This window comes from Chenopodium album, chromosome 5, assembly GCF_948465745.1.
Source record: "Chenopodium album chromosome 5, dcCheAlbu1.1, whole genome shotgun sequence".
Lineage (NCBI taxonomy): Eukaryota > Viridiplantae > Streptophyta > Magnoliopsida > Caryophyllales > Amaranthaceae > Chenopodium > Chenopodium album.
Window position 1 is genome coordinate 15,858,192 of NC_137838.1, and position 72,089 is coordinate 15,930,280.

At 36.4% G+C, this 72,089-nt stretch overlaps 2 protein-coding genes and 1 pseudogene across 3 annotated transcripts; 1 reads left to right on the plus strand and 2 right to left on the minus strand.

Moving 5' to 3' along the window:
* The first annotated feature begins 9,385 nt into the window (after positions 1-9,385).
* Positions 9,386-38,684, plus strand: LOC145632660 (putative L-gulonolactone oxidase 4). The gene is made up of 7 exons (XM_081685007.1): positions 9,386-9,706; positions 9,794-10,101; positions 32,597-32,846; positions 35,180-35,602; positions 37,152-37,407; positions 37,584-37,685; positions 37,893-38,684. Exons 1-7 carry the CDS (start codon positions 9,386-9,388, stop codon positions 38,627-38,629), a joined length of 2,397 nt encoding a protein of 798 aa, XP_081541133.1. The 3' UTR covers positions 38,630-38,684.
* Positions 38,685-39,466: 782 nt separating this feature from the next.
* On the minus strand, positions 39,467-42,686 carry LOC145630516 (uncharacterized). The gene is made up of 2 exons (XM_081682775.1): positions 40,354-42,686; positions 39,467-40,104 (listed from the first exon to the last, which is right to left on the minus strand). The coding sequence occupies exons 1-2, from the start codon at positions 42,400-42,402 to the stop codon at positions 39,679-39,681; spliced, it is 2,475 nt and encodes an 824-aa protein (XP_081538901.1). The 5' UTR covers positions 42,403-42,686; the 3' UTR covers positions 39,467-39,678.
* Positions 42,687-45,853: 3,167 nt separating this feature from the next.
* LOC145631976 (guanylate kinase 3, chloroplastic pseudogene) lies at positions 45,854-51,058 on the minus strand (annotated as a pseudogene). Its single transcript, XR_014112433.1, has 2 exons — positions 49,934-51,058; positions 45,854-46,212 (listed from the first exon to the last, which is right to left on the minus strand). The product of XR_014112433.1 is annotated as a guanylate kinase 3, chloroplastic pseudogene (transcript).
* Between the last annotated feature and the right edge of the window lie 21,031 nt (positions 51,059-72,089).

Consider the following 72,089-nt stretch of genomic DNA (forward strand, 5'->3'; position numbering starts at 1 on the left):
AATTTATTTCCTTCATTCAAACAGGATATTGAGTAAAAAATTGTGATTAATTTAGAATGTGAGGCAAGGCAGCCTTGCCTTGCCTTGCCTTGCCTTGGCAGGGCAGCAGCTCATTGCAGCCATGTCTTGGCAGGGCAGCTGCAGCCTTGCCTTGCCTTGGCAAGGCAGCAGCTCGATGCAGCCATGCCTTGGCAGGGCAACAGCTCGATGCAGCCATGTCTTGGTAGGGCAGCTGAAGCCTTGCCTTGCCTTGCCTTGGCAGGGCAGTAGCCTTGCCATACCTTGGCAGGGCAGCAGCTTGCTGTAGCCATGCCTTGGCAGGGCAGTAGCTGCAGCCTTGCCTTGGCAAGCAGGGCAGCTGCTGCCTTGCCCGGCAGCGCAACAGCTGCACCCACTCCCCCTACGCACACTCCCTTACCCTGCACAACCCTGCCCTGCAAACACCGCTGGCCCTTCCTTGGCCTTGCTTGAAATCAGTCCTGAAATTCAGATCTAAATCCAGTTCTGAATTTAGTTCTGAAATTCAGTTCTGAATTCAATTCTAAAAATGAGTTCTGAAATTCAATTTTGGTTTGGTTCTGAAATTCATCTTTGAGCTTTGGTTCACATAATCAATTTAGTTCTGAAATTCAGTTTTGAGCATTGGTTTTGAAATTCAGTTTTGAGCTTTGGTTCACTACTTCCATGATCCTATTTAATTCCTATTTCTGCTATTTACATTGCAATTCTTTACTCAAGAAGCTTATTCATCTGAAGAAATTGATGAGATACTAGATATTTGGGTTGAATATTTGCTTAAGCAACTAAACTAAGTATATGAAGAAGTCAAAGACAGTATGGTAATTGCTTGCGTTTTGGTTCAAATTTTTATTCAACACATACAATTTGGAACATATGTGTGCCATGGTTGATGTTTAGTGCCATGTTTTTTTTTTTTTTTTTTTTTTTTTTTTTTTTTTTTTTTTTGTAATGGTGTACATGGTAGAATGCTGATGTTTTTGGAAACAATGGATGTATAATGCCATGGTTTTTTTTTTTTTTTTTTTTTTTTTTTTTTTTTTTTTTTTGGTGTAATGGTGTACATGGTAGAATGGGAGAAAATTAAGAGTTAGTCTTTTTTTGTAATGGTGTAATTGTGGGTGGCACAACATTATATGGGTGAGTTTTTTGTAATGGGATTGATTGAATTATATATGAAGTAGGTCTACAAACTTATTTGTCAAATTTTTTTTATTGAATTACATATTATGCAGGTTAGTTTTAAAAGAAAATTAATAGGTAATTATTGAAGAAATTGCTGGGGAAAAAAAAAGCCATTTAAAAATTTTATTGATTTTAGAAAAAAAAAAAAAACGTGTATGCTAACTGACCAGTTAGGTGAAGAAGGGATCTTACAGGTTGATGAATTAAATAAAAAAAATATATCAAAGAGACCCCATATCTTTGATATATGGTCTGAAGTTAATTCAAAAGGACCTTATTTCTCTTTTAACGGGTCTGTTTAATATAGCAAACATGCTCTATTTCTTTTACAACGGGTCTCATATCTTTAATATTGTATTCTAAAAGAAGTAATCTAACAAACCTGGTATTTTGCATAACGGGTCTGTTATCTTTTAAAACCAGACCCCATCCATAGAGGCGGTCTGTTTATCTGACAGACCCCTTAGATAGAGGCCCGTTGATAAGCTGTTTGTAAAGGATATTTCAACGGGTCACTTTGCTTATTTTTGTAGTAGTGATAATCTAAACTTTGGGGTTTATTCACTTTAAATGGTCCGAAGTGACCAGTAACCTGTTAAAGGGGTAAATTTTTTTTTTTGTTTAATTTGTTTGTTTATGTGACACATGTCACCACATGGTTGATTTAATTTTATTTTAAAAAACTGAAAAAAAAAACCCACTTGAAAACCACCACCACCAACCCAGATTGCGGCAACCTTAGATCTCCCACTGGCTAGCCAAGTGCCCCTGCCCCTAACCATCGCCGGACCTTCCCTCGCTCCCCCGGCCTGGTGCCGGCTTCGGCGATTCCCCCTTCCTTTAGCTAACCCCTGATCCACCTAACACCATCGCAAAAGCTCCTTACCAAAACCCCGAAACCCTTTAAATAATATAGCCCCACCACAAAAAACCACAATTGACCCTCCCCCACCCTCGGAACCCTAGCGTCAAGGGTTTCGAGGGTGGGGAGGGCTAATTAGGGTGTTTTGCGGTAGGGCTGGGTTATTTTAAGGGTTTCGGGGCTTTATTTGCGGTGGAGGTTAGGTGATTTAGGGGAAGGAGGAGGGAAGCGTCGGTGCCGACTTGACGGAGGAAGGTTCTAAGAGTTGGCGCCGATGTGAAGGAGGATTGGCGGTGGTGGTTGGGTGCTCCGGAAGCAGCCGAAAGTGGTGCATGATAGGGTGGTTGTCGTGGGTGTGATGTTTTATTTTACTGTTTTCAGTTTTTTTTTTTTTTTTCCTTTCTTAAATCACCAATTATGTGGTGCCATGTGTCCCCGTAACCTGATATAACAGGTTGGGTGACCAGTTGGGACCGTTTAAAGCAAATAACCTCCAAAGTTCGAATTATTTAAAAATAAGCTAAAGTTGGGATTATTTTGAGCGAATCGACGAAAGTTGGATTATTTATAACAATTTTTCCGAATAAATAATAGTAAAACCTTTCTCGTGAGGAGAATTCCTATAGTAAATGTAATAAAGTTATTAGCCTCTGTGTATATAAAGATTGTTAATCCTAAATGGATGTGTATATATTATTTTATATCCATGCTTGAAGTTTACAAATATGTTTATAATAATTTGTAATACTACTACTTGTCTCATATTATCAATTATTTCATGATTTATAAATTTGTATAAAATTGATAATGTATAAACACATAAGAGTCAATGGGTGTTCCTATTTGTTTGTTGATTATTAATGTATGTATTTCCTGTGTATTTAATAGTTCTTCCTTAACGGTGATTATTACTCACTAAAATGCTAATATAAGACTTTTACAATGAGAGAATATTCCTTTTTAAATCATATTAAATTTTAATTAATCACCAATACTATATACTAAAGTAATCACCAAGAATATTCTAGTTCTAGAAATACACATGTCACGTTTACATTTAAAAAATTCCCGCCAAAAACATTTTATTTATTTTTATTATTTTCATTAGAAAATAAAAAGATAATTAATGAAAACAAAAAGAATATACAACCTTATTTCCAAAAAAACAAGAATATACCACCTAAATAATAGCACAATAACAACAAATTTAAATAAATAAAATATTAAAATATACATAATCTATAAACAAATACAAACTTATAATACTATTTAATATATAATTGTAATTTTTTCCTGTGAATATCCGAGCATTGCTTGGGCAAATAAGTAGTTATAGAGTAAGACAAAGTCTCTATTGGTTAATTTTGAATTAGGTTTGCTTGCGTTGACTTTCTATTGACTTTTCTCTCTAGCTCTTCCATGGAGATTTTCTACTGCTAGGTCAGGTTTCTTCATTTAGATCTTTCTTCACCATGCCGCGTAAGAAAAAACGATCAACTCCATTCTCGCAAACCTCTAATCATGCTCTAATTGATAAAAAAATGTAGATAATATGAGGAAATTAGGGATTTCTTCAAACCTAGATTTGATTGTTGTTGATGATGAAATTGTTACTCCTCCACCTCACTTGGTGAATCCAGCTGCTGGTATGATATCCAGAGGTGATTTAAGGAAGCTTGAAAGCTTTCACAAAAGCTCGATTGCTCAAAACTCGGGTAATTTCAATTGAACAATAACTAGAGTTTCAGCGGTTACTGTTCCATTGATTTCTGGGCAGCATAAAAGCTCTGATAGACCTGGGATTGATGTTACTAAGAGTTCTAAGGGCTCTGATGATGCTGAGAAACTTTAAGAAGAAGATGCTAGAGATCAGACTTACAAAGAGAAATCATCAATCAATAACTATATACTAAAAGACACACCAGTAATGACACATGTCATCTCCTGGTGTGTCCTTAGTTTTTTTTTTCCTTAATAAAATTCTATTAAAGAAACAAAATCTTATACAAAAGAAATTCCCTTATCTTATACAATATAATTATTTTAAAAAAAATTGACATATTTTTAGGACAAATATTAATAGCTATAAAAAAATACTCTTAACATAATTTGCAATATATTCTAAAAAAAGAAAATATTGATATTTTTTTACCTACAAATATTTATCTATATAGTCATTGATTTGACACCATAATAATTCTACTACATTTAAATTATTATATTCAAATCTGTTAAAATACTAAAATATTAATATGTTAATATGAAAATAGCTCCAAATTAAACATATGCAAAACTGTCAAAATAACAAAATAACTCCAAATTAAACATATACAAAACTATTAAAATAACAAACCACTATTTTGTAAAAATCTCTAAAATAATTTATTTTACAAATCTTCCTATTGACTAATAATACAAATTTGCCCTACACAAACCAATAAAATTTGCTTCTCATACATTTCAATATTTAAATTTTATTTCACAAATTTTGTATTTTTATAACACATTAATCATTATATACATCATTTTATATCTAACAAATCTTTCGAATCCTTTATTTTGATCAAATTTTGTCAACAATGTTTTTAGATTTTTTTTTGTTTATAATAAACTAATTATAATGATACTTTAATAATGGATATTAATATTATCGTGCATGGCACGAAAACTAACCTAGTTGAATGCTAAAAGGGTGACTCTGTCTTTTGTTGCTCCATCCTCAGATTAAAGATGGGAAGTCGATTGCTAAGCTCAATGCCTCTGAATTACTAGAAGGAAGCAGGAAATGGGGTAATGCTTTAATTTATTGTTGTTAAATATTCTCCTACTATTGCTGTTGTTCATCGTTTTATTGCTGGAAATTGGAAGAACATAGCTAAACTAAACATATTATGGCATGATGAGTGGTATTTCATAGGGGTGAGCAAAAAATCAGGGTACCCTGAATTGGAACCGGAACCGGAACCTGTTAGGAACTGCAGGTTTCGGAACCGAAACCTGTACAAGAGGTTCCAGTTCTGGGTAGCAAATTGGAGAACCTGTTGTAACAGGTTCCGGTTCAGGTTCTCAAATTTTTGGAACCGGAACCTGTAGGGTACCCTGTACCCGATAAAAGTATCACTTAAAGACCTTAAATTCAAATCATACACTAATTCTTACTCAATTTTTAAATAATAAATATCAAAATAACAATTATAAAAATATATATATTAAATTTGTTAGACAACTGCTATTAGTTTGTCTTATTTGCAAGTTGCAAACATTATAAATTAGTGACCAACCAATTTTATATTACAAAATCCGCGGAAAAGTTAGTGAGTATATTATAATACAGAGTACCCTAAATCGGAACCGGAACCAGTAGGTTCCGGTTCCGATTCCCAATTTCCAGGAACCTGTTCAACAGGTTCCGGTTCCGGATCCCATTTTGAGGAACCTGTTGCAAAAGGTTCCGGTTCCTGAAATTTTTACAAGGTACCCTGTTATGCTCACCCCTAGTATTTCTATTTCATTATCAATCTGAAATCTGTTAATAATAAGAACACAATATTATGTACTGTTCCTCATGTGTTCTATGGCAAACAAGCTATAATCAAAGCCTGGAATGATAAAATTTTATTTTCACTCAGAAATCTTAAGGACCATTCCTCTTCGGTTAAGATGCCCAACCTGCCTTTGAACTGCTAGAGTGCTAATACTCTTTGCAGAATTGGAAGCCATTTAGGTGTTCCAATTTGTGCAAATGAATGCACTTCAAGGAAAACTTCAAGTCAATTAGCGATTTTCAAATATGATGGCGTGCCATACTGGTGTAAAAACCACAATGTAGCGTTTGAAGGTGTGATTAGTAAGTATTAGGATGGGGAAAAGTTTGTAAGGGTTAAGCACTAGTGGGAAAAGCCCATTTGTAACGGACTATTTGCAACTGGCATAGTCCTTAGCCAGTTGCGAATAGTTTGTTTTAATTTAATAAAAAAATAGAGTACTAGCAACTGACATGCAAATAAACAATATTAGTAGCTGGACTTATATTACATCAGCTGCGAATAAACACTATTAGCAACTGACCTTATATTATGCCATCTGGGAATAAACACTATTAGCAATTGGCCTATTACTACGTCTGTTGCAAATAAACGCTATTACCAGTGAACAAGTGTCCACTGCAAATAATATTCTCATTAGTAGCCCCCGCAATAGCAGCCCCACGTGCCAGTTGCTAATAGCCTTTTTTTCCACTAGTGGCTAATAATTGATAAATGATAATGTATAAACAATAAACTCATATGAGTCCATGGGTGTCCTTATTTGTCTATTTATCATTTAATGTATGTATTTTCTCTTGTTATTTCAGATGATATTCTACAAGAGGGGGGTAAATTGTAGTATGTTCCTTGAAGGAGTTACGTCTTTGATAAGTGCAATTACTAGATATATCAAAGATCACGGTTATGGAGATAATTAGTTCAATCGATAGGGTCGTCAATGTTTGGTGCTACATATGACAAATGATCTTTGGGCTAGCTAAATGGCCCAAAGCCTTATAGAGTAGATCCTATAAGGTCAGACATAAGAGTATTGAGTTAAACAAGTTAGAGGCCCATTATTGGGCCTCATGAGTTTATGACATACCATGTTGATAGTTGGGCTTAGATAGTTAGAAGAGTCTAATGGGTTTTGGACTTGACATGGTTTTATTTCTAGATATGACTATAAATATAAACCATGCCTAAGGTTGCATGAAACAACAATTGACATACGGTTAATTGTCACAAAAGCAACCAATCTTCCCAAAAACCCTAACTCTCTCTCTCCACTCGGCTCTATCTCTCTCTCCTCCCTGTCTGTACAGCCATCCTCCTCGAGTGGCGCGTGTGATGGCGCGTGGGTGGTGTTGTGGTATGCTCGTGGCTCAAATCTCCGTAGAAGGTTGATTGAAGTGTTCTGTCACAACTAACTAGCATTAGTGTAGGTTTAATTCGTGCTCGTGGACTTATTAGTAGAGGAATCACACGTGGGGTTCTTGTTCTCCTTATTGTTCTTGCTCGATCACTTATGTAATCACGCTTCAAAGGCATAATTCTTACTTCTTTATGTGTTATGCATGAGATCCTTGGTTTAGGTGCTTTATGAATGTGATTCATGTCTATTCCGCAATTTAGTACCTATAATCTCCTACAGTGGTATCAGTTAGCCTCTTGCAATTATATATATTGAGTATTAATGCTTTGATAATCCACAATTTTAATTCAACTAGGAGGGAGAATAATTTAATTATGGGCCAATTATTATATTAAATGTGATTTAATAATACAGAATCATTAAAATTTGTTTGATTTGCTCCAAATTAGCCTTAATTTGATCCGAAAATTGCCCTAATTAATTCAAAAAATTCGAACCCCCACCCTATTTTTCGAAAATTGCGAACTCATAAACCCTACTTTGTGAAATTTGTGTTTTGTTTTCGATTTAATTCGATAGTTATGTGTTTAAGGAATTTAATCCATTTGATTTCATGTTAAATTATGAATTTTTCATGATCAAATTATTTAATTTAAAAGTTAAATTAAATTGGGGATTAAATTCTTGAAGAACCCTAATTTTGAAATTGAATATGATTTAATTTTAAAATTAAAAGGACCACATTAATTTAATTTTAATAAAATGTTTTTTTAATTAAAAATCAAAAAAAATATTTAAGTTTTTTTTAAGGTGCAGCAGCCGCACCGGTGGTGGTCCAGGAGGGAGGGCGGGCTGGCAGGAGGTCGAACAGGAGCAGCACAACAGTGCATCACCAATTGCGTGTGTTGCTACTGCTGTTCTTGCGTCGCTGCAGGGCATCGTACACCGCAAGGTGTACGGCCACCGTGGCCGGCTCCGGCTGGCCACACCACGGTGGCTGGCGGGTATTTCAAAATAAAATTTAAATTTTATTTGTTTTGGATAAAAAAAATCAGTTTTTAAAATTAAAAATTAAAAGATAAGTTTTGATTTTGAAAAGATAATTGACAAAGTTAAAGTTGTTAATTTTGTTAAGATTGGATAATTACGGAGCAAAAGATTCTATTTGGATAATAATTTATTAAATAATGTGATTATCCCATAATTATTTTAAGATATTAATTGATTTAAAATATGTGATTGACAAGTAATTAGGATAGAATCTCCTAAATTAGTTTGGATAATCATGGAAAATAAATATGATTTATCTTCCATAATTAAAATAAGATTTGATTCTGTCTCATACCTAAATTAAAATATATGATATTATATAATTGGTTATGAATAATATATGATATTATCTAATTACGGTAATTGATTAAAATATGAGATATTTAGGAGCCATGTTTCCTTAATTGTGAACATTCGATGTTGTAGTTTAGGAAAGCATGATGAGTGATTTATTATATGGCATTTTATAATGTATGATGTTATTTATTGCTATATATAATAGTATGGCCCATAGATTCTAAATACGATCTGCGCATCGTGATGTATTTTTGTAATCTAAATACGGTATGCGTACCGTTAAGTATTTTTGTAATTTATTTTATTTTGTTTAAGTTGTAGATAGAATAGAATAGTATTACAAGTTGCAGTTAATCCAAGAAATCCATGGAGTGAAGGCCCAAAGGACCAAGATGGATGAGATCCATGAAGGTTCAAGTGGGAACTTTTTGCTTTATTAGTTTTCTTATGATTAAGGGGCCATACTATGTCATTTTTTATCTATGCATTAGTAGATCATGCATGTTAGATTTTATTTATGTTGCTTGATGATGCGCTAGAGTTCACTAAATGATCACAACATAATAAATCTAGGTCCTGGTAATATTGAGTTTGCTTTTCCAATTAAAAACCCGATAAAACCTTCGATATTTATGATGGGTCATGCCTCACCTGGGTGTCATATTATATCTTTGGGGAGTGGGGGTAAATCACGTTTTACAATTTTAATTGGTTATACTCAACAAGGTTACTTAAAGGGTTTAGAACCTTGAAGCTAAGGGTAATAATTAAACATGTGATGGGTAATTATTCAACCAAGAATTACAAAGAGTTGTAATCAGTAAAGAGTTTACTCACCTTAAAAATGCAATACTTTATAGTAGGGCCTCAGTCCGGTAAATTATTGCACAAATAAAGGATCTTGAAATCATTTTATTCAATAGGGATCAATTAAAATTGAATAAATGCTTTAAGGTTACCAGTTTTAAAATCGCTTATGGTACTTTAAATTTATTAAACATAATTACTGAATTTTGCCTTGTTTGTTTTTGTTTGTAGATGAATAACTTATACGACAACACTGTTTTACCAATGAAACTTAATTTAAGGCTGATTCTCAGAAACTTTAGGGAATGGGAAAACGAGTTGAGAAAAGTTCTCACAAGCCATAGGCTTGAATCTCGTTTATATATACCTGTTGAGAGCGAGAATACTAAGGGTTATGAAGCTGAAAGACATGTTGAAATTGTTTCAGATGCAAAGAAAATCAGAAGGCTCATTTTAGAATCTATTCCAAGTTGTTGGAAAAGAAGATTCAGCCACTATGAGCTAACCAACTTGCATAGATGTCTTCGTGCTATCTGTCGAGGTGGCATTGGGGCATTAGGAAGTAGAGGCTTTAAAGATCATAATGTAAGAGAGGTCGTTAATTCGATCCCTCATATTTACTATTCCTGGACTGACAGCATCAAGTGTGAGTCTTACAATGTTCATTGTAAGATAATGGCTAAGAAACTTATGCCTGGTCAGTTAGTTAGGGCCCATGTTAATGAACTGATTGAATTGTTCAATCAGATGGATGTCCTTGGGAAACCAATTGATGATGACTCTGCACATAATATTATCTTGTTCTCACTCCACGATGTTTTTGATATAGTTAAGCTCACTCATAATGATGAGGGCTCGTCAGTCACATTGATCAACCTTTTACTCAACCATATTGAGGAGTTCCTGAAAAGGAGAGGAAGCAAATGCTTCTTTTGTGATAGTTGGCCATGCCATACATCATACACCAGTGAAAATAGAAGGTAAGGAGTTATTTGATGTTTTGTTGTAGAAATTAATCTTTCTTCATCTTCCACTTGGGTATTCAATACCGCGGTTGTGATGCTCACATCGTTAATAATGTACAGGGCTTGAAAGAAAGTAAGAAGTTAGCAAAAGGGGAAGTAACGCTTCGAGTAAGAAATGGAGCAAAAGTTGCTGCACTTGCTATTGGAAGTTATCACTTGAAACTTCCCTCTGGACTTATTTTGGTGCTTAATAACTGTTATTATGTACCAACAATTACTAAAAACATTATTTCAGTTCCTGTTTTAGATTCTGAAGGATTTTCATTTGAAATAAGAGACAAATGTTGTTTTATTTCTAAAGAAAATATGTTATATGCTAATGCAAAATTAATTAATGGTTTGTATGTCTTAGAATACACAACTCATGTCTACAACATTGATCATAATAAGCAAAGAACAGATGATTCAAACCCAACTTACCTATGGCATTGTAGGCTTGGTTACATTTACTTCATAATTACTTCATTACTTTTACTGATGATTTAAGTAGATTTGGTTACATTTACTTAATGAAGAACAAAACGTAAGCCTTTGAAAAGTTCAAGAATTCCAGAATGAAGTACAAAATTAACTTGGGAAAACAATTAAAGCACTGCAATCTGATCGTGGTGGTGAATATTTGACTCAAGAATTTGATGAACATCTAACCAATTTTGGAATGCTTTCACTATTAAATCCTCCAGGAATGCCATAGTTGAATGGTGTGTCATAAAGGAGGAATAGGACCTTACTAGATATTGTTCGGTCCATGATGAGCTTTACTGATCTTCACATATCGTTCTGGGGATATGCATTAGAAGCAGCTGCGAGAATACTAAACAGAAGCCCGCCCAAAGCAGTTGAAAAGACTCCATATGAGATGTGGAATGAAAGAGCTCCAAAGTTGTCTTTTCTCAAGATTTGGGGATGTGAAGCCTATGTAAAACATTTACAAGGTGATAAACTACACCCTAAATCAGACAAATGTTTCTCTGTGAATTATCCCAAATAAACAAGAGGGTATTACTTCTACAATCGCAAAGATAACAAAGTGTTTGTTGCTCGCGATGGTGTCTTTCTACAAAATGAATTCCTCTTTAGAAAGCCAAGTGGGAGTAAAGTAGTTCTCGAAGAAATTCGAGACGAGCAACAAATGGATGTGGATAACACCACATCGGAGGCGAGGGCGCATGAGTCGATTAATCATGCGTCGGAGCAAGCTGATTCGACTAGCGAGACTCCTATCGTCCCACTTGAATCTAATTCATGCGAAAATCTTTAAGGAGTTGGAGAGAATATTTCTATTGTTGCTCCTACCCCACGTAGGTCTGCCAGAATCAGAAACAAATAGTTTGTTGAGGTTCTGATAACTGAGGATTCTGAAATCTTCTTATTGGAGAATGAGGAACCTACAACCTACAAACAAGTTTTGGCGAGCCCCAACTCAGATAAATGGCTTGAGGCCATGAAGTCTAAAATGGAATCGATGTCTGAAAATGAAGTGTGGACCCTAGTTGACTTGCCTAATGGGGTAAAACCTATTGGTTGCAAGTGGGTTTACAAGATTAAAACAGACAAGGATGAAAATGCCTACATCCATAAAGCAAAACTGGTTGCAAAAGGGTACAGACAGATTCATGGTATTGACTATGATGAAACCTTTTCCCCAGTAGCTGTGCTTAAGTCCATTCGGATCCTTCTAGCGATTGCTGCATTTTTAGATTACGAAATTTGGCAGATAAATGTCAAAACCGCCTTCTTGAATGGGTTCTTCATGGAGGAAGTGTATATGATACAACTAACCTGAGGGTTTTGAAGATCCAGAAAATCCTAGAAAGGTATGCAAACTTCAGAAATCCATTTATGGATTGAAGCAAGCATCTAGGAGTTGGAATCTTCGTTTTGATAAAGCAATCAAACAGTTTAATTTTCTCAAAAGTGAAGAGGAACCTTATGTATAAAAGAAGTCTAGTGGGAGCTGCATTATTTTCTTAGTCTTTTATGTAGATGACATACTACTCATGGGGAACGACATACCAATGCTTGAGTCAGTCAAGGAATGGTTGAAGAGTTATTTCTCCATGAAGGATTTAGGTGAGGCTGAATACATATTGGGGATCAAGATCCATCGAGACAGATCTCGAAGGATGATTGGATTGAGTCAAGAGACTTATATTGATAAGGTTCTTGATAGGTATTCCATGAAAGACTTGAGAAGGACTAAAGGAATGTTTCTAGTATATGGTGCCGAAAATGAGTTGGTTGTCAAAGGTTATACAGATGCGAGTTTCCAAACAGACAAAGATGATTTCAGATCACAGTCTGGGTACATTTTATGTCTGAATGGAGGAGCAGTGAGCTGGAAGAGTTCGAAGCAAAGCACTGTCGCAGACTTTACGACAAAATCAGAGTATTTGGCTGATGTTGAAGCAGCTAAGAAATCAGTTTGGATTAAGAAGTTCCTAACTGAGCTAGATATCATACCAAGTGCTCAAAACGGAATCGAGTTGTATTGTGATAAAAATGGCACCATTGCTTAATCAAAGGAGCCTAGGTCACACTTCAAATCCAAACATGTAGAGAGGAAGTATCACCTCATTCGAGAGATCGTTGATAGAGGAGATGTCAAGATGTGCAAAATTCATACGGATGAGAATATTGTTGATCCACTTACTAAACCCCTTCCACTTCCAAAGCATGAGAAACATGCTAATGAATCTGGATTGAGGAAAATGATGTAATTAGAAGTTGTATTTGTTTTTGGAGAAAAATTAGTGTAGACACCTAAAAATGTCTCCCCGAAACCAAACCCGATGATGAACAACCTTTCACAGCCACTATTGGTCGGGTTTAGTATTTAATCCCGAGAGTGCTTAAAAAATCGTATTTTATTAAATTCATATTTTTGAACAGTCCATGGATTAGTCTTGATGTTTGGTAAAAGCATAGTTTTAATTTCAGCCCAAACTTATTAATTAATTTTAAGCCCAAACCTTTTTTATTTTATTGTTTTATTATTTATTTTTGGCCCAAACCTTTTATTTAATTATTTTCTTATTTTAGCCCGAATAATAAAAGCCAAAAAAGGCCCGAAATTATCAATCGGCACTTAAAAAGCCGAAGGAAATTGAGGTTAAAAATGTATTTAGACGGAAAATGGACTGAAAATTCCCGCGCCACATCAGACTGCCACCGTGTCACGGGAGTCCTTCCCGTCTGACGGTGGGACTTCCCGTGACACGGGAGGTCTGCCGTGACACGGGACATTCCGTGTTTTTTCCGCGTAAACCCTTGACGCGTTTTCTATCCCGTTTTCTGAAAATTTCCCGCGTCTCGCTTAAAGTGTACCGTGTCACGACAATGTGTACCGTCTGACGGTGGGGCTTCCCGTGTCACGATACAGTTTGACCGTGTCAAGTTATAATTTTTTAGGGTTTTTATCATTTTAGGGTTCCGTGTGCTCCCTCAGCACATTTTCCCTATAAATACCCCCCTCATTTATGATGAACGGGGGGCACCGAGTAATTCTCTTATTTTATTTTCTCTCTTCTATGCTTTAGCCTAAACACTAGCCTACCCTTTTCTACTTCAAAATTCCTTCTTCAAGTACTCAAAGGAGTCCATACTTTACTCGTGGTTCTATCCTTGAGCCAAGGCGTGAAAGGTAGAATTGTTTGAGGGTTTGGCCCCAAAATTAACTTTATTTAATTTAATTTAATTTAATTTAATTATTGTTTATTTATTTCCTTGAAGTTACTAACTCGTTTATTATTTTGTAGTTGCAAACAAACAGAATCAAAGTAAGGATCATGCTCCTTTTATTTTTATTATTTTTCTAACGATTTTATGTTGTTGGAATTGTGATTAATTTGGTTTTAATATTAATGTTATTCTATTGTTCACCATGTTGCATGTTAAAGGGAATATGTAATTGAAAATCACGCCTAATAAGATAATTTGGACAATCGGTTTAGGATCCTTTTAATCTTATTATTAATTGAAGTGATCACCAATATTTTAAAATTATGTGTGCATTAATATTAAACCAATTTAGTTAAATAATAGTTTGGAGCAAATTGAATCTTTGTTTGTATGCCTTTGAGATCACAGGAATGCTTTTCAATATAAGAATCGAGTAGAGGCCAATACGGGCGAATGTGACTCCATGAATCACTTCGTACCATCATCCCCGATCCTCCTTTCGTGGTTCCGAACCATATGGAGTTAGTAATCTCATGGATTATGAATGGGGTGTAACCTTCACGGATCAATCGTTGTTGCCTATCGTTGTCCCTTATTGTGGTTGCCTTTTATGATCCGTGAACGGTTTACAAGTTCCTTAAAAACTTGTTGGCGGCTCCCTACTTTCCTTGTCCCTAATCGTATATGTCAATTCCCACTTTCTATGAGTGTCAAGCATATTCACCACATGCTTTAACGTAGGGGCACTTCAAACGACGCCTACAAACGACGCCTACTTTCCTTGTCCCTAATCGTATATGTCAATTCCCACTTCCTATGAGTGCCAAGCATATTTCTTTATCATTTTATTTTTTGTCTTGGGGAAGGTAATTTCATTTATTTTATTATCATTTTTATTTCTTTTTCTTTTGGGGAAGGTAATTTTATTTTGCTTGTCTTTTTATTTCTTTTTCTTTTGGGGAAGGTCGGTACCCTCCATTACTCCACTTATGTTTTTTTTCGTCGCGTCGTTAATAAATACACAATCACACACAAGGAGTTTCAAGCACACACTAACACACAATAATAAATACATAAACCGTGAATAATGTACAAAGAGTCGTAACAAATAAACATGTCAAGTGTCATCATAGTATGTACAAATAAAAACCCTCGGTCAAAATTCTCTAGAGCCAGAGTCAGTATCATCTCCACCCTGCGCATATGGGAACGGTGAGCCGAAGAGTCCCTCCACCATCCGAGTACGGGGAGTAGTGTCCCTACTAGTCCCTGTAACCCCAGCAGTAATTAAGCTCAAGGCAGGACCCGTCCAGTCGGAAAACGGTGTAGACTGGCCCAAAGACACTGGAATCGTCGGTGAAGGCATCGTCCCATACATCGGAACTGAGAACAAGCCCGACACCGGTGGAGGAATCCCGGACAATGGAGCTGAAAATGAACCAGGATCCAAGGGAGTCAAAACAGACCTAAGCTCAGGCTGTGGAGGCTGTGAAAACGACTGTCGCTGCCCCTGGCTCTGGCCCGGAAAGCGCTGGGAAGACTGAGGCTGCTGCCACTGAGCCTCCTGAAATGGCTGAGTAGTCTGAGGCTCTCGCTGAGAATGAGAACGCCGGCGAATCTCAGGAGATCGTCTACCACGACCAAGCTCCTCCTCGTCCGAGCCTCTAGACCTCGAGTGCGAGTGGGACCTCCGTCGCTCCTGAAAGATACAAAATCAAAAGGTGTCAACAATGCAAAATAAAACAAATGGTAGAAATAAAAAATGAATGATACCTCAAGAACGTCACTAGAGCTCCGACAACTCGCACCACGCCGAAGCTTGATAATGCAATACTTCAGGGCGTCAACCAGCTTCATGAGTCCCATCATCTCCGGGCGGTTAGGCTGAGGATAAAACAAAGAAAAGTCAGTAACAAGCAATGTTAAAAGGGTGAATAATGCATCGAAGAAAACTCACCGGCTTAAAGACCTCGGGCAGAGACTCCTGCGCCTGTCTGTAACCCTCTGGCGCGTCAGCAATATGGTCCTCGGTGATACCAATCGGCCCTGGATAGTGGACAGACTGAGGAGGAATCTCGATCCTCCCCACAGGGTGAATAGTCGTCTGAAAATATGATTGAATAATCAAGTTATTCGACTATTTAAAACAGAGACTAATAAAGAAGATCCTCAAAAGAAATCATACCTCAGGAAGGCGGGGTGGAGGAGCCAGAGAGGGAAGCAAATTCCGCGCATAGTCACTCTCCATGTGTACAAGCTCCTGCCATGGAAAAGTATAGCGCTCTCCCCTGTTGATTAACTCTCTGATCAAGTGTGAGTCCAGCATCGACTCTAGTGGAGATGAGGGCACCACAAAACGATCGCCGCTATGCTGACGAACGACTCGCTCCCCCAAATACCAGAAAAAGCGTCCGGTACCAATCAAAATGGTGCGGTGCGCAGAAAGACGCAAGGCCTCAGGTAGATCAGTCATCCCGGCCCAAGGACGATACTAGACATCAATGGCAACCTGAAAACCATAAAAAGTCGGCATGAAACAACGAAAACAACGTCAGAGGGAAAATAACAGCAAAAAAAGGAGTCTTACGCCGACAGAAGAGGTGCCTCGGCATAGCAGCCCACGCAGTGCAGGGACAGACTCCACCCGCGACTCTCCTCGATCACGCTAGCTGGCCCCGACAGGGAAATCATGGACCGCTCCACGACGCCGGCGAGGAGCCAAGCCTGGGAAGTACTCGTAGAACCATAGCTGCGATGAAAAGTAATCTTTAGCACATGAGTCGAACAAGTTAAAGTGAAATAAAAAGGGAAAAGATCATCACCTCTACGACTCTCCACAGACCATAGATGGTGATGGGAGACTCGTCATTCAGCTGCCGACAGCCATGACGTAGTGATAAGAGGAGATCGGCGTATCCAAGGCTGGCCCAGCTATAGGATCCTATCTCATGGATCCTGACCAGAGCGGGGAGGTAGCAAAGGAGTACACGTGAACTCCTATCGGGAGAAAGGGTCATAGAGATCAGGATCAGGATGAAGATCCGCACTCGCTGCTCAGCCGTCGTATCCTCCATGTCGAAGCCACGAGCTAAAACTAAAGCCAGCTCCGATCGTCCGCTCCTAGGACCACCTCGAGACACCGGTCGGGACCTGATGTGCTAAACGATCGGACCCAACAAATCCGCTGTCTCAGCCGATCCCCAAGACAGATCAGACATCTGAGCTACAGCCCGGTCGGTGAAGCGCAGCCTGCTGATCATACTGAAGTCTAGGGGGGTCACCGTCATCTCCCCCCAAGCAAAATGAAAAGTGTTGGTAGTATCCCAGAAATACTCCAACAATGCGCGAACGACCGTCGCACCGCAACCCCGGGGGCTGCGAAACCCTATAGCCGCCGTATAGAAATCTACTAAACTAGCCGATTCCCATAAGGCGCTCGTAGCAGGATCCCTCGTAATGATCTGGTGAAGTCGAGGGATCAAATCGCCGGCTCCAGAACCGTGGTGGCGAAGCGTGCCATCGACTATGCCGGAGAGTGAGCGATGAGATACATGGTTTTCACGGCAGAAAACCAACTGGTCTGGAGTCCACGGAGGTGGAACCCACCTACCTCTACTCGCGGATGCCCGAGGCTCGGACTCTAAAGCATCGTCGTCCATACCCTCAGGAATGGTGGGAGTGTCCTCCCGAAAAGCCCGACGCCGGCCGAGGGTAGAAAGATCGCAATCTCGTCGCCTAGGCATGCTATTATAAAAATCTAAATACTTAGCATCATTTCCTAAGTTATTTAGTTATTTATTGAATTATATGCTAAATTTTTACCTCCAGGCTAAAAATTGGCAAAATTATGGTATTTAGTTTCTCCATGACAAACTAATACTACAGTTCTCCTAGCCGCATGATACTATGTTCTCCATGACGATATAGTACATACGCAAAATATGTTTCGAAGTTGCACAAAAACAATAAATCAACACATCATGAAACACTTCACAAGATTTACCACCGTTTTTTCACCATTTCAAGTACAAAAGAAATAACATGAACATCATTTCACAAAGTAGTACCCAAAAATGGTGATTTGCTCAATTCTCCATCAAATCATGTAATTTTTTATCTCAAATTTCTCACAAACACACATATATACATATACAAGTAAAATCATGGCAAGAATTTCACCATAAAACCTCAAAATTAAAAATCCCCAATTTGATTTTTGAGGGTTTTTCATGAAATTTCTTGAAGCAAAAATTAAGAGGAACTTACATAGATCCTTGTAGAGAGTCGAAAATGAGGAAGGAGGCAGAAAATTAGAGCAAAATTGGTGAAAATTCGAGCTCCAAAGGCTCGAAAAATTTGGAAAAAAACCGCGCAGCCGCCGTGATACGGTTGAGCTTGGCCGCTGCACGGTGAAAGGTTGACGTGTCACGGGGGCCTAGTCCTGTGTCACGGCAATGACTGAAGTCGCCGGAGCTCCGGTGACTCTGTCAGCAACTTCGAACAACAGCAACAGCAGTAGGCAGCACGAAACGACAGCAGCTGCGGGTCGCAAAAAAAATAAAAAAAAATGAAAGAGAAGAGGCAAACCGCCAAGACACGGTGGTGAACTCAGGCCGATGGGAAACAAAACCGGGCGCCGGTGATCTGTAGACGAGGCACGGCAAACCAAAAGAAAAATTTTTTTTTGAGTGAGAATCGGAAGAGAAAGAGAATGGCTACAATGAAAAAATGTTGATATTTAAAATCAAGAAATCCCGTGCAACGGACCCCGTTCCCACGTAACGGTCAGATTTTTGTGTGGTGCACAAGCTTTGACCGGTTAAAGATGCTCTTTTGACCGTTTTCAGCCATTCCGGGAAGTAGCTCCGCGTGACGGGGGCCCCTAACCGTGTCACGGGAATATTTTCTTGTGAGACGGCGTTTTTGTTCAAGTTATTTGCGAATATTCTGACATTTTGACTGAAGTTGCACGATTTCTTGCATAAATCGGACAGTTATTTTTCGCTGAAATTACGCGGAAAATTCTAACTGATACTTAAAGGGGACTAAAATTACCATTTTACCCCTGGCAAGCATCAAAGTCTATTTTTCGGCATTTTAAGCACTTAATATGGTCGGATAATCGGCTTAAAATTGTGAATCATCTGCGACCCAAGTTTGGGGATAACCGAACCATCATACACTTACCAATTTCGGCAATCGTCGGCTTTCCTCAGGCTTGGAAAGCGTTATCGGTGGATTTTTCTTTAAGTATAGAAAACCGCCTAGTCGGCTTTCCTCAGGTTTGGAAAGCGTTATCGGTGGATTTTTCTTCAAGTATAGAAAACCGCCAAGTTGGCTTTCCTCAGGTTTGGAAAGCGTTATCGGTGGATTTTTCTTCAAGTATAGAAAACCGCCAAGTCGGCTTTCCTCAGGCTTGGAAAGCGCTATCGGTGGATTTTTCTTCAAGTATAGAAAACCACAAAATTCCTTTGTCGGCCTTCCTCAAGCATGAAAGGCATTATTGGTGAAATTCTTCAAGCATAGAATGACACCAAATTCGTTCATCGACTTTCCACAGGCATGGAAAGTATTATCCGGTAGCTTTCTTCAGGCTTAGAAAACTACCAAACTCTTCAGTCGGCTTTCCTCAAGTATGGAAAGCGTTTCAACAAATGTCACTCGGTGGATTCCTTCAAGATTAGGAAGCTGCCAAATTCTTTTGTCACCAATACACTGGTGTCAGATACGCATTCTATCCCTTTACTCTTTTATCTGTAGAACTAACACTTTTCTGCAGGTATCGGCGTATACAGAATGATTTAGGATCGCAGAACGTCTTAAATCATTCTCCGTCCCTATCGACTACTTTGACTATCGTTTTCGAAACCGACGTTTCTACAAACTCAGTCAAAGTGGGGGCTTCTGTAGACACATAAAATGTCTCCCCAAAACCAAACCCGATGATGAACAACCTTTCACCGCCACTATTGGTTGGGTTTAGTGTTTAATCCTGAGAGTGCTTAAAAAATCGTATTTTATTAAATTTATATTTTTGAACAGTCCATGGATTAGTCTTGATGTTTGGTAAAAGCATAGTTTTAATTTCAGCCCAAACTTATTAATTAATTTTAAGCCCAAACCTTTTTTATTTTATTGTTTTATTATTTATTTTTGGCCCAAACCTTTTATTTAATTATTTTCTTATTTTAGCCCGAATAATAAAAGCCAGAAAAGGCCCGAAAATATCAATCGGCACTTAAAAAGCCGAAGGAAATTAGGGTTAAAAATGTATTTAGACGGAAAATGGACTGGAAATTCCCGCGCCACGGCAGACTGCCACCGTGTCACGGGAATCCTTCCCGTCTGACGGTGGGACTTCCCGTGACACGGGAGGTCTGCCATGACACGGGACATTCCGTGTCTTTTCCGCGTAAACCCTTGACGCGTTTTCTATCCTGTTTTCTGAAATTTCCCACGTCGCGCCAAAAGTATACCGTGTCACGGGAATGTGTACCGTCTGACGGTGGGGCTTCCCGTGTCACGGTACAGTTTGACCGTGTCACGAGATACTTTTTTAGGGTTTTTATTATTTTAGGGTTCCGTGTGCTCCCTCAGCACATTTTCCCTATAAATACCCCCCTCATTTCTGATGAACGGGGGGCACCGAGTAATTCTCTTATTTTATTTTCTCTCTTCTATGCTTTAACCTAAACACTAGCCTACCCTTTTCTACTTCAAAATTCCTTCTTCAAGTACTCAAAGGAGTCCATACTTTACTCGTGGCTCTATCCTTAAGCCAAGGCGTGAAAGGTAGAATTGTTTGAGGGTTTGGCCCCAAAATCAACTTTATTTAATTTAATTTAATTTAATTTAATTATTGTTTATTTATTTCCTTGAAGTTACTAACTCGTTTATTATTTTGTAGTTGCAAACAAACAGAATCAAAGTAAGGATCATGCTCCTTTTATTTTTATTATTTTTCTAACGATTTTATGTTGTTGGAATTGTGATTAATTTGGTTTTAATATTAATGTTATTCTATTGATCACCATGTTGCATGTTAAAGGGAATATGTAATTGAAAATCACGCCTAATAAGATAATTTGGACAATCGGTTTAGGATCCTTTTAATCTTATTATTAATTGAAGTGATCACCAATATTTTAGAATTATGTGTGCATTAATATTAAACCAATTTAGTTAAATAATAGTTTGGAGCAAATTGAATCTTTGTTTGTATGCCTTTGAGATCACAGGAATGCTTTTCAATATAAGAATCGAGTAGAGGCCACTACGGGCGAATGTGACTCCATGACTCACTTCGTACCATCATCCTCGATCCTCCTTTCGTGGTTCCGAACCATATGGAGTTAGTAATCTCATGGATTATGAATGGGGTGTAACCTTCACGGGTCAATCGTTGTTGCCTATTGTTGTCCCTTATCGTGGTTGCCTTTTATGATCCGTGAACGGTTTACAAGTTCCTTAAAAACTTGTTGGCGGCTCCCTACTTTCCTTGTCCCTAATCGTATATGTCAATTCCCACTTCCTATGAGTGCCAAGCATATTCACCACATGCTTTAACGTAGGCGCACTTCAAACGACGCCTACAATTAGTTACATATGTAATACATTCATTTGCAGAATTATATTTAATTAGAAATTTTATTCTTTCTCTTATTTAATTATGGTTTTCGATGTTAAATAAAATGTCTAAAATAATTATGGATTGATGGGCTCAACAGGTTGATGACCTTGTGAATGAAACCCCACAGGTGAACAAAATCCATATATTATTTGAGTTCCTAGTTCAAAATTATTAAACTGGACATAAATGATTTCTTAAATTTGACTAGCATGTAAGATTGATTGGATAGTGCAGTTTCATGGGCTATAGGAGCAAAGTGATGATGCTCGGTCAATCACATGGATATGCATGAATGATGCATGATCGAACTATAGACCTACTTTGAAGTTCAAGTATATAACTTCTAGATATATTAGTGGATTCCTTTGACATGAGTGGAACACTGATTCCATTCAATGATTGATTTAACTGTGGTACACTCAAACGTCTAGCCGTAATTGGGGATTGTAAAGGGTGTTTCCCGGTTGCTTCATAAGTTGAGTGGGAGCTTTGGTTGCCATAAAATTGGATTGAGTCTACCTATTTAATTAGGAATGTGTCTTAGCCCCTTGAAGAGGAAGAATTCAGAAAATGTATGGCCGTGCTCAAATGCATTACATAGTAATCATTTGTTCTGTGAACCTAACTCAGTATTTCAAGAAAAGATTTGTAGACTAATATTATCACGACATGAGATGCAATCATATTATCAAATCAACACACATTGACTTAAGGAATTTTAATATTGCGCACTTGTCTCAGACAAGTGGGAGATTGAAGGAGTTATGTCTTCGATAAGTGCAATTACTAGATATATCAAGGATCACGGTTATGGAGATAATTAGTTCATTCTATAGGGTCGTCAATGTTTAGTGCTAGATATGACAATTGATCTTTAGGCTAGCTAAATGGCCCAAAGCCTTATAGAGTGGATCCTACAAGGTCACACATAAGAGTATTGAGTTAAACAAGTTAGAGGCCCATTATTGGGCCTCATGATTTTATGACATACCATGTTGATAGTTGGGCTTGGATAGTTAGAAGAGTCTAATGGGTTTTGGACTTGACATGGTTTTATTTCTAGACATGATCTATAAATATAAGCCATGCCTAGGGTTACATGAAACAACAATTCACATACAGTGAATTGTCACACAAGCAACCAATCTTCCCAAAAACACTAACTCTCTCTCTCCACTCGGCTCTCTCTCTCTCCTCCCTGTCTGTACGACCATCCTCCTCGGGTGGCGCGTGTGGTGGTGCGTGGGTGGTTTTGTGGTGTGCTCGTGGCTCAAATCTCCGTAGAAGGTCGATTGAAGTGTTCGGTCACAACTAACTAGCATTAGTGGAGGTTTAATTCGTGCTCGTGGACTTAGTAGAGGAATCACACGTGGGGTTCTTTTTCTCCTTATTGTTCTTGCTCGATCACTTGTGGAATCACGCTTCAAAGGTATAATTCTTACTTCTTTATGTGTTATGCATGAGATCCTTGGTTTAGGTGCTTTATGAATGTGATTCATGTCTATTCCGCAATTTAGTACCTATAATCTCCTACATTCCTAGTGCCTAATTTTCGCGGAATATAAAACTGATTGTTGTTAGGAAATTAGACAAAGCAAAGCGGATTTTACAAGGAAACCATCCAAGGCCTAACTAGAAGTAAAACCTCGACCCTCCAAGGGATTTTAAGCCAAACCAATCCACTATAATAGGCCAAACACTCCTAGTTACAACCTATTACAAACAGACCTTTCTCACAAGTTCCTACCTGGAAACTTGCTACTCGATAGGACCTTATCCTACCCAACCTAAGTCCCTCACTTAGATTCACTCGTACTCCCTGAGTACTACTCACTCAACTTCACACTAGAAGCTCACTTGGCTTCACCCTAGAAGCTCACACTTTGCACTCATAAAATTATGATAACGAAACTTCTCACGAACTCTCACACCCTAATACATAAAACACTTAAAATCCTTTTTTCCAATTACAAGATCTCAAAGAATAACTCTAAATACATATCAATGAATTAAGAGATAAATAAAACTAATATGCTGGACACACAAGATCTGTCTGGAACTTACTAGATGAACTAAAACCAAACCGGACTAGAACTTTGATCTGAAGGTTTGACTTAGCTTCGTGGTGAAGGATAAAATCATTAAACACGATCACTAAGCTTTGTCAGCCTCGACTTTGAATGAAAACATATGAGCATATTTATAGTACACCCAAATTATTCTTTTCGTAAAAGATAAGTTTTATCAAAATATATGTTTAAAAGATATTTTCCAAAAATAAGTTTTCCAAAAATACTACCTTCGTTACATGTTATGTGCAACGATTTGACATAAAGCAGAGAGGGAAAATGTCTAATCGTTGCACATAACCTGTAACGGAGGTAGTATATCTTTTTGTTAAGAATATATTCAGTCAATAATAATAAGATATATTTGTATATAAAATAAGATTTTATTTCAAAATAATATTTTCCAAATATACTAGCTTATCTTTTCCAAAAGATACACTTACCATAAAATAAGAACTTATTTAAAACATATTTTGCTGAAAATACTTTCCAAAAATAACTTATCTTTTTCAAAAAGGGATTTATTAGAAAATAAATATCTTTATTCTGTAAAACCAAATTCCTAAAAGATATGCACATATTAGGTAAATATTTATATCATTAAACCGACCTTTAAAGACGTGCAGACTTAAGTTCCTATTATGTTTCGGAACTCTGACAGTCTCTGAGTTCCTGATAAGTCAGTAACTCTAATTTTATTGATTATTATCATGAGTTCACCTGATTGGTTCTTTAGACTTGTTCCAGACTGGCTTTTATGTCCAACATACTTACATGAATCCTAGAGCGATATACTTTGATTTCTCCGTCTTCATGTTGTTTCTTTGAAACTCTTGTTCTGGAATCTTGTAGTATTGAAGTATTCTAGATCTTGGGGCAACGTTCCTGTAGACACCCATTTGTCTCTCCCCAAAACCAAACCCGGTGATGAGTGCCTTTCACGTCGAATCATAATCGAATGAAACGAAAGTGTGGAAAGGTCTAGTGTTGCGGAAAGTTTTATTTCTTTTCTCTTCTCCCTGTTTTTGAAAACTTTATTTTAAGAAAACAGTAAATCCAGTTTGGTTGGTCCATGATATGGGTCCAATAGTGGTGTAGTTGGATGGGGCTTGCAAAGACCTTTCCAACGATATATTATAAGCCCAATTCCGATGAATATTGAGGAAGTTATGGCCAATTTACTAAACTGTGCCCGGTTTAAGCTTTAAGTACGGCCTAATGATCTAGGGGAGGGCCTAATATAATTTATCATTCCTAATGCAATTAGGAATGGTTTTAGTATTCTAGAACATTCTAGAAGGTTTTATCATTCCTAATTTAATTAGGACTCTTCAGAGTTTTAATCAAGATCAAATAGCATTTTCGATGGAATTATATTATTTTATCTTCCAGTACAGGAAATTTATCAGATTTTCGAAAACGCGTGGAAAATCAGTTTGGCGTCCAACCCCAGGCCTTGGCGCCTGGAACCAGGATTGACGCCAGGCGCTAGCCATTGGCGCCTGGCGCTAGCCACTGGTCCTGGCGTCAATTAGCCAGGGTTGGCGCCAATGTTGATTTTCGATCTTCAGACTCAATTTTGTTAAATTATCTTTTTTGGATGATTTTCTATATAAATATCGTATCAAAAACTCCGTTTTCATTCACCAAGAATCATCGATTCTCTTCTTCATTCATCAACTCTCTTCATTCACAAATCATTCATCAATTCTCATCCAATTCTTTTCATTCAATTAAATTCATTCATCTCATTCATCATTCATCAATAATATTCATTCATTAGAATTCCTTCTAATATTCTTTCTTGCTTTTTAATACAAAATTCCGCATTCACAAGATCTTGATACACCTAGCCATATTCGAAGTTGCTTTCGCCCTAGACGTGAAAGGTTTAATTTATGAGGGTTTGGTCCCAAATCTCTCTTTCAATTATTTAATTTAATTGTTTTGATTATTATTTTCCTTGAAGTTACTAACGTGTGTTTTTTGTTATTAGAAAGAGGTACGAGGCATCCAAGTAAGTACTTTAATTGATTTATTGATATTACGATGTAGATATCATGTTTATGTTGTTGTTATGATTCCTAGTATCATGTCTAGGGTAATTTTAATATCAAATATGATTGTTATGATGCTTCCTATTTTCTTCCTAATATTTATGATTGTTAGTATCATGTTAGGGTTAAAGATTTGATTTTTATTGCTTAGTGACATGCTAGGGTTTGTTATTAATCTTGTTAGTATCATGCCTAGGATCTTGCTATGCTTTAACATGATTCTGATTGATATTATTATTATTCATGATACTGATTATTTATTATGTTGCTTGATATGCATATTATATTATATTATTATTGCTTGATCACCTTTTATTGCATGTTAAAGGGAATTTGTATTTGCAACCACGCTTAATAAGATATTTAATAATCTTGTTAGGGTTAATTGTGATTATATTTCAAGTGATCGCCAATAATAGTTTATTTGTGCATTAAATTCAACCAACATAGATAAACAGGTTTAGGGTTAATCTATTGATTGTATGTTAGTCAAAAAGCGCACATGAATACGAGCAGAATAAAGTAGAGGCCTATTATTAGGGCAGGTTCAATCTCTTTTAGGTTGGATTTGTACCTTCATCCCCGAACCCTTATTTGGTTCATGACCTTATGGAGTTGACGATCTCTTTGATCGTTAAGGGGTGTAACCTTCACCTCGTGAACGGTTTACAAGTTCCTTAAAAACTTGTTGGCGACTCTTTTGCTCTATCTTCTTCCCTTTTGGAAGCCACCGTACTTTAGTGTATGATCACAGTGGGGTTCAAGCTAGTGGGATTTTTAAGGCTTGAAACTATTCCCTACAGTTCCACTTCTGGAACCACAGGCCAAGTTCCTAACTGGAACTTGTTGTCACTCTTTTCATTCCTTATTGGAACTCGCAGACTAGGTTCCTTTCTAGAACTTGCTGTCATCTTCGCAGTCCAAGCTTCACTCTTTAGCTTGCTGTCATGCTTCTGTTAGGAAGCTCCTTGTGTGTACCTGTTAGGGAACATGCTCCGGCTCTCATGGGAAAGCGTGCTGAAGGTTCCTTCTACATCTCATTGGAGAATATCTTCAGGTTCCTTCGTGGTTTGGTTCTCGTGGGAGAACCTGCTTTAGGTTCATTCATTCTCTCTTGTTCCTCTTGAAGTCTTCTGTATATGTGTCCAACCCATTGACTTCACCTAAGTTAGTTTCTGTCTTCACATAAACACTTCAGAGAAACATTAAATTGAAGTTTGTTTGTCATAAAAAAACTTCAAGTGGGAGAATTAATTAAAATTAAAGCTACGTAAATACTCCTACACATATACAACTCATGTATGCATAGTGTACTTACCTCATGAAGCTAACATATGCAAACACCTATTTACATAGTTACCTTCATTGTTCTTTAGCCATCATCATACTAATCAACCATAACACTCATCATTGTTCTTATTCCTCTATTGCTTATTGATGAGTCTATTTTATATATAATTTTATTCCCCGTCCCACGGTCACATTTGTGCTTATTAAAGCTCTGCGGAGCTATTTTTATTACTAATATACGTTTTCTATTGTTTTTGTAGAGTTGATATTATTTTGTAGGAATTTACAATTTATGATAATTCCCGAACTTATTGAGTCACTACAAAGATATTGAAGTCGATTCGTATTTTATGACCGTAATATTCAAAGCCCAAGACCGAGTTAAATAAATTTAGTTCGGTGAATAAGGGCTTGATTGGTGAAGAAGTCCAAGTTTTACAAGCCAGTATTACGGACCAAGTAATGAGCAATTAATATTATGTGCACCATGGTGCACCTAGAAATAGGTACACCTGGCCCAATCTGTGCCCAATAGAGGAAGCCTAGACAATAGAAGCCCTTGGAGTTCAGCTTTTTTTTTTTTTTTTTTTAAATAAAAGTTCCTCCTCTAAACTATCATGTCTATTTTTTTTATTTCATTTAAAAAAATTTCTCTCTCCTCTCATACATAAACAACCTTCTTGAATTAATTCTTTTGTATTTTCTCTCTCCTCTCACCATTTTTCTCTCTATAAAAATTGCAATTTACCATGACAAAAGACAAAAAAACACAAGAAAACACCGTAAAAAAAATGAATATCACTTAAACTTCTTTGATTTTCCTACATTTGTGTTAAATTTGCTAATATAATTCAACAAATTATAAAATTGAAACTATGTTCTACTATATAATTGTCTTTTTGATTTTTTTTTGGTAGAAAATCGAAATTATCTACTCCTACTGAAGATGTATAAGTAATTTATTGTTTAAATTCACAAATTGATCTTAAAATTTTAATTTTTAGAATTGAATATTAAATTGAACCCTAAATTTTTTGAACAGTACAATTAGTCAAATGTTCAACGTCAAAACACCAAAAAAGAAGAAATTAGATGATGTATATAAGAAAAAACCAATTGTTAAAAACTTCTGAACCCAACCACAAACCACTAAACACCTTACGAAAACCACTAAACCCCCTACAAAAACTTCTGAACCCCAACCACAAATCACTGAACACCCTACAAAAACCTCTGGACTCCCAACAAAAACTTTTGAACCCAACCACAAACCACTGAACACCCTACAAAAACCTCTAACTACCCTACAAAAACCTCTGAACCTCTACAAAAACATCTGAACCCCGACTACAAACCATTGAACACCCTATAAAAACCTCTGAACCTCTACAAAAACATCTGAACCCCGACCACAAACCACTGAACACCCTATAAAAACCTCTGAACCCCATACAAAAACTTTTGAACCCCGACCACAAACCACTAAACACCCTATAAAAACCTCTGAACCCCCTACAAAAACTTCTGAACCCTAACCAAAAACCACTGAACACCTACAAAAACCTCATGCGACTAGTCTACTACTCGCTTACCGAGAGTTTAAAACGAACCCCGTACAAAAACTTCTAAACCCTAACCACAAACCACTGAACCCCCTACAAAAACTTCTGAACTCCAACAACAAACCATTGAACACCCTTCAAAAACTTCTGCACTTGAAGACATTGCTCAAAATGCCAAATGTTCAGATATATAAATTATAAAGTAGAGAATGTCAAATTTTTAAACAAAATTAAAAATACATAGATCTAAAAAAAAAAAAAAAAAAAAGTTCATAAGTAATGTATCTCATGTTCAAAATTATAATAAAGATGTTCAAAAATACATGTCGGTAAAAATATGTATTTATAGGAAACGTATCATACGTTCATATTTTTAACTTAAATTGTTCAAAATACTAAAATAAAATCAAATACAGAACTGTTCATAACAAAATACACAATTATGAAATCTCATCGAAAAATAATCATCTTCGTCGTCTTAACCACCTTCTCCTCGACAACGACGCCATTTTTAAGCTTCACTACTTCATTGTAAAAACTCCATCCATTAACAAAGTTTCAAATCGAAGGTTGAAGAAAACAAAATTTGAATTTAATCTATAATAACGAAGGAATTTACTCTATGATGATCAACTATGGTGATGAAAGAATTTAATTAAAAGGATGATGAATGAATTCAAGAGAGAGAAAAATAAAATAGAGAGAAAAATAGAGGAGAGAGAAAATAAAAGAGAAAGAAATCAGAAATTAGGAAAGTATAGGAGGAAAGAGAAGAGACAATATATTTTTATTGGTGGTTCACATAGAACTAGATGCACCATGATTCATATTATAATTTGCCAGTTATGAGGCCACGAATCATAAAACAGTAAAGATTAAGTTATAGGCCCAAGTGCAAAACAAAGCCCACAATCGGATCTGCTGGATGTAAAAGAGCAGGCAGCCCAATGACATCTTTAATAGTAGTAGGAAATCAGCTTTTCATTAGTACTCTTTTCCGTTAGCATCTTTATTGTTTTTCATTAGTTTACTGGCACAATTTATTCACATCTTTAATAGTTCTTAGTTTCTTGAATTAAAATAGGGGTTAACTTTGGTTTAATGTTTTTACGTAACTAGCCTTCTGGCCCATGCAATGCACGGGTTATTCATATAAAATTGTATTGAGAGATAAGTGGGGAAATATCAGTAAGTCATTATAGGGTATAATATGTAATCGGAAAAAATTATATTGAGAGATAAGTTAGGAAATATCAGTAAGTCATAGGGTATAATATGTAATCAGAAACATGATTAATTAAGGAAATTAAAATTTTGGAATTTTAATCGAAAAAGAGGCTTAAATAGAAGGTGGAAGGGCTAAAACTAAAGAGAGAATAGGAAAAGGTTGAATTAAAGGGGAGATGAAGTGCGTATGAAGGATGAAGTATAAGTTTAATGAAAGAATTAAAAAAAAGGTGTATTAATAGAGTAAGATTACAAGTGGCACTATGGTTAGAGATGTGTAATATAATGGATGGGGGCAAGTGTCTTTCTTAGTTTCTTGGTTATAGTTTTTAAATACTAAGTATAGATTTGTTCTTAGTTCTCATAATTTAGCTTTCTTGATTTAGTTTTCTTCCGTCTTTATTTATTCTTAATTTTGTAGTTCCATCAATAATATATACCTAGTAATTAAAAACTATAACCAAGAAACTAAGAAAAACGCATGTCCCATCCATTCTCTTACACTTCTCTAACTATAGTGTCACATGTCATCTTACACTATTATTTTTTTATTACACCATTTTTTTTTTAATTCTTTCATTAAACTTATAATTCATCTTTCATACACACTTTTTCTCTCCCCTTTAATTCAACCTTTTCCTATTCTCTCTTTAATTTAGCTCTTCCACCTTTTATTTAACCCTCCTTTTCGATTAAACTTCCAAAATTTTAATTTCTTTAATAATGTTTCCGATTACATATTATACCCTATAATTCTATAATGACTTACTGATATTTCCTCACTTATCTATCAATACAATTTTATATGAATAACCCGTGCATCGCACGGGCCAGAAGACTATTATACTAAAAGACACACCAGCAATGACACGTTTCATTTTCTGGTGTGTCCTTAATTTTTTTTTTTAATTTTATTTAAAAATATTTTGGAAACAAATTTATACAATACATAAATAAAAGAAAACAAACTTATATTTCCATAATATATTACCAACCATATAAACATAAGTAAAAAAAAAAAGATTTTTTTTATAGAATTTGTGTCAAATATTACAAGAAGGATTCTATTTTTAGTTTTATTTTAATTATATATTAAAAGCTCCGCGAAAGTAATTCGAATATCAAAAAAATAAAATATTTGATTTATCCTTCCAAAAGAAAATTTTTAACAACTTTAAATTTAAGCAAAAAGGAAAAGAAAATAAAAGAAAAAAAAAATTCTTAACATAATTTTTAATGTCCTACGTTTTAATAAATTCATTTGGTTTATAAATTATACCAATGCAATTTGTCAATGAAATCAAATATATACAAAAATATATGCATATTAACAAACGCATATTTTTAAAATCAGGTCTTGTCAATGGACAATGGCTAATTATCACCTTTTAAATACACCCACGTGCACATAGAGGTATGTCGTATGAATAGGCAAAAGTAGTTTTAAAGAAAATATACTGGCTAACAAGCTCTTTCATAACTTAGCATAATATTTTGAATAAATTTTTATTTTATAACTAAATGTAGTGTTAATATGAAATCATTATTAAAAATAACCGTGCATGGCACGAGACGACCTAACCTAGTTACTTATAGTTATATTCTTGTTTCTTTGTTTTGACTACTGTTTAATTTGGTTACTCTCGTATTAGTTAGTTATAATTGATTCTTAATTATGCTTTATTTAGTTGGTTTGATTAGTTTAGATTTAATTATGTGTGAGTAGTTTAATTCTAAGGTTTTTGGGGATCCATGATTAATATGAAGGGTTAATCTATTATTGTTGATTACTAATGTGTTGAGTTAATTTTCTATTGATTGATTTATTACTATGCAATTAGATTAGCGCTTGTTTAATGGTATGAGTTATGCAATATTGATTCGAGATTCGAGAGATGAGAATTGATGTTTAGGTTTAGTTTTAATAGGCGGACTAATTTATAAATGGTTAAATCGAGATTCGAGAGATGAGATTTAATACCGGTAAGTTAACTCTATGATTGTAATACGTAGCGAAAGCCCTTTATGATTTGATTAATTGATACATTGATGATTATTAATTATGTTTTACCCTTAATTATTGATTTCTCCTTATTTTTATCTCCCTTAGTTTAGTTCTTTTTATATCTATAATTTAATTACTTTATAATTTAGATTATTTTAATTAATTAGAAATATGAAGACTTGTTTCCCTGTAGATCGACCCTTTTCTTCCTTATCTGCATAATTAGAGGAACTTAGGAATTATTTTTGACTAGGTGATACGACTTTATCCTATCACTTATCCTATATTGCTCAAGTTTCTTGCATATATACCTGTCATTGCTCGGGTTCCTTGTATCTTGTTCCAATCATAACTTGTTCTTTCTATGCACAACTTAACAAACACGTTAGATATATAATCATCAAAACCTAATTACTCAACACCTCTGTATTTAATAGTTCTTCCTAAATGGTGATTATTGCTCACAAAAATGTTAATATAAGATTTGTAGCAATGAGAGAGTATTCCTTTAAAATCATATTGTATTATATTTAAATTTAATTATGGAATAAGACGAAGTCTCTATTGGTTTGGTATTATCAATATTAAAGATTAGTAAAAAGTCTCTATGGATACCTATTTTAAGGGTTTAAAATAATCGATCCGTAGTTGGCTACTTGTAAGTTTAGATCATGATTTAGTTACTCTCTTATAATTCATATATTTCTAGTCTTTTCATTAAATTGGCAATAATGTAACGTTTATTTTATTTTATTTTTTTATTTTTATATTAGTATTATATACTTGTATTACATGCATACAATAAACCTCAAAGTCCAAACCTTCGTTAACTTGTTCAAGTTGAATATTATCTCTACATTCCATATTTCCATTTGATCAGATCAAAAAACTACACACGTTGACCTTTTTCCTTGTGCTATGTATGGAAGACGGTTTTATAGTCTTTTAAGACCAATTTGGGTTACTCTTTTGATACTTTGCAAAAATGGTGTTAATTGTGATCCTCCCGAAGGACCCATCAAATGCTCTTACGGAAACTCCGATTGTATAATCACCAATTCTTATGGCTCGTTCCCAGACTGGAGTACTTGCCATGCTGCCAATGCCGTGTACCCGGAAAATGAAGAGCAACTCATCTCTTACGTTAGAGATGCAACCAAGATGGAGAGAAAAATCAAGGTATTGGTTGCTAACTTTACTAACGTATGTCCATGCTACATTATGATATATACATATAAAGTCGATCTACATTATAGCCTTGAAAAAAGATTGTCCTAATTTCTTATGTACGTATGTACCTTTCCTTTAAAAAAAAGTAATGTGAATTCGATCGACAACGACACTCGTAAAATTTTCACGTTCATTCAGATCATTTTTGTTCGTTGAAATTAGAAACCTTAAACCTTGAAAGCATATCATAATCAGAGAAGACTTATTGGCTCAGTTGGTAGATTTTAATTATTTTTATATTCATTTTTTTGCATTATTGTTATGAACCATTTCATAAGAATAATATATATATTAAGAATAGTTATGAACATTTCACAAGAATAATATATATATATTAATACAAATTTAATAAAATTCATGTGATATATTTTATTTTTGTAAATTAAAGCTTAGTGTACAAATAAGATCAAAATTTAGTCAAATCATGAAATTAGATCGAATTAGACCAAATTGCAGTGGATAAGATGAATTACTACACCCTCTATTTTTTTTTTTTTAAGTGCTCCAATTTGACCAATACATTTTCCATCCCGAAACTTTTACCAATTGTATAGAGTATCTTTATAAGCAGTAAGTATAAATAATAAAAAAAAAAAAGTTGATGTTCGGAAACTATACATTAAAACGATACTAACAAGTATTCATACGACTATATACCCCCTCTTTTTTTAATGCTACACTTGGGTTTGCACATTTGTTAAGACACAATTTTAAACATTAGTATCTTTGATGGGATATTTGTAAAAATTATAATACGTTCAATAATTAGTAAAAGAAAACACTGTGACTAATCCTCGATGATTTTGTTAAATTAATACATATAGTAATGAATTTTACAAACCGATAATAGGCTTGTTTTGAGCAGATAGATGGGGGTGAAAGGTGGGATTATTTCTAGATTTCGAAAAGGTGATATTATTTTTTTGAGCAGAAATGACAAAGGTGGGAGTATTAGTTTCCATTTTTCCTTTTAAAATTGATAAAATAAGTAATTTCTACGAGTATAATTTTTCTAAATTGTAATACGTAGTACTATATGAGTTATGATATTTTAACTAGTTATTGACCCGGGCGATGCCCCGGATCATCATAAATTATAAGTTTGATTAAATTAATTTAGAATAGTAAATGTTGAACAATATTAATAACTAAATGAAAATGTAATAAGGGGTCAATATGAAAAGTTTTTCAATTAAATTAAACAATACTGTATTATACAACATTAAAGTTAGACCAATTAATGAAGAGTTTTTGTTAAAGAGACTAAGACCCTGTTTGATTCACCTTAATTTTGCTGAACTGAAATTATTTTTACTGAGCTGAACTTATTTTTACTGAACTAAACTTAATTTTACTGAACTGGAATAATTATTTTTACTGGACTGAAATTATTTTTACTGATTTTCTATTATAATTCTTCTTTAAGAAAACTGAATTTTACTGAACTGAACTTATTTTTACTGAACTGAAATTAATTTTACTGAACTGAACTTATTTTTACTGAACTGAAATTATTTTTACTTAATATTATTTTTTTAAGGTGAAGAGAAAAGAGCCTAAACATTAATACAATTCAATATGGTGAAAGAAGAGGGATGACACATAGGATGACATGTAGTGCATATGTGGCATATGAGTGACACATGTCATTACCATGTTGTCCCAATGAAGAAAAGTTAGAAAACAAAGGGACTCAATAACTCTATGTTTTTTTTTTTTTTTTTTTAATGAAACAACTCTATGTTTTTTTTAAGTATATGATTAATTTATAATAAAAAGTCATGTAATGACACTATATGATTAGTTTATAATAAAAAGTCATATAACTAATTTATAAGGGAGTAATGTTAACGAGCACCCCCGGAGTACCGTAGGTAACTAATTAATATATTACTTAAAATGGTACTCCCTCTCTATTTAAGTAAGTGAAATATTTATTGTTTAAAAAAAAAAGTGAAATATTTTAATTTTTTGTATTATTCATCTAATTCACTTTGGCTAATGTTTGTGACTTTACCTAAGAATCATGAATAATTTATTAATATATGTATAAAAGGGAAATTTTTACTTTTTTAAACACAGAGGAAATACTAATTTAGAAATGTATGATAAAATCATGGGTTGTCAAAAAAATATATATATATTAATACTTTCACTTTTAGTTCTTCTATCTAACGCTATAGGACTCTCGTTAGCTTTTCCATAAGAAAAATTTATAAAATTTTGACTTAAATATTTTATACATAAAAGAAGATTTTTATTTACTCCGTAATTTCCAACAGGTAGCAACCAAATATGGTCATAGCGCCACAAAGTTGGTGTGCCCTGATGGAGAAGATGGTCTAGTAATAAGCACAGAAAATCTCAACAAGATTGTAAATGTCAACATGGTAGAAGAAACTATGACGGTAGAAAGCGGCATGACGCTAAAGCAGCTGATAGACGAGGCGGCCAAGGTGAACCTAGCGTTGCCAAATTCGCCTTATTGGGCTGGTGTAACTGTCGGGGGAATGCTCGGAACGGGTGCTCATGGAAGCTCCCTATGGGGTCGTGGAAGCGCGGTTCATGACTATGTTGTTAGCCTTAAGATTATTAGTCCTGGCAAACATGATGATGATTATGTTAAAGTTCGGACGCTTAGTGTTGGTGATGAAGACCTTGATGCAGCAAAGGTTTCACTTGGTGTTCTTGGTGTTATCTCACAGGTACGCACAACATATTTTCTTTTGGACTTGCTTAATCTCTGTTTCAAATTCGTTAACAGGTTTTAAATTTGGAAATTATTGACAAAAATCTAATTTGAGTAGCTTTTATGAATTATGATTTATCACAATTTTGCTTCGTCTGCCAATGTTAATCCCAACTGTCGTTTATTTTTTATCACTCCCAACTTTATACCCTTTAATTAATTTTTAACACTCACAAGTGACTTGGAATCGGTTAAAGAGGTAAACTTTGCTGATTTGCGATTATTTGTACACGTGTTGCAATATGATAGGTCTAAAAAAATCGAACAAAAAAAATCCTCAGCAGTCTCTCAGCCTCTTCCACCACCACCACCACCTCCCCTTCCCTCAGCCCCCAACCACCTCCTCCATTAGCCTCACTCTCAGAACTACCACGGAGTGATCGAAATTAGATGAAGAAGGTTGTTGGGTGGTCGAAATTCAACGAAGAAGGGAAGGGAGGATTCTTGCGTTGAAGGGAAACAAGGGGCAGATTGGATCGAAAACAGTGGGGGAAGAGATGGGAGTGGTCGAAAACGGTGGAGGAAGGGATGGGACCGGTCAAAAACGGTGGGGGAAGAGAGGGACCGATCAAAAACGACGAGGGAAGGAATGGGACCGGTTAGAATTGGATGGGGATGGGAGGGAGGAGGGAGGAATTCAACGTGGAAGAGATGGGTAGGCGAAGGGGGGGGGGGGGGCGAAAACAATGGGGGGACTAGGGAAGGGAAAAGGTCAGATGGTCAGAGTTAGATAGGGTAAGGATCGTGGCAGGGGATGCCGCCTGCCAAAAATGGCAAGGCTTGTCACCTTTTGGGTAGGGGTTAGGGTTTTCAATTTTTAAAAAATTTATTTTTTAAATTTTTTTTGGACTTTACACGTGTTGTTACGTGTCTGGTAACTTGTTACATCAAGTTGGATGATCAATTGGATGCAATAGGAGTGGATTGGGTATAAAGTTAGGAGTGATAAGAAATAATCGAAAGTTGAGATTAATATTGACGGACGGAGTAAAGTTGAGATTAATCATGACAATAATTTCTATGAAAAAAAAGGATTTACTTTGAGTATTATTTTAAAATAAGGGCATGAAACATTATACTTCATCTCTATAAAGTTTTAAGTTGTTTAATAAAATTTAGATTTACCAAACATCTAATGTAATCAACTACTTTATTAATTCAACACTTTATCATGTTTAGCTACTCCACTACATAAATAATTTCAGTTACCTACTTAACCGATCAACTTTAGATCTTTTTATGTATCATATATCATTGAACATAGCTTTAAAATGTGTATATAAAGGTACCAGTAATAGTTATGAATATGAACATTTAAACTGAGTTAATTTATGCTATATACTGTATACTTCGTATAATACTACATTACTACATACATATTATAAAACAAGTGGAAAAATAAAATAACAAAAAACAATATATACTTGTTTAAGAGATCAGATAATATGCAAGGAACCACAACTAAACGCACAATATTTACGTAGTTTTTTTTTTTTTCTTTGAAGATTACCTTTAAGTTGGAACCACTATTCAAGCGAAACATCACGTACATGACAAGAGAAGACCATGACTTGGAGGTTGAAGCCCTAAAATTTGGGCTCCAACATGAGTTTGCCGATATAGCTTGGCTACCTGCCGAAGGCAAAGCAATATATCGAATTGACAATCGAGTTCCTACCACAACATCCGGTGATGGTGTTTATGACTACTTGGTCTTCCGATCTTTACCACGAGCTTTTATAGAGTCTTCTAGAAAAGCAGGTAAATGATACGAATCTACATTTCAAGCCCAAAATGCTCTTATGTGAGGGGGTGTGATAAAGTATATAAATCAATCATGGATTTTAACTATCAGTTTAAGATTTTGGTTGAGATGGTCCTCCAATAAATATTAATTCTTCTAACGAGTTAAATTATTGGCTCATTATATCATTCAGAGGAGGATCAAGAATCACGTGGTTGCAGCAAGTTAATATGCATATCAGCTAACGCTACCAAGACTCTATTTACTAAGAGTGCATTTGGGCTCACCAATAACGGTAATAGTCTTATGACTCCTATTCCTATATTTGGTTTTACTTTCTTATCAAGTTGTTGCTTTGGTTATTCAATTATATGAAGATGTCAATTACTTAGGGTGTTTTATATATCGAACTATTTAGCAATATATTTATACTTCCTCCGTTTCTATTTAGCCTGGCGAACTTACCTCATTGTTCCATGTTATTTGATACGAAATTCTTTAGGTGTGTTATTCACTGGCTACCCGGTTATTGGATATCAAAATAAGATGCAAGCTTCCGGAAGTTGTCTTAATAATCAAAATAACATTGTTGATGGTTATTGTGGATGGGATCCAAGATTAAATAGTCATTTCTCTTCTAGCAATGGATTTACTTTGCCTATGAACAAGGTAACAAGTTTCATTAAAGACCTTAAAAAATTGGTTAATATGGATCCTACATCCTTTTGTGGTTTTGATCTTTACTTGGGTATCCTAATGAGGTATGTCAAGGTCTCCTCGGCTTATCTAGGAAAAGACGAGGACGGAATAGACTTCGATGTTTCCTATTATCGACCTAGAAAAGCCCTGAGTCCTCGACTCAATGAGGACATAATAAATGAGATTGAGCAAATAGCAATTTTTAAGTATGGTGGCGTGCCACATTGGGGTAAAAACCGCAATGTGGCGTTTGAAGGTGTGATTAGTAAGTATAAGGATGGAGAAAAGTTTTTACGAGTTAAGGAGAGGTATGATCCTTTGGGATTGTTTTCAAGTGAATGGACTGATCAAGTTTTAGGATTAAAAGACGGAATAATCATAGATAAAACAGGTTGTGCTCTTGAAGGATTGTGTAGATGTAACACAGATGATGATTGTGGGACGGGGTACACTTGTGGGAGCGGTCGAGTTTATGCTGAAGCTAAAGTTTGCAAGAAGAAGAGAAGCAACCTCATTAGTGATGAATGCTTGAGTGGGTAAAAATCAAAGGATACTTGTAAGGCAAAAGTGGATGAGAAGCTTATAATTATATCAAAGGTGAATGTTCATTCCCATTAGATATTGTATTTTTTTTAATGCTCATGATTTAAATTTACTAATATGTTTGTAATTATTTGTTATACTTATTAAATTATATATAAACACGTAGTATACATCAATTGGGGTTAATATGTGATTGTTAATTGAACGGACAAATATTGTGTTACCTATGTGTTTGTATGGTTTGTAATGATACTAATAGTTTTAACTATTAATGTATTTCATGATTTGTAAATTTTTTTTTTTTTTTTTTTTTTTTTTTTTTGTCTAGCTAAAAAGCCCAAATTAGAAGGCATGTTGGTAGTGCTAACTTGCTATCTAGTTGGTTGTGAAAAAGGAAATCCTTCTAATCATGAGGCTGGGGGTTTAATCTCCACTAAGGATTATTTGGGAAATTAGATTCTTTTACTTTTTCCCCACTCTTTCAAATTGTCTTGCCTGCTAACTCGGCCTGACCAAGATTCCGTCATGGTAGGATCACTCTTCTTACCTACCAAATAAAAATGCTTGCTAGATACTTGTAGGACCCAAGTTTCATGGACTGTGACAATTTCTTAGAGGATTGGTTGTTTGGGACTTTGTGATCTATCTTTGCTACTGGAGCCATGCCAATTGTTGTGGCACAAGGAAGCCTTTGCCATGGCACTCTTTATAAATTACTCCCTTCGTTTCACAAATATGGTTAGAACTTTCTTAAATACTTATATCAAAAGATTTAGGTCCAAAGCTATATGCTCTGGCCCGGGGATCATGTAATAATTTGCCCATAAATTTGCACACTGAAAATTATATGGTGGGTGTACATAAAAATACTTGGTAAATGAATTATACTCTATACAATTTCATTTATTAATCCTCTGTAAAAGGAAAAAATGTATATGTATACTAAACCCAAAAAATGCACATTTTTGAGCATCTAGAAGAAATAATAATGCAGAAATAGGTGTTAAAAATTGAAAAAATAAATAAATACTGTGAATCTCCTGTTTTCATTCACTTGACAGCAAGTTTTGTGCAGTTTCAACCAATGAGTGTATTGATGTGTTGAATCTGCTTAATCCTACTGTTCCTGAAAATATGTTGAAGCTCTCGAGCTCTGAGGTTGTATCTAGAACATTTTCCAGCTCTGTTTCGAGTCCTAGATTCTTGAAAACTCGAATGTTTGATTCCTTGTCTCGCATCATCCAGATTGCAAGTTCTATGGTAAACCTGCGTATCCTAGGAAATCTGGCAGGTGGGTATGTGTGTTTCTTCAGAATATGTTCTAGTACATTTGCTATTTCAGTTTCTTTGATTCCTGCTTGCTCAAACATGATGCTTGATTCGGAGTATGTCATGAACTTGAATGCTCGTGCTGCTAATCCAACCATTACTTCACGTAGCTTGTCATCTTCGGACATGATGCCCTTAAGAACCTGCAAAGCATAATACAGAACACATCAGTCTTTGTTCTTGTCATCATACATATTATTTTCACTTTATTAGTTTCATGAAAAAAAGTTCTGACAAGTTTCAGAAAATTCAAACAAGGGCTACTCATGCTCAATTTAGAGCTAAATTAAGTTCTATTAAGCGTTTTCTGGTATAAAGAGCTCAAGTGATGGATTGAATGCATATTAAACAAAATAAATAAATAAAATCTCTGACGAGTTGATAAAACTTACTGAGGGTACTGCTGCAGAAACTCCCCTTAACTCCTGGAAGCAATCATCCACACTATAGGTGCACAGATTTCTTAAAATCCTTGCTGCATTTAAACGAACTAAGGGGATTTCTAGTGCTTTCACGAGCTTCTCCAGTGCGCCTAATTTCAAGATACAGTTGCAGTTCTGCTTGCTCTCAAAAGCAAGCATGACTAGTGCTTCACCAGCTGCAGTTCTAACATGTACTTGACCTATTGGCATCCCACTTTTGAAGAAAATATTCAACAACTCCTTAATAATCCCACCTGTGGCTCCGATCCTCTCTGTTGCATCGTCTTCCATTGCTAGGCTTGTCAGTATTTCAATCCCGAGCTTTTGCAGATCAGGATATTTCTCCCCGTGCCTTAAAATGTCCCTGATGTTGCAGAATGTGAAGACTATCTCTGATATTTCTTTCCGAAGCTGTTTCCCTGTGCTTCCTGTTGTGCTAGCTAGCATTTTTATTACTTGCAGGGACCTTTTCACTGTCTGAATTTGAGATGCCGCGATGTTATCATCTTTTAACAACCTCTCTTTAGCATGTGTGAAGTCTATGATTTTTGGTAAAAGGCCTCTTGTATTCCCTATTTTCCCACAGTTGTCATGATCTCGAGCAAGCTTCTTGAGAATTAGTAGTCCTAGATGATTGAATGTCCAGAAACTATAGTGCTCATGATCAGGAATAAGACTTTTCTCACAGACTTCGTCGATTTCTGAACTTGAAGTCTTGCTAACATACAGAAGGGATGAAATTGATTCCAAAGCACCCGGAATTCCTGCAACTCGAAGGGAATTCTGTTTTTTCCCTGCTAGTTTTGACAGGATTTCTGCAGCTGATTTCCTGATCTCCTCTTCTTGTGGATCCTTCCAGTTTAACATCTCTACTAATCTTTCAACTGCTGTGAAAGTAATTCCTATTTTCTGCAGAGTGTCATCAGAAAACCGCGGATTCATTGCAAAGCTTCTAAGAACCCGGGCTCCCATAAGCTGCTCTTCTGGTGAATTTGAAGCTAAAAGTTCCATAGAAAAAGAAACCATATCCATCTTCAACCCATCAAATACGCTTCCATCCACACATCTAGAATAGGCATCATAGAAGAATCGCGTGACTGAAATCATACCGGAAGGTCCAAACTCGCACTCTTCATTGACCCGCTCCAAAACTTTACAGCACGTTACCTTTATTTCCCAGTAAATCTTTTCAAGCAGAAACAATGCAGCTTCAGCTAAGGCCAATCCGTAGAATATCAGCAGAGCATCTTTTCTGTTCTTCTTATCTGTATCATCCTTAGCCACCTCTCCAAAGTTACGCCAGATGATCTTCATCAACGAAAGAGCTACACATGCAATCGCGGCTACAATCTGGAGAAATTGAAGAATCTTGCTGATGTTCCTTGACAGAAAAAGCCAGGAAGCATAAGGTAATACAGGTACGTCAGAACTAGCCCATCTTCGAGTTGGCTGACGTTGTTTATCCCATTTCCGCTGTCTATCTTCTCTGCAGTCAGTTATCTGTCTACCATTCTGATTCCGAGGTCTGAAGACTGATTTAACCGTGCTCCAGACTTTGTTCGATCCCAGTTTCAGAAACCGGAAACTGTTGATCCCAGCACCTGTAAACGACCACGTGGATTGGCGCTGCCACTCAAGCTCATGGCTTCTGCTGTAAATCCTTGTTCCTTCAGTCAGCAGTATAATTGTTATGATCCAAAAATCTGACTTATCTAAAGTTATGGCAAACCCACCAAGAAGAACAACAGTTGCCCAGATAAAGCCTAGAGTCCCTAACCCAGTAGCTGCCTTCTCAAGAATAGCTAGGCGAAGGGCGAAAAGTGTCAGCTTTTTCTCAGGGGCAGGAACTGATGGCCTTGCTGGTTGATTTCCTGTAGGGGTCTCAGCACTTCCTTCTCTACTGTTGCTCACAGGTTCAAACATTGTCGCGCTCTGACTATATGCATCACTAAGCCTCTTCAGCTCAGATATTGGCAAATGTACACTCTTATCTTCTCCCTTAGGACTAGTATGGTCCATTTTGCAATCAGGGTATTTTTTTGCTGATCAAAAGGGGTAGTCGAAAATTCGATTTAATCTGCTTGGTTTTGTAGTAAAATTGCAGACTAATAATTGGTTATATATAATTATTTTGTATATGAAAAAGGCGGTATGAGGTAGAGTGTAGGATTATGTTGCTGTCTTTTCTGTTGAAATATTTTCTGCAAAATTGGTTTTCTGTTATATGTGCTGATGTTTGGTACCTTCTTAAACAATACACGTTTGTCTCATAACTTAGTTTATTTTGCTTGAAAGGGTTTTGTTTTTATGGTTTATGCTTGGAAGTATGTTAAGGCCTGATAAATTATCTCTTCTTATAGAAGCAATAATCATCAATCTTAAAGTCTCCTTATCTATCAATGTCACAAGTGAAAAGTTGTTTGACCATTTGTACTTCTCATAACTAGAATTTTCAGACTCATCAATTCGGTTTCGAAGCGTCTTTAAGTTGTTAGCCAACTTATTTTCAATGTAGCATAACTTTCTGTACCTTATTAATTGAACATTTGAGCATGTGAAGTTATCTGAATTTATTTTGTCATAAAAAAATCGAGCGAAATTGAACAAAATGGGGCCTAGAATGAAATGTCAAGGAGTTATGACTTATGGACATCATCTTAAGCATGTTTGGTAAGGGTGTTTGTATGTGTTAAAGCGGATTCAATAAACCATTACCGCTATTGGATGTTTGATTAGAGGATCTAGGCAACAATCATATTTATTTGGGGGTAATGGTTTCTAGTTTCCACGATTGTTACTTTTCTATTGTTTATGGTAACAATTACTATTACCCTTCTCATATACATAAGTTTAAACAATTCATTTCCAATTTTCCATAGTTATATCAAACTAAAAATATAAGAGTTCAATATTTTCTTTCCTCCCTTGTATTTGTTTACTTTTCAATTTTCATCCTGTTTCCAATAATTGTACCTAACGCCTTTAAAGAGAACAGAAGACTTGGAAAAGGATAGTCTTGGCATTATAGCTATCAAACGAACAGGTCAAACTGAAGGCTCCCTTTGACCATGCATGTCCATTTCAATTCCCCAAGGGTAGGCCTATTATACAGCCAATTTCCGTCCCGTGTTAATTTTATAAAAATCCTTGGCTCTGATATGTGAGTTGCAATCTTGGAAACGGAGTTCAATCTCATGTCCTGGGTGCTACATCAAAACTTTATCAGCTAAACTACTTGACATATATGCACATCCGGCTAGTTTAGACGTGAAATTGTATGGTACGATTCCATTAATCATGAGATGTGGCTTGTACTTCCCTAATTAAGCAATCCAAGTGAATACCCTGTCACAAATGTCAATGAGTATCAATGGAATTGACGTCATATCTAATGTCTTCATCAATGCTACAAGTAGAATTAAATGCCTAAAAGCATCCCTTTAATTAGGAGGATTTTAGATTAAGGAAGAATATCTAATCAATTATAGCATCATCTTGATTAGTTTGCTTCTGGATGATCTTGTGTAACATTTACAAGTGTCGTGGGGTTAAATTTATCAAATGTCGTATGATGAAAATGAGCATTAATATCGTGATTATGTGATGATAAACCAAGGTTTGGGACAATTAAAAGTAAATATTTAATGTATTTTTATTTCTGGTTAATAATATAATGTGGTAAGTAAAAAGTTAAGAATTGTGATTGTCTACTTAAGCAGGGCATGTTATCATGTTAGGTGACCAGGCCATTTGATAGAAAATTGTACAAATCTTTGGGTTACTCATGGTGCAAAACAATCTACTGCACAAAGGGGTTAAAAGATGGATACAAACAGTCAAATAAGCCAGGAACACTATATGAAAAAATAAATTTGCTTTAAATATTTAATACATTAAGATAACTAGATAAGTACTCCATATTGGTGTATTCGAGACGTGTAACGTGTTGGTTTCCTAATACAGTATTAGATATTGGACACTAGTTTCGTATTTAGATGAAAAACAATGTTATAACTTTAGGCAATAAGAGCTCTCATCCTCTCCAAATATGTTAAAATATAGTTGAAAATTTGAAATTAATGATGTCAATTCCGTTTATGAGAAAAAACGTGAGCTCTAATTTTCATTGTAACTTTCCTTCGTTGGATTATATTTTGAAAGTTCTACACAAAATTCCAATCTTACAAACAATTAATAAAATAAAATAAAATTAAAATTAAAATAAATAAATAAACTAGCTGGATTATTTCCAAACCATAAAGTTTTTTTTTTTTTTTTTTTTTTTGACAGATATTTCCAAACCATAAAGTTGCAACTTGTAAACCAATCTAGGCTTAATTGAATGATGTACATAATAGTAGAAGGATTACTAGGAATTTTCTTGTGTAAAGCTAAAGATTTTTTGTTTCCCTTAAATTGCAGGGTCCCAACCCAAAATGGCCTTATTCCCTATAATTTTCTTTGAGTGTACGGGAAATTGTCTTTTTAATTATTTATAAATTGATTTATTTATTTATTTATAATGTCTCGTGTCTAAGAAATTTCAAAAGTATGGTCATGTCACAATTTCTTTGTAAACAAATTATTGTAAGATGTTTTTCTGGCCATAAACTCATTGATGATGAATTGAAAAGTAGTTAAGATATCTCTTCACGTAATTGTTGCTCTAGATTTGGTGGCTTTATAGTTCATACTTCGTCGAGATATTATTAAATAAACTCCAAATTCGCATTAAAACAATATTTTCATGTTTTTTTATTGGGTATATTGTACTTTACAATAATTAATTAATATAATGCTTTATGTCCAAGTATTTCATTGTATACCCTAAATTGTTACGTCTTACATATTGCATGCAAAAACTTAATATGATGTTAAAATTATTTGATTCTCTGTATTAATTACCTACAATAGTTTTTAATTAAGGAAGCTTTGAGGTATTGCAGCCTTCCTTAAGGCAAATGGCTCCTTTCGAACAAGAAATGTAAGGAGTGTTTCCGATGAGAATCGAACACGAGCCAGACCAGTGAAAGGACGAGATGTCTTCAATGGGACCCCATTCAATCCTCTTATCTTCTAGACCATATTTGTACATGAGTGATGTTCGAAGGGGTCAACTGTTCTAAGCTATTGAATGTTGTTTTGTGGAGTAGCATAATCATACGAAGTGACAAGTTTCTGGAAGTTGCAAGAAGGTCGGCAACTGAGCTATCAAGGGCATACTTCAGAAAGTACCAAGTTTTGTAGAAGTTGAAGTTCAAGGTCAAATTTAGAAAGGGGAGAAGTAATGCAAGTTTGGACTAAGTTACCAATTTATGCCAGAATTAAGTCGTGTGTAGAAAGAAAAGAATACTCATTCTGTTTAAATTTAAAGTCACGTATATCAAACTCGTTATACTTTTCTTTGATATAGGTATTGACATTTTACAACCAAAAGATACATCCGATATTTCTTTGTTGAATCCTGTATTTTGTGAAAGAACATCCAGCAGGAACAGTTGTGGTATACCCCCAAGAGTAGAAGTTAAACCCCAAATTCTGTAACATAGACTATTGTATTACTCTATGCCAAAGCGAAAGGATAAATACATCATACATGAATACAAGACAAAATTTTAAATGAAGATTTTTCAAGGAACACTTTAGAAATCTTACAAGGTTAGAGGGAGCAATAGAAGTGGAAGCCAAAAAGATGTGTATCACTTGAACATCATTGTATGCCAACAAAAAAAATTGAAGGATGAAGCGAAGAGTGCATTCCTGTCTTTAAACTCTTGCTTCTCACCAAAACTTGAGTCAGCACTAGTCAATAAACACGTTCCTTCTCACCTGTGAAAACACATTAGCACCAGGTACTATGCATTCAAGACAGTAGAATCAAAGATTCAAGTATGTAATATTGGCCAATATTCAGGCAAATCAAACTTAAGACTAAGTTCGGAAAAATAAGCAAAGCTGGGCATCCCACTTATCTGCTGATCTGTTTATTGTAAGCATGACTTGAAGATTGCAGGCAAAGGCAAGTAAAAAGAAGAAATATAATTCAGCAAGTATGCGTCATGCCATTTAACTAAGCAAGCAACTGCTGAACATACACATAGAGAAGGGGATATGCAAGAACAAAATTAGATAATTTAGTACGACACTCCCTTGTGCTTAATAGTTGTATCATACATACATCCACAAGTGACATGGAGTAAGAGGAAATGCCTCTAATTTGTCAATTTTCCTTTCAAAATAGTAACTTTTCAGATAAATGTCTAGCAGATCATTTATTAAAAGCTACCTCTCAAACAAGACCTAGCAAACAATCAAGTTATTAGCAGCAGAATATATAATTACTATGGCAAATAAATTAATTTATTACTGTAAAAGTGATCATACAGCTATTCATCAGAGGAAATAGAAGTCAATCCGGAGGAGGTTTAAAGAATGTAAGAACTTAGTTTTCAGGTTTACTCTTAGCAAGTCACAGCTGAAATCCCTGAACAGTCTAACACTCTAACCCATGCCATTATGACCACCGGGAAATATCACCAAGAAAACCCAAGACTAATCCTCAGAAATTAACCAAATCATGAGTCCATCAAGCTATTTTTACATCCTAAGATTCCCAACACAATCACACACCAAGTCTCATCACATTTTTGACATTTGCACTTTGTTAACATATTCATAATCATATATGCCATCATCAAAATGAAAAATTTTTACACAAGTGGCTTCTGCTCAATCATACTAAAGACAATTTGGAATGACTTTAGTAGCTTAAAATACCTTCCTTGGCAACTTCACCAACCAATTACCCTTAGCTATATGAGGAAGAATATCTACAATCCCTTTAATAGGTATATCCTGGGGAATATTACATGACTATATGTAAAAAAAAACTGCAAGTTTAAGAGCCTTGAGTAAAGAAAAGAACGGAAGAAAACAGAATGATCAAGTCCTGCTGCTCATATCAGCAGGTCTTGTGACACATCTAATTCTGGATTTCTGCTTCTGAAAAATCCATCTCAGTCTTCTGAGAAACTAATGGCATACTCAGTCCCTCACCAACAACCACATTAAATACTAATGTGTTATAGTCATACTCTAACAGCTGATCATTAACTGTTAGCATAAGTAACTAAATAAGGGTTTACCAAAACAAGAAGGCTTTTAAGTATAAGATTTGGGCGTCTAACAGAATCCTCAAAAAGCTGTTCAAATTGGTTTAGACATCTAATTGAAAATAGAAAAACTTAGTATAGAATCATCCAAATCACTTAGCGAGTCCCATTGATTAACTAAACATACCTTGGGGAATTCTAAATCAATTAAAAAATATATATTAACACATATATAACATGACAAATGAAACAGACAATTAAATTTCAGGTGATTACAACAAAACATGACCTTCGTAATTTTCAATGTGACAAGTTTGTGAGCATAGGCCATTCACAGCTACTTCCTCCATTACTTTAATATTGCAACATGGGGGAGTGCACAAGTTTTTAGGCAATGGAACAAAGGAAGAGAGAGAAAGGCATATTATAAACTTGTCCATGTGATTGTAAGCATTTACTAGAGAAACAAGTATTAACAAGGCTGTATAGGGTATTTACAGGAAAGGAGATATTTGTTTTCCTAAAATGGGTATGTAGCAATATTTATGAGCTTTGAGGAGATTATAGTTTGAGAAATTGTAGGCATGTCTGTTACACATCAATGGATGCGAAGAAAGAAAGAAAATGTAGTGATAAAACAGCACTTTAAAATAATCATAGACAGTGAATCAAATAGGACAATTCTAACGCCCTCCAGCAATATTAAGAGTTCATTTGGTCTACAGAAGGGTAAAGGAAAGGAATCAACAACTGGGAGGGACTTTAACCAACAAAGTGAAACTGAACAAGACGTTTGAATAAAGTATTAAACAGAACTACAGAAGAATACAATCAGGTTATATCATGTTGTGTTTGATTCACAATACATAAAGAATCACTTCAAACTAACTCATTGCGCTCCAATCAGCCCATTTCTCCCTCGGGGCCACCTAAACCCCTTTTGCTTCAACTTACATCTCCCTTGACTGTAGTAAAATCCACCTTTCAAAAAGTTGAACCCTGATCATAGAGTAAACAGCCGGACTTTTCCATAAATCTAATTGAACCTCTCCCCTTTCATTTCCTAAAAGCATCCTCATTATTTTCTCCAACAACATGTGAAGCTCACTTTTTTCAAGGCAGTTGTTCTCCTTAGTCCTTAAGCATGGTTTTGAAATCAAACTCATTGTTTGAAATCTACACTTTTCTCTCTGTCGCCAAAAGTTCACTCTAGCCAAATGTCATTCTCAAATTTCTCTAATCCTAATTCAGTTGATCAGGATTCAAGAAAGTTCCACATCATGGATAATTTTTCTTACAAATGTTTTTAAATTAAGAAATTTGCTTATTGCTTTATCCAAATTAGATGGATGATGCACTGCTTCTTTTCACTGCCATCTAAGCTACTCACTCTCAGCTTTTCAAGCATCCATTCCCATTACAAAGAGTCGATAATTAGACAAGAGTCTATAAGAACTTTAATAATACATAGACGTGTATTTCCAAGCCCTCAAAAAACAGAGTATGGGCTAGGGTCAACCACATTATAATTTTCAATCATTAATTACTCCAGAAAAGACCAACATTATTTATTTTGCATGTTCTCTGTATGTATTACCAAACTAGTAAATAGTTACACTTCATATCCATTATTAGGTGGTTAATTTGAATATTGACTACCACCAAAAAAAACCACAATTTCAACTCCATTATTAGGTGGTTGCTCCATCTAGGAAATTCCATCCACATCCAGAATGCCATTAATTCAAGCTGGGAAGTTACTATGATGATTTGACTACTAGCATATTATTTCCTGTGATGTAAACAATATGGCCCACTTTGCTACAACTAACTCGGGTCGACAACAATGTGATCACTTAACCCATTGGGGCTACCCAAGCTATTTCCAAGCCCATGTTCATGCATAATTAGACAAAGTAGTCTAGAACTATTCCCTTAGCTGTTCTCATGCTCATGCTCCTAATTTGCTGAACCACATCCCCTACGGCAAACCACTTTCTGGGACATATCTAATTTGCTCAACCCCTTCCCTCATGGAAAACCACTTTCTGGGACGTATGAACTAGTAAATGGTACAGTAATTCAATTGCTGTCTAGTTACATAACTGAGAAGTGAATTGAATTCCTGACTCTATTCCAATTACCAAAATGTACCAGATTCCTGGTAACACTGACAGCAATTAGAATCTTATTGATATATTAGACAGATAACATTAGATATAACAGAGCTTAAATACAAGAGTACAAACTACAAAGAGCAAACAAATTCTGAATAGATTAGGCGGCACCACCTCTTGCTTAGATTTTTTGCATATCAAATAACAAGCCAAAAGCATCAAACTAAATTCTGAAGCACATCTTCACATATGAATTACAACATCAAACATGATACATATTGGGAAATCACATTTACATAAAAGTAGTAAATTAAAAATTACCTCATCAATAAGAACAAAAATTAGCTCAACATAGGCTATATACTAACATTCCTTGGGCTAACTCTAGCTTTCTCAGCATCAATCACAGACTCAACCAACTTCACCGCGCTCTCAAGCTGTCCGTCCGCATTAACAACCACATAATCGAAATTACCGGCATGCTTAACCTCCTCCCGAGCAGTAGCAATCCTCACCAACAACATCTCCCTCGTCTCGGTCTTCCTCCCAATCAACCTATTCACCATTGCATACTCACTCTCAGCCACCACAAATATAAAAACAGCTGAATCCCCAAGAATCCTCCTCAATGTAGCTGCCCCTTGAATATCAACCCTCAACACAATGTCATACCCTTTACCCATAAACTCCCTAATCTGCTGTTTTGGTATACCCTTATAATCCCCATACACTAAAGCATGTTCTAACAATTCATCCCTTTCCACCATTGACAAAAACTCGTCTTTCGAAACGAAGTAATAGTCTTTCCCATCAACCTCCCCAGGCCTCATTGGTCTACTAGTGGCAGTAACAACAAAATGTATGTTATCTCTCACTTCCCTCAATCTCTTGATCACTGCATCCTTCCCTACGCCGCTCGGCCCGCTGATGACTATGATAAGGGGGTTCGGTTGGGGAGCCAATGGTGCCGTGCTGAACGACGAACCCAGCGATGTTTCGAGGGCTCGAAGCAGCTCGGACCGGTCAGATTTGTTGATGTCCGGTATTGGGACCGAAGCGGGTCGGCGGGCATCACCCATTTGGGAATTTGAGGAGTAGAATTTGTGGGTTTTGAAATCTGGGGTTTGAAGGGTCAATTTTGCAGGAATTTGGGAAGAAATTAGGGTGATTTTTCTAGGGTTTGAGTGGAAATTGCGCAATTTGCAGGAATTGCAAATTGGGTTGATCTCTAAACGAGATAAAGTGGCAGAAAATCTTCTAACGAGCATCGAATTTATAGAGGAAGCGGAAATTACTGGAAATTTGCAACAACTTGAAAGACTGACAAAGGGGAGAGAGAAGTGGAGCGAGAGTGTGGGAAGAGCTGCCAAGTTTTGAGACCAGTCAATTTGAGATGTGAGAAGAACAACCTACATATTGTATTTGTAGATTACCAATTTCATTAACGGCATGTCTCATTCCATTATTATTAACGAATCAATCAACCGTCTAATACCGAGCAGTCCTTTAAGAGTAGTTTAGTTGGAACTTTTGAAAGTCTTAAAAAAAAATACTCCGTATGTTATAAGAGAAGGAAATTAGGAGCTGAATTGAACTGAACTGAACTGAATTTCAATGTAAGAGAACATGCCCTAAGAGGCCATTTAGTTGGAGGTATTCATCAAAGGAAAAGATAATCAATTATACTGATATTCTTTGTTGTTGTTTGTTAGTCATTTATTTTCATTCCCTTCACTCCCTCCACTACCTCAAATCCTTCCAATTTGATTCCCCACCCCCACTAGGTATTTCCATTCTCATTCCCTACCCACTATTACACCACCACATCACTACCTTCCTACCACATATACCACCGAGAAACCTAACCACCGCACTCCTCACGCTTCGCCGCGTCTCCGACGACCCTTGCCGCTTATCCCCCCCCCCCCTCTCCCAAAAAAAAAATCCTTAACCCCGTAACACCCTAGAAACCCCTCCATATCCCCCCAATACCACCGTCCGTCAATCCCTCCACAGGTCGAAAGGGGATTCTAGGGTTTTTCGGGGCTGAGGGATTTTTTCAGGGAAGGGGAGGGTTTTACGGGGGAAGAGGAGAGGTTGTGAAGAGCAGCGATGGTGGGAGAGGCGCGGCGAATGGTGGGAGAGGCGCGGCGAATGGTGGGGTGGCTAGAAAAGGTCGGAAGCGAAGAAGATAGGTTGTTGTGTGGTGGTGGAACTGGTGGTTTGATTCCCTTTGTTTTTTAAAACAAACAGCATAATAAATTTCAAGGATTTTCATTCTATTCTAATCTCTTTTTTTCCCTTTGTTCATTCCATTCCGATTACCCCATGCCAATCAAACAACCCCTAATGGAGTTAAAAGTGCATTCAATAAACTTTATTGTTTAGTTGCATTTTAGACATGGAATCACACAAGTCATATCAAAGGGTTATGGTTCACCCTATCCCTTTAGAATATTATACTCACCCTACCCCATAAGATTCACAATCCTTTTTTTTTTTTTTAATAAAACACTAGTGAATAGCCCGGACGTTGTCTGGGGTTGTAAATGTTGTAGACATGCAATCGATAATTTTTTTAAGGAAAATTTGTCAAGAATAAGCTAACTTTTGTATGATTAACTCAAAATTAGCCAACCTTTCAATTAATTAAGTGGTTTTAGTTTTGGGATGATACAATGGTAAGTGGTTTTATTTCCGATTTGCTATTTATATGTAAATGATAAGTCAAGTGGCAAATGTTGTACGGGGAAAAAAATGAAGGGGGATGGTTCAGCCGTTTCCCGGGTCTGCTGTAGCTCCCGGTGCAGCTGCCTAGGCTGCTGCAGCACCCAAGACACCTGCCTGGGCTGCTGCAACTGCCTGGGGTGCTGCTGCAGCTGCCTGGGCTGCTACAGTGGCCTAGGCAGCTGGCAGGGGTGCTGTTGCAGCTCCATGGGCAGCTGCCTAGGCTGTTGCAGTGGCCTGGGCAGCTTGCAGGGGTGCTGCTGCAGTGGCCTGGGCAGCTGCCTTAGGTGCTGCTGCAGCTCCCTGAGCAGCTTCCTGGGCTGCTGCAATTGGCCTGGGCTACTGCAGCTGGCCTGGGCTACTGCACTGGCCTGGGCAGCTGCCTGGGCGACAGCTTGTGGTCCCTTTTTTTATGTTTTATTATTTTTCTGTATTTTGTCATTGCATAACGAGGACGTTTTCATATATTGTTCTAGAGTGTGTTTAACATTGTTGATGAGCCGGCCAAGAGAAAATCTTTTTTCACATTTATACAAGAGAGGTTCAAAAACTTCAAAAGTTCCTTGAGAACAAGATGGATCCATAAGACAAGAAGGAAAAGTTCAAGAAAAAAGTGAAAGCTAATGGAGAACCGGAGGAACCTGAGAGGAAACCGTGGGATGCATATCCACAAATAACGGTGAAGGAGTAGAAGTTTGTGGCAAAATCAACTAGTTTTACTGCACTTGTATGTAGTTATCTATCTATCAAATAGAGTTGACAAATAAATATGATTCAATACAAATAATTATGCTAACATTTCGTAATGTATAGGATAAAAGTGAGCAAGCTAGAATCAATGCGGGGAAGAAATTGTATAACCATCATATGGGTTGTAAGACATTTGCGGAAAGTAGACTAAAGTGGATCAAAGAGGGTCTATACCCCACATCAAAGCTATCAACATCTGATAAACCAATGTCGTCCACGATCTCCACCTTGGTAGTTCGTGCAATTGATTGGTGGTGTACTATGCATAGTATGGACAAGGGCACTGGAAAGTATGTCATCTTGCGTCCGGATACTAAAGTCGTAGCAGATGCACTTGTGAGCAATCTATGATACTTATGATAATATTAAAACCTTATTATTATGTGTTTTCATATAAACTACAACCTAACTTTGCACTGGAATTTTTTGGTGTTGTTACAGCTCGAGCATACGTCGGAAGTGGTTGAAGGAAAGCTCAATCCAAGCATAGACAACGATCCTTTAACCTTAGCTCTTGGAAAACCATATCACCCTGGGCGAGTTATTGGATCTGGAGAAAAACAACTTGGGTGGGAAAAGGTGATGGGTCCAGAATACACCAGATCAGGAAGAAGTAGATCAAGTGTTAATTCGCCACACCGTATGAATGAGAAGGAAAAGGAATCACTTAAGGTACAGATACGCAAAGAGGTGCAAGAACAATTGCAAAGTCAATTCAATGCAATTTTGAAGCACATGAACTTGTCGATCTTGTCGTTGCCCTCGAATACTCCAGTGGACTCATGTAGTCACCCAAAAGGCGTTGGGGATGATCCAGTTGTTGAGAGCGAGGTAATTTTATTACAATTAAATTTGGTGAAAATATGAACGTGGTCCATACACTTGTTGAGAGCGAGTTACTTATCTTACTATTGCAGGTTCCTACTCCTACGCATGTAGACACATTGGAGATTGCACATCCAACACCTGATCCTTTGCCAGATATTAAGGTAAACGTCAGCAACTAATCAAATGTGCTTCTATTAGACTTATTACGTCGGTCACTTCATAACTCATGTCCTAATCTAATGTGTAGGAAAAGACACCTTGTGAGCTTCTTCACCCCGGGGAAAACTTGGATGGAAAGTTGAAGTTGGTGGGGCATGGTAGCGCACAACCATTTGACAAGGTCCATTTCAAGTCTAATACTAGTACCCGGTATATCTCGGTCGGCATCAATTCTATACTACCTAGTTTTGAGGACTTACCACTACCGGTGCCTAGAGAGGAGTATGACTTCTTTAAGCTACAAGATCGATAGGCAACTTTGTGCAATGGCCACGTGATTAGGTGAGGTTGATAGGAGGGGTAAGTATCAAATACCTTTTTTAAAAAAACAAATATAACATATCTTGTAATATGACATGTACTTTTATGTTACTATATTTCAAAGGAAAATCAACCCTCAAAAAGGAAGAAGGTGGAGAAGACAAAATCCAAGGTCGTCCAACCTCCAAACAGCACGGGAGAAGGACAAGGGTTGAAGGGTGAACACATGTCGAAGAAGAGCTCGAGAGGTTATGCCTTGAGATGTACTCCACTAGTTGAAGCTGGTGTCCTTCGTTCGCTCCCTAAGGCTTGTACTTTTCTTCACAACCGCGTTAGTGAGTTACCATTTAGTAGATTTATTGAAGTGAATCTATCTAAGGAGTTGTTCCACTATGATGAAGATGCAGTCGCATTTCTTTCAAGAGTGGATGTGACGGAATTTCTAACCGGTTCCATGCTTAACATTTCCATCATTTAAAATTTCATGAGGTAATTTAATGGCACTATTTCTAATTATATTGTTGTTACATTTCAAATTTAGATAGTGCATTTAATAAATGATCCACACATTGCTTTCATGAAGGTCACTACAGGAGCACCTTCTTAGTAAAGGTAATTTTGAGGCTACAGTTGGGTGGTTATGCCCTGAGCAGACCTCCGTTACCAGATGCTTATACAACCCGCGTGATGTGCAAGATTACCTCGAGCGGAGTATTAAGGAATCAACCCGAGCGCGAGACAAGTTCATATTAGCGCCATGCTTTGAGGAGTACGTCTAAATATGTCATAATTCTGTTGATTGCTTAGTAATTATGTTGACGTCTAATCATTAATGGACTGTTATTTGGTTAATATATATGCAGTGCTCATTGGACTCTTTTAGTGATTTGTGTTTCCAATAACACAATCTACCATTTTATTCGACTCGTGTGAGTCCACCGCGAAAGCTGCTAGTGAAGAACTTACTAAATAGGTACAAATTGCAACCCCTTGTTGAATGTCCCCACCTAAGTTATTGGCTAGTTATATTTCTAACTTTGAACTTATTTTCCTACAGTGTTATGAAGAAGCTAAATTTTCGTTTGGTTGCGGGTCCTACATTGAAATATGCAAAGGTAATGCCTTGACATAGTGACTTGTTTAATAAACTTCACATCGATAATGCCTATGCATGATATCATTAACACATGGTATTTTAGTGTGCGCAACAAGACAACGGAGTTGACTGTGCGTTGTACGTGATGAGGTTTATGCTTGACATAGTCAATAGTTGCACGGAAGCTCAACACATTGATGAGGTATCGGTTTACTTTATTATTTTTTTCGTTCGATCAATACTAGCTTCCATTATTGCACCGAACACATAAATAGGAAAGAGAAAACCCGAGGCAGTAGCCCAACTATATGCTGACACCGAGGCAGCTACACCCAAGACAGCTGCACCCAGAACATTTGCACCCGAGACAGCTGCACCCTGGAGAGCTACACCCGAGACACCTGCCCAGGCAGCTGCTACAGCAGCCCAGACACCTGCTGTAGACACCCATTTGTGTCTCCCCAAAACCAAACCCAGTGATGAGTACCTTTTGCGTCGAATCATAATCGAATGAAGTGAAAGTGTGGAAAGTCTAGTGTTGCGGATAGTTTTAATTTTTTTTCTCTTCTCTCTGTTTTTGAAAACTTATTTTAAGAAAGCAGTCAATCCAGTTTGGTTGGTCCATGATATGGGTCCAATAGTAGTGTAGTTGGATGGGACTTGACAAGAGCTTTCCAACGATATATTATAAGCCCAATTCCAATGAATATTGAGGAAGTTATGGCCAAATTACTGAACTGGGCCCGGTTTGAGCCTTATATGCGGCCCAATGATCTAGAGGAGGGCCTAATATAGATTTATCATTCCTAATGCAATTAGGAATGGTTTTAGTCTTCTAGATTCTTCTAGAAGGTTCTTTTCATTCCAAATTCAATTAGCATTGATAAATTGACTTTTCAGAGTTTTAATTAAAATCAAAGAGCATTTTTGAGGAAAAATACGATTTTATCCTCCTGTACGGCAAATTCTATCTGATTTTAAGAAAACGCGTGAATTTCTTAATCAGCGCCAAACGCCAGCTATAGCGCTTGGCGCTAGCATTGGCGCCTGGCGCTAACATTGGCATCTGGCGCCAATATCCAGCGTTGGCGCTAATTAATTCTTATCTGCGCCAGAACTCTGTTTTGATATTATATCTTTTGGCTGATTTTCTTTATAAATAACGTCGTAAAACTCCGTTTTCATTCATCAACAATCATCAATTCTTATTCTTTCTAATTTTTACCAATTCTAATCTACAATCTACCATTTCTCTTTCTCTCTCTTATTCTAAACTAGCTTCTCTCAAATACAAAATTCCGCATTCATTAGATCTAGATACACCTAGCCATATTCGAATTTGCCTTCACCCTAAACGTGAAAGGTTTAATTTCTGAGGGTTTGGTCCCAAATCTCTCTTTCAATTATTTAATTTAATTGTTGTTTTGTTTTATATTTTCCTTGAAGTTACTAACGTGTGTATTTTGTTATTAGAAAGAGGTACGACGCATCAAAGTAAGTACTTTAATGGTTTTTATTTGATGTTATGATGTAGAGTTCATGCTTAGGTTGTTATTATGATTCCTAGTATCATGTCTAGGGTAAATTTAATATCAAGTATGATTAAAAGTATAATGCCTTTTATGTTCTTCCTAATATTTATGATTGTTAGTATCATGTTAGGGTTAAACCTTTGATTTTTAATGTTTAGTGACATGCTAGAGTTTGTTATTAATCTTGTTAGTATCATGCCTAGGATCTTGCTATTCTTATGCTTTAACATGATTATTTTTATAATTGCTATAATAATTATTATTATGATTTATTATGTTGCTTGATATTTATTGTATTGCTTGATCACACCTTTTATGCATGTTTAAAGGGAATTTGTACTTGTAATCACGCTTGATAAGATAATTAATAATCTTGTTTAGGGTTAATTTGATTATAATTCAAGTGATCGCCAATAATAGATTTATTTGTGCATTAATATTCAACCAACATAAATTAAACAGGTTTAGGGTTAATCCTATTGATTGCATGTTAGTCAGAAAGCGCACATGAATACGATAAGAATAAAGTAGAGGCCTATTATTAGGGCAGGTTCAATCTCTTTTAGGTTGGATTTGTACCTTCATCCTCGAACCCTATTTGGTTCAAGACCTTATGGAGTGGACGATCTCTTGGATCATTAAGGGGTGTAACCTTCACCTCGTGAACGGTTTACAAGTTCCTAAAACTTGTTGGCGACTCTTTTGCTCTATCTTCTTCCCTTTTGGATGCCACCGTACTTTAGTGTATGATCACAGTGGGGTTCAAGCTAGGGGATTAACGCTGGAAATATTCCCTACAGCTTTTTGGCGACTCCACTAGGGAGGATTTCTATTTTAATTCCTGAATTTGTTTCGGCAATGATTTAGATTGAGTGGATGAGACTCGAAACGTTCTAAGTATTTCATGTGCTTAATTTTGATTAACATTATTTTCATATGCATAATGTTAATCAACCATGGACAATTAACCGTGGACCCTCTGTTGACTAAACCATATCCCGAACTTTAGAGAACTAGAGCCATGGTTAGGTTGCAAAATCATTGCATCATATTGTGCCTACTTGACTAATTGTGCATTATTTGTTGTGCATATATATGTTTTCTTAACCGTTTGTTTGACTTGTGTTGAGATTTAATAAATTAATGACTTAAAGAACTTTGCCTAATTAACTAATTGATTAATTAATTTGAGTAAATAAAGTCTAATATTTTAATCAGAATTGACCTAGTATGACTTTAGGCATGCCCCTGTTGATTAATAACACCGAAAACAGTCTCAGATTGAAGTTCCAGAATTGGCGCCAAAATATGAGCTGTAGCGCCACTCTGTAGAGTGTGGCGCCTGCCGACAACTCTGTCGTCTAGCGCTACACTACACAGTGCGACGCCAGTCCTGTCGTTTTGACGACAGTTCGGATTATTGATCGAGTCATCACCTAATGTCTAATTGACCAGTTCACTAATTAATTCGGTTAATTTTCGCTGTCAATAATACTTTGTCGAGTCATTAATTGAGTCTAGTCACATAGCCTAGCCACATGTTCATGACACGAGTCTTAACATGTCACCTACACTCACTAGTCTTAGCACGCACTTTGAGTACATATCACCATGACCGTGTCTTAGGTTCATGCATGAGTCGGTTTTTTCCGTCATTTGAGTTGGGGGTACATTCTATTCCTAATTCTTCATATCCCTCCATCTACATCATTTTTCTTCACATTCTATTCCAATCATTCTTCACTTCCTCCATCCATTGCATGTTGAATAGAGTTTAAGTCAAATAATTAACAATGAATATCCCCAAATTCCTTTTCCACAGTACTTGGTCGAGGAGAGAAGGGCGATTAATCAAGGACAACACCTTTGTTCATGTCTCGCTTTTTGATAAACCGATTCGTCAAAAGAGGAAGGCTAAAATAATAATGGCAAGTCAAGAAGAGGTCAATGAACTTAGGAATCAATTGAATGACGTGACTGAGGTGTTAAAGGCTTTAACCCTCAAAATTTATGACCCTGTGAAGCAACAACAAATGAACCTTATGCAAGAAAGTTTGAGCAAGCTATCTAGTGACTATAAATTTTAGGGCATTAGTTCACAAGGGGTCTCGCTGGACAAGGAACTTCTTCCGCACAAGTTCAATGCCACTGACATCCCAAAATTCAAGGCAACAGATAACCCTTACTTTCATCTAAGAGACTTTGAAACTATAATGAACATTAAGGGTATCGATAAGAAGGTTTTCCCCTCTCTATTCTCACTATCTCTTGAGACCGTTTGCCAGCAATGGTTCTTTTCTCTCGAGAAAGAAAAAACCTCCACCTGGGAGTCCATAGCAAACGCTTTCATAGATAGATATAAGTGCAACATCCAAGACGAAATAGACCACAGACAACTCGAGATGTTAAAACAAAAAGAAAATGAAGGGTTCACTTCTTTCTTTAACAAATGGAGGGAAACTTCCGCTAATATGGTCAAGGCTCCTATCGAAAAGGAATCTGTGAGGATGTTTATAAAGAATCTCCAAGGGAAGTATTCAAGGCACTTAAAGTACCAACACAACTTGAATACTTTCAAGGCTGTGTATAACATAGGCATTGACATTGAAGATGACCTTCTGAAAGACAATAGTGCTAAAGGAAAGAAGAACGACCATCCTTCTTCTTCCCCTCCCATTAATGAGGTACATGCCACGAACACCTCTAAATCACGATTTCAAAGGTCAAAAAGGATGTTCACCCCACTTGGTATGAGTTATGAAACAGCTTTCGAGAAGATACATCACAAAGGACTAGTCATGCCCATAGGGCCTATCAAAGATCCAGTTCCAGAAGCCAGGCCACCCAAGTGGGATCCTAATAAGCACTGCAAATATCACCAAGGAAAGGGTCACAACACCGAGGAGTGTTGGAAACTCAAAGAAGCTATTCAAGATCTGATCGATAACAATGAAACTTCTGAGATTCTAGCCATCGAAGAAAATCAAACATCCTTCGATCCATCACTTCTTATCACACCTGTAGGAGAACCCATGATCGAGATAACTTATATAACCTCTCTCGATGAAGTGTCCATAATTGAGGAGGATGAAAGTCTTTTCTTAGATAATACCAAGGAAGACTCGTCAAATCTGAAAGAGGACGTTCGAAAACTGCAAGATGTCATTACCATGCTCTTGAATGTGGTAGAAGGACTAGCAAATCGGGTGATGGCCATCGAACGAAATTCTTGCCAAGGTTTAATGAAGAACTCAATGCTCCTAAGCCACGGGCAAAACGGACCATTGAGAATACACACCAATAGGAATGACTTACAATGAAGCTTTTGACTATCTTCATGATCAAGGTTATATTCACTTCATTGGTCCCAGTTAAGACCCTCCATCTGAAAAACGTTTTCTCAATTGGGATCCAAATTCCTATTGTCGATACCATAGAGGTCGCGGTCACACTACTGAAAAGTGTCTTGCCCTCAAGGATCATGTTCAAGACTTCATTGATTCAAATCTCCTTCATGTTCCTCCGCGCGACAAGAAGGCCAAGATTAGTAACAATGGTAACAGTGGCTGTAAAGGGAAGAAGAACAACTATCCTTCTTCTTCCGAAAACACCTACTCTAGTAACAGTGTTGGTACTTTCGATCTTAATGAGATCTTAGCCATGGATAATCGAGGATTTAGAAAGCAACAAAAAGGGATTTTACCCCTATTGGAATTAGCTACGATGATGCTTTCGATCGACTCCATGCCAAGGGAATCATTACTCCTATTGGACCTCTTCAAGATCCCCCACTTGAGAAGAGAGTGCCTAGTTGGAATCCAAATGTGCGCTGCAAGTACCATCAAGGTAGGGGTCATGCTACTGAGAGCTGTTGGAAGCTAAATGAGGCTATCCAACATTTGATTGATAATAACAAGCTTCCCATACCTCCAGTTAACAAGAAGAGCGAGTGATGATAAAGCAAACAACACAAGACAAGAGGCGAGCTTCAACGACGAGATTTCATGACATCTTTTTTTCTTTTTCTTTACCCTTTCCCCAATAAGTCTAGCATAGGCGCCTTTCTTTTCTCTTAGATTAATTTTGTAGATTCTTTCTTTTCCCTTTTTAATAAAATGAGCATTTATTCTCTTACATATGATCATCACATTGCATTGCATTAAAAATAATTAAATAAAAAAAAATCCATGTCGAATTAAGCACAAGGTATACTAATGATTTGAGGCACCCCTTGTAGCCACATCATATTGCCTTTCACCTTTCTAATTTACAATCCTTTCTTCATAAACCACTTTGAACCTCGTCTAATGATAGACCTTTCATTTTCCAACCCATATCTACCTAACCTTGGGATGGGACAGTGTGCAACTTATGCAATTCTAAAAAGCATGAGTGATTTCAAAAGATAAAAATAAATAGAAAGCAAAAGCAAAAAAGAAAAAAACAAAAAAAAAAATAAACAAAGTGTACAAAAGGGTAAGTGTTCCAATGTCGTTGATATGAAAATATCTTTGATAAGAACACGTCTCAGATTGCGTCTCTTATCGAGTGTTCGGTACCGTGCCTGAGAAACATGAATGCCAAGTGAGTGATAGATCGCATGATCGGGATTGCCCACACTTATAAAAATAAGATAAATGCTAAAGCAAAAGAAATAGCTAAAAAAAAAAAGAGTAGAAACTCAAGCATAAAAATAAAGATTTAAAAGCTAGGTTGCACACCTTGGGGGCTTATCGAGGGTCTTGAGCTTTTTATCCCCTTCTTCTATAACCTTTAGCCTAACCACGTTACAACCCTTAAAAAGACCTTTTTGAGGTATACACACACTTGTGCGAGGTTCGGCTAGAGCTACGTTCGGCCTGATTCCTAACGAATACGTAGGCAACCTCACATCGAGGTGCGGCCGTAATAAACATGCATTCATATTCACATTCACACACTCACACCATGATCATATCAAGGGATCCCCTATGCTCATCCTTATTCATTTAGAGCTAGACTTGGGGGCTTGATCCCTACATCATTAGCTTACCTAGCCTAAGAGTCACCATTATTTGACTCTTTTAACAAATAATATCTTTCCACACACTTAGCCCTTGCGGCTTAACTTTAGCGTCACTTTCACACACATCACACATACATGACCAAATATACTTCCCTTAGGAACCCTTTGTCATGAAATCTTAACACAACACTGAAGCATGCCTTGTCATATCAACATCACTCATCAATCATAATTGTCATTGCATCACGAAGTATGAAGTGCTTAGCCTCCGTGCCTAAGTTACCCAAATATTTTCATCATTGAGTCAACCATTGAGGTAGCCTAGGATGGATTAATCCTTGAACCTTGAGAGATAGTATCAAACAACATTTGACTAAGCTCATTCAACATGCACCTTCAAAAACTTCGCTTCGATTTCTTTTTCGCGTCTTTCTTTTTTCGGGAGAAAGTCGGTACCCTCCACAAAAATGACGGAAAATTTTTGCTTTTTTGAATTTTCGAGTCGCACGATCACATTACAATGCACACACGAGTCATGTACACATTGACTTGAGTCATGTTGTGTCATATCACCTTGACTTGAGTCTAACACATGTGTCAAAAACACTTTGAGTAGAGTCAACCTCGAGTCAATCACAGTGAGTCAAGTTTATACCTTGAGTCGTTTCAAGACAATAAGTCAAGCGACATTAAATCTTAGGTCAACCCTAATATGATTAAAGAGATTATCAAAGTTCCATAGTAAAAAATAAATACAGGTGCAGCAGAATAGGGAAGACCCTACCCCAGCGCCAGACGAAAACATCTAGCGTCTGGCAACAGTTTTTAGCTCCTGGCGCTAAATCCCAGAGTCTGGCGACAGAGTCAATTCTTGGCGCCAGAGATATTTCAGCAGCGACAGAGCTCGAAGCCTCTCAGAAAGGTGATTTCGACCTCATACAGCAATTTCGGGTTCCTTGGTACGCCAGTTAGCCCCTATAAGCAATTTGACATGATTAAGTAGTCGGTTTGATTACAGTCACAATAAGTGATCGACCTGATGAAAGATCTTCTCACTTAGCTTAAAGCGCCTAAGCGTTGGCTCATCACGGAGACACGGACATAATGGTTCACAAGCAGCAAACCGCCGACGTACTGGCATAACGGAAGCAAAGTTCAAGCGAGCATTAGAGATCGGCAAGCGTTGGTCTTCGGAAATTTTTCTTCGGAATATTATCGCAACAATTATTCAAGCATCGAAGCTCTATTGTTCAGAGACGCGTGGACATATCATTCAAGCTCTTTTGCTTAGAGACGCGTGGGCATCCTATTTTCAAGCTCTTTTGTTCAGAGACGCGTGAACATTTCCATCAAGCTCTTTTGCTCTAGAGACGCGTGGGCATATCATCGAAGCTCTTTTGTTCAGAGACGCGTGGACATATCATCCGAAGCTCTTTTGTTCAGAGACGCGTGGACATTTCTTTCAAGCTCTTTTGTTCAGAGACGCGTGGACAATTCTTTCAAGCTCTATTATTCAGAGACGCGTGGACAATCCTTCAAAGCTCTTTTGTTCAGAGACGCGTGGACATATTATTAAAAAAAAGAAGCTCTTTGTTCAGAGGCGCGTGAACATATCCAAAAAAAAAGAAGCTCTTTGTTCAGAGACGAGTGAACATCGAAACAACAGGATGGCGTTCCCTAGATTGTGGAAAGTTGTCAAAAAGCAACTGAAGGTGATTTCAAGCGAAGTTATCTTCGATCATGTTCCCTTAGACGTGGAAGATGGTCATATAGCGGAAGGGGATTGTTTCAAGAAAAGCAATCTTCGATAGTGTTCCCTTAGACGTGGAATATTATCAAAGCGGGAGAGGATCATTTCAAGCGAAGCAGTCTTCAATATTGGAAGCAGTTACAAGCGTAGCGGTTTTCAAGCGGGATGGCATTCTCTTGGCAGGAGGTCATCAAAACGGGAAATACAGCAGCAAATCGGTTACCTTCAGAGACGCGTGCTCGACGGTGCAAGATACGCGTTTCTTAACTCTTTTATCTGTTTAACTAACGCTAGTTTGCAGGTATCGGTGTTACAAGAGTGGTTTAGGATCACAGAACGTTCTGAATCATTCTCCGTCCCTATCGATACTTTGACTTTCGTTTTCGAAACTTGCGTTTCTCCAAACTCAATCAAAGTGGGGGCTTCTGTAGACACCCATTTGTGTCTCCCCAAAACCAAACCCAGTGATGAGTACCTTTCGCGTCGAATCATAATTGAATGAAGTGAAAGTATGGAAAGTCTAGTGTTGTGGATAGTTTTACTTTCTTTTCTCTTCTCTCTGTTTTTGAAAACTTATTTTAAGAAAGCAGTCAATCCAGTTTGGTTGGTCCATGATATGGGTCCAATATTAGTGTAATTGGATGGGGCTTGACAAGAGCTTTCCAACGATATATTATAAGCCCAATTCCAATGAATATTGAGGAAGTTATGGCCAAATTACTGAACTGGGCCCGGTTTGAGCCTTATATGCGGCCCAATGATCTAGAGGAGGGCCTAATATAGATTTGTCATTCCTAATGCAATTATGAATGGTTTTAGTCTTCTAGATTCTTCTAGAAGGTTCCTTTCATTCCTAATTCAATTAGCATTGATAAATTGACTTTTCAGAGTTTTAATTAAAATCAAAGAGCATTTTTGAGGAAAAATACAATTTTATCCTCCTGTACAGCAAATTCTGTCTGATTTTAAGAAAACGTGTGAATTTCTGAATCAGCGCCAAACGCCAGCTGTAGCGCCTAGCGCTAGCATTGGCGCCTGGCGCTAATGTTGGCGTCTGGCGCCAATATCCAGCGTTGGCGCTAATTAATTCTTATCTGCGCCAGAACTCTGTTTTGATATTTTATCTTTTGGCTGATTTTCTTTATAAATAACGTCGTAAAACTCCGTTTTCATTCATCAACAATCATCAATTCTTATTCTTTCTAATTTTTACCAATTCTAATCTACAATCTACCATTTCTCTTTCTCTCTCTTATTCTAAACTAGCTTCTCTCAAATACAAAATTCCGCATTCATTAGATCTAGATAAAACAAGCCATATTCGAAGTTGCCTTCGCCCTAGGCGTGAAAGGTTTAATTTCTGAGGGTTTGGTCCCAAATCTCTCTTTCAATTATTTAATTTAATTGTTGTTTTGTTTTATATTTTCCTTGAAGTTACTAACGTGTGTATTTTGTTATTAGAAAGAGGTACGAGGCATCAAAGTAAGTACTTTAATGGTTTTTATTTGATGTTATGATGTAGAGTTCATGCTTAGGTTGTTATTATGATTCCTAGTATCATGTCTAGAGTAAATTTAATATCAAGTATGATTAAAAGTATAATGCCTTTTATGTTCTTCCTAATATTTATGATTGTTAGTATCATGTTAGGGTTAAACCTTTGATTTTTAATGTTTAGTGACATGCTAGGGTTTGTTATTAATCTTGTTAGTATCATGCCTAGGATCTTGCTATTCTTATGCTTTAACATGATTATTTTAATAATTGCTATAATAATTATTATTATGATTTATTATGTTGCTTGATATTTATTGTTATTGCTTGATCACACCTTTTATGCATGTTTAAAGGGAATTTGTACTTGTAATCACGCTTGATAAGATAATTAATAATCTTGTTTAGGGTTAATTTGATTATAATTCAAGTGATCGCCAATAATAGATTTATTTGTGCATTAATATTCAACCAACATAGATTAAACAGGTTTAGGGTTAATCCTATTGATTGCATGTTAGTCAGAAAGCGCACATGAATACGATCAGAATAAAGTAGAGGCCTATTATTAGGGCAGGTTCAATCTCTTTTAGGTTGGATTTGTACCTTCATCCCCGAACCCTATTTGGTTCAAGACCTTATGGAGTTGACGATCTCTTGGATCGTTAAGGGGTGTAAACTTCACCTCGTGAACGGTTTACAAGTTCCTAAAACTTGTTGGCGACTCTTTTGCTCTATCTTCTTCCCTTTTGGACGCCACCGTACTTTAGTGTATGATCACAGTGGGGTTCAAGCTAGGGGATTAACGCTTGAAATATTCCCTACACCTGCCCAGGCACCTGTTGCAGCATCCAAGTTAGGGCTGCCAAGACAGCTGTAGCAGCAGCCTAGGCAGGTGCCCTAGCTACAGCAGCAGCCATGGAAGGCCTGCCTAGGCAGTTGTAGCAGCAGCCACGGCAGCAGTCGAGGCAACTACTGCAGCGCCGCCAGGGAATGGTGGAAGCAGCTAATGCATCGCCGTCGGGGAGTGGCCGTGGTGATTTTTTTGAATGTGTGAGCATTTCGTGACTTTGGTTATTTTATGTGAACTTGGTGCGTATTTTTTGCTAAAATTGGTTAATAAGTCATTTTAATATTCTTTGTGCCTTATGCGATGGAAATGCGTCCTAAAACTTAGAAAATTGCTATAATGATGTGATTTCAAACATTAGACACTTATGACTAGGTAATATTTACATGTTATGGGAAAGAAACACTTCATTTGATAAGAAATGTAGAAAATGGGCAAAGTAGAAGTCGCATAGGCCTTATATGGGTCATTTTGGATGTAAGGCGTCCTAAAACTTAGTTAATTGCTATATTGGTGTGATTTCAAATATTAGACACTTAATACTAGGTAGTATTGACATGTTATGAGAAAGAAACACTTCATTTGATAAGAAATGTAGAAAATGGGCAAAGTAGAAGTCGTATAGGCCTTATATGGGCCATTTTGGATGTAAGGCATCCTAAAACTTAATTAATTGCTATATTGGATTGATTTCAAATATTAGAACCTTAAGACTAGGTATTATTGACATGTTATGAGAAAGAAACACTTCATTTGATAAGAAATGTAGAAAATGGGCAAAGTAGAAGTCGTATAGGCCTTATATGGGCCATTTTGGATGTAAGGCGTCCTAAAACTTAGTAAATTGCTATATTGGTGTGATTTCAAACATTAGACACTTAAGACAAGGTATTATTGACATGTTATGAGAAGTAAACACTTCATTTGATAAGAAATTTAAAAAAAATGGGCAAAGTAGAAGTCGTATAGGCCTTATATGGGCCATTTTGGATGTAAGGCATCCTAAAACTTAGTTAATTGCTATATTAATGTGATTTCAAACATTAGACACTTAAGACTAGGTAATATTGACATGTTATGAGAAATAAACACTTCATTTGATAAGAAATGTAGAAAATGGGCAAAGTAGAAGTCGTATAGGCCTTATATGGGTCATTTTGGATGTAAGGCGTCCTAAAACTTAGTTAATTGCTATATTGCTGTGATTTCAAACATTAGACACTTAAGATTAGGTAGTATTGACATGTTATGAGGAAGAAACACTTCATTTGATAAGAAATGTAGAAAATGGGCAAAGTAGAAGTCGTATAGGCCTTATATGGGCCATTTTGGATGTAAGGCGTCCTAAAACTTAATAAATTGCTATATTGGTGTAAAGAAACATTTTTATAAAAAACTTTTTCATGTCATACGCATGATATACTGATATATAATAATGGTTGGTTGATTTTTTTTTTCAAAGGTTTGCAAGATTCAAAGGGAAGGCCCGTTAACAAGCAAAGAAATTAATGAAATTCGCGACATGTGGGCTTTTTTCGTGACATTTGATGGCATCTAGTGAGATCGAGCTAGTTTAGATTACTTGTGAACGTACATTATTCTATTAGTTATGTTTGTAAATATATATTATTATGTCAATGTAATATTAACGTTAATTACTTATGATTAATTAGTACGAAGTATTTGTGAGTCTTATTTTTATATATTTTGGTGTAATGGCATAATACTTATAATTAAATATGTTAATGATGTTACTCATTTTGATATTTATGATAATTAAATGTTATTTGTATTTTTGTTGTATTTAATATTAATTAATAATATATTAATATTATTATTAATAAATATTACTAATTAATAATAATATTAATAATAATAATAATTAATATATATTATTATTAACCAGTAATATTATTATTATTGTCACAGGTCACTAATATAATTATTATATTATTATTATAAATAATATATTAAAAATAAGGGAAGCGGTTTGGCGCCAAAACCGCTTCCCTTTACCCTTACCATAATGGTGCCAAAAATCCAAATGGGAAGCGGTTTGGCGCCAAAACCGCTTCCCTTTCACTCTAAAAGGGAAGCGGTTTGAACTGCTTCCTTTTCTAAAGCCTAAAGGGAAGCCCCCCAAACCGGAGCGGTTTAAAACCGCTTTCCTTTTGGGGGTTTGAACAGCTTCCAATTTGGTTTTTTCTACTAGTGTATTGTATGGTCGAATTTAACCATGAAAAAGCTAAAGAAGAGGAAATTTTTGACGGTATGTTTTTTTTTTTGTACTTTTCGTTTTTATTGATGTGGCTTTTGTTTAATTTTTAATTTTTTTTGTTTCAATTCATTATTTTGTGTTTATATTGCTGTTTATTTTATTATTTTTGTGGTTTAATAGTTTTTTGGTTTTTTGTTTTTAAAAATCATATGACACATGTCATAAAATGAATTAAAAATTATTCAACCTTATTAAAAACATGATAATTTTGAAATCTGACAAAAGAAAAGTGGAAACAACTTTTTCTTTTTTCATATTTTTGGTTTTTTGTTTTAAAAAAATCAGAAAACTAAAAACCAAAAGCAATGCCAAACAAGCCCTTAGTTATTTGTGTTTATTTTCAATTATTCAAAGTTAACTTTGATTTATGGGGGTGAATTTTCTTTATTTAAAGGTTATTATTGTTTAGATGTTAACTTTCATTTACTTTTGTTCAATTTGAATGATGAATATTTTATGGGTTTTTTTTTCGTTTGATTTGCCGTGGTTTTTTTGTGTGAATTTGGTACTTTTTCCGAAAAATTCTGGTTTTTCATTAACTTTTTGTTCACTTTTATTGGGGTTTTTATTAGTTGATGTATATTTGTATTTCATGCTTGTTATATTTATGTTTTTTTGTATATTTTCTTTGTATAATATGCCGGGTTATTTTTTGTTTGATTTCTAGGTTTGATTTATAGATATGAAGGTTGTATTTTTGTATTTTTTGTGTAAGGTGTAGGGGTTGTCCATGGTGGTGGGAAATGGCGAGTTGGTGGGGTAGGAATGAGGGCAGGGAGGCCGCCTGGGTAAAGGTAGGGGTAGAGGGTAATGGGGAAAGGGAAGGGCGTTGATTTTTCTTTCTTTTTTTTTTAACTTTTTTTTTTTGCGACGTCAGTGTTCGGTAAGTTCATGATTTATGACAGTTTTTGTTCTCTGTCGTAAGTTGCGAAGGCTTTAAACTGCCGTAAAATAATTGTAGCGACAAAACATAGACTGTCGTTGAAATTAGTAAAATCGTCGTAATAAATTTTTACGACAGTCAAACTGTCATATAAATGATTTTTTGCGATATATCTGACTACAACAAACCCATTACGGCAGTTGGCTCTCGTAACTAATTTTTGCGACAATCGTTTTTGTTATTTTTTGCCATAGATTTTGGCTGTCTTCTTATAGTGATACCTAATGTTGAACAAATAAGAATCATTTGAGGAATTCAAAGAATTTTAGAGTGAAGTGGAAAATTATCTTGGCAAGAAAATCAAAGCCCTTCGACCAGATCAAAGTGGTGAATAATTGAGCCATGAATTCGACAACCATCTGAAAGAACATGGTATTCTTTTAGATTTGACACCTCTCGGAACTTCACAATGGAACGGAGTGTCCGAGAGGAGGAATCGAACCTTGTTAGACATGGTCTGATGAATGATGGGTCTTAGCGATCCTCCTATCTCTTTTCACTACTAGAAAAGGCCTATTCCGACGGAACCGTTCCGACGGATACGGAAATCTGTCGGAAAAGTTGTACTTTTGACGGATTTTCAAATCCGTAGAAATTTCAGTCAGGGTGGGTTAGAGTGTGGGTTAGGTCGGGTTGGGTGTTTAGGTGGGTAGATCTGGGTTAAGTGGGTATGGGTTTGGTTTTGGTGGTGGTGGTCTTCCGTGTTGAGGGTCATTAGGTGGGTGGGTTTGGGGGTGGTTCTGGGTATGTGGAGGGTTCGATCAGGGTGGTCCTGGGTGTGGTGAGGGTTTCAGTCAGGGTGTGGGGAGGGTTTTGGTCAGGGTTTGTGGGTGGTTCTGGGTTTGGGGAGGGTTTCGGTCAGGGTTTTTGGGTGGTTCTGGGTTTAGGGAGGGTTTCGGTCAGGGTTTGGGGAGGGTTTTGGTCAGGTTATGGGTAACGTGGTGGTGGTCTGATGTGTTAGTTGCGGTGGTTAGGAATAGTGGAGGTGGTGATACGCCGCACCGGTGGTGGTGCGGCGTGTTTATTTTTTATTTTTTAAAAAGACATTTTCGACAGAAATTCCGTAGGAAATTTTCGAGGGACTTTGAATCCGTCGAAAATTTCGGACGGATTTTGCCAGTACCGGAAATTGTGGTAACGACGGAAATTCCGGCGAAAAAGTATTTCCGACGGAATTTTCGTTGGAAAAGGTGGTTTTCCTACCAAGGCGTTACCGACAACCATTTCCGACGGATTTCAAGGTGTTTTCGACGGAAATTTTCCGTTGGAAATTAGCTTTTTCTAGTAGTGTTTTTGGGACACATACTTCTAACCGCAACACTAACACTGAACTAAGCTTCGTCAAAAGCTGTCGAAAAGACTCCATATGAATTATGGATGAAGAGACCTCCAAGGTTGTCTTTTCTTAAGATTTGGGGTTGTGAATCATATGTCAAGAAATTAATCTTTGACAAACTTCACCTAAAATCAGACAAGTGTTTATTTGTGGGATATCCAAAAGAAACTAAGGGGTATTACTTCTGCAAAAAATCTGAGAATAAAGTGTTTATTTCTCACGATGGTGTCTTTTGGGAGAAGGAGCACCTTTCTAAAATGAAAAGTGGGAAGAAAATTGAACTTGATGAAGTTAATCAAGAGGACGAGCAACAAAGTCAAACTGACAATCAAAGTGCTTTAAAAGCAGCTGTTAACATTGGCGGTCAAAGTCAAACCGGCAATGTACAAAGTCAAAATGACAATGCAAATGCTCAACCTATTACCCTGCGTAGGTCGCAAAGGACAATCTCAACCAGATATATATCTCGGGGTTGTATTAACCGAGGATTAAGGCATCCTAGATGTGGATGGAGATGAGCCAACAATATGATGTACAAGCAAGCTATAACGAGCCCTAACTCTGCAAAGTTGCAAGAAGCCATGAAATCTGAGATAGACTCCATGTTTGAAAATTAAGTATGGGACTTGGTTGATTTGCCTAAAGGATATACACTTATCGGTTGCAAATGGATTTTCAAGTTGAAAACCGACAAATATGGAAATGTATATGTATACAAAGCTAGATTAGTGGCAAAAGGTTACAGGAAAATTCATGGCGTTGATTATGATTAAACCTTTTCACCAGTTGCAATGCTTAAGTCGGTCCGGATTATTATCCTAGAAATTGCTGCATATTACGATTACGAAATATGGAAAATGGATGTCAAAATTGCCTTCCTAAATGGAATTTTGGAACAAATTGTGTACATGACACAGCTGAAAGGTTTTATTGATCCAAGCAATGCTGGGAAGGTATGCAAGCTCAAGAAGTCCATCTATGGATAAGGCAAACAACCAGAAGTTGGAATCTGTGATTCGATGAAGCTAACAGTGAGTTTGGTTTTATAAAGAATCCAGATGAATCTTGTGTTTACAAGAAGGTTAGTGGGAGTGACATCGCATTCGTTGTCTTATATGTCGACGACATAATGCTCATTGGAAACAGTATTCCAATGTTAGAATTTGTAAAGGCTTGGCTTGGAAAGTGTTTTTAAATGAAGGACTTGGGAAAGGCAAAGTACATATTGGGCATCAAGATCAATAGGGATAGATTTAAGAAGATTATTGGATTAAGCCAAAATGCATACACCGATAAGGTACTAGCACAGTTCTAAAGGATTTATATGTCTTCGTCAAGTGCAATTACTAGATATCTAAATGGATCGAAAAATGAAGATAATTAAGTTCGTCCATTTAGATCATCGTTA

Coding starts and splice junctions, on each gene's coding strand:
- LOC145632660 (XM_081685007.1), top strand. CDS start 9,386: ATGAAACTTAATTTAAGGCTGATTCTCAGAAACTTTAGGGAATGGGAA. Junction 10,102..32,596: donor TACACCAGTGAAAATAGAAG/GTAAGGAGTTAT, acceptor TATGTATGGAAG/ACGGTTTTATAGTCTTTTAA. Junction 37,408..37,583: donor AGAGTCTTCTAGAAAAGCAG/GTAAATGATACG, acceptor TATATCATTCAG/AGGAGGATCAAGAATCACGT.
- LOC145630516 (XM_081682775.1), bottom strand. CDS start 42,402: ATGGACCATACTAGTCCTAAGGGAGAAGATAAGAGTGTACATTTGCCA. Junction 40,105..40,353: donor TTTCTGCAGCAGTACCCTCA/GTAAGTTTTATC, acceptor TATGCTTTGCAG/GTTCTTAAGGGCATCATGTC.